Genomic DNA, 56,746 nt, shown 5'->3' on the forward strand with positions numbered 1-56,746 from the left:
CCGGATGCCATACGCGATCCGTCATGTGTCTGATAGGTCCTGCTCTCTGCCCTGCCCGCTCGCCGTCACCACCGGCGTCCATGGCTTCAACGTCGCCGGCCGGTGGCGGGCGGAAACTTCCACAGCAACTGCTGTCTTTCCTTGATTCGGACCAACTTTGGAGCGATGCGCGCGAATGCTCCTCAAGAGGACGTCCTGGTGCCGGGTATGCATCGACGCGATGGACATGATCCCGCTCGGCGCGGCGCAACGCGGCGCCGGTGCACGGGCGCCGTTCGCCAGCGGCAGCGCCCTAGCGAAGGGCGCTCTGAGCAGTGTAGACCGAGCATGATCGCTGACGACTGCACTTCACCGTCGAGCCGCAAGTCGACGAGCAGACCAACGCGTCGTCCGAGCGCGGCACAACAGGAGGAAGGGGATGGAGGCAAGGCACGGCCGGAGTGAGGCGCCGCCGTACATGCCGCTTAGGCGCCGCGGACGGCGTGAAGCAGAGGAGCGTCTCTTATCCCTGCCCAAACACCGACCGTCGGATCCGAACACCGTAGATCCACGCGGGCAGGAGCAGATGCAAGCCAGGCGGCACGACGAAGGGGGGTACTCAGGGGATGGCCGGCGTCAGGCAGCGGTCCGGCGACCGGCGGCAGAGTATCGGATCGCGATTCCGTTTTTTTAAATACCCCCTGGTATATTTTCAAATAACCCCCTAATTTGTGGATCGCGATCCGAATAGTTTCAAATGCCCCTTCCATTTACAAATAACCCCCTAAATTGGATTGGAACTATTAATCGCGATCTAATTATTTGCAAAAAAACCCCTAAAATTTCATATAAGCCTCTGGTTCGGGTGGCCTCCTTCTCTATCCCAGCGCGGCCCGCCGCTGCCGCCTTCCGCTATCGTTTCGGAGCCGCAAAGCTCCATCCTCCCTACGCAACATCCTTCCATCGTCGTCCCGCACCAAGCCTGCTTGCGGCCACAGCGAAGCTATCTTTTTCCATGCCAGCATCATGTCTGTCTTTCATTCAGTTGGTTTAGAGTCCAAGCTTGACAGCCACCATGCTTGAATTGTTGGCGCAGGCGACAGCAAGGGGCATTGTTAGGATCTAATACCCCTCGTTATGCGCAGCAGCTCCCGGATCATGAAAGGATAATGCGAGTATGACACGAGCTTGCACCTTATCAAGAACAACGTATACAACGTATATGAATCTCGTAGAAAATCCTAGATGACAGCGTTGAGGCCACGACAAGAGAATACGATTTTGGCGAAACCAACCGCAAATTTTTTAGGAACAACTTCCAAAAGAGTACAAGTGATTGTCGCTCCCTCACAACCCTACTTAACCCTCTAAGACCCTTTGATTCTTGCCCTATACAAGAATCTAGTGCTATAGAACTGTCTAGCCTATCCTTCTTGAGCGCTACTAATTGCCTCTCACAAGTCTTGGATGAGACCTTGGGGTTTGCTTTTGGCTTGATTGATTACTAGAGGCTCCACCCCCCTTATTTATATAGTCCCCTCCAAGACTCTCATACATGCAAGTAGGAGTCCTACACCTAGTAGGATTTTAACACTCAAGTCCCAGTAGAAATAGAAGTCCTAATAGCACACCCCTATAGAGTCCTAATCCAAGTAGGATTTGAGTCACCATACAACAATCTCCACCTTAACTTTAATCCTTTGAAGTCCTCCAAGAATTTGCTCCAAATTAGCTTCTTTTTTTATTTTTTTTATACCCCCACCACAGGGACTCATGCACATCATCACAATGTGCATGTTAGTGTCCTGGCTGGAGCGCCTGAACCCTTCACCTGAGAGCTCCTTCGTTGTGTAGTTTGGTTAACCACACTGCCCTTTCACACAGCCCTCCATGCCATAGGTTTGTACCGCCTTCAAGCTCCACCTACTCATTGGTACTGCGTGGTCGGTCCCACCACGTCTTCCTCCTTCCAACAGCTCGTAGTTTCGCCTCTACGACTATTAGATTTTGCAACTACCTTTGCAGCCTTCCACTTGACTACAAGTGAGATTTGAGTACTGGTCGTTGATGAGACAACTTCCTTATCATGATTAGGACTTTTACCAAATCTTCCAATGGTTGCACCATCTTTAAGATTTCCTATCACTCGGTATCCTCCATGAATCCAGATATTTTTCATGATTACTTGCCCTTGCATAACTCCACCTTGAAGTGATAAGCCACGACCTTGGAGTTCTAGCGACCTCACAAATATTAGATTCTTTTTTAAATTCGGGATATACCAAACTTCCGTCAGTGTGCAATGTGTTCCATTATGCATCTTCAATGTAACTGTTCTTACCTCAGTGACTGCATACTCCTTCCATCAAGTGAACAGTTCCATTCGCCGAGCGTAGAGATCCTTCGTCAAACATCTTCCTCACCGAACATATATGGAAGCAACTCCCTAAATATAATATCCATTCATGAGTAGTATCTGGTTGACTGACGATAAGTACATCACTTTCATCCTTACTTGCCACTGAGCATACTCCTCTCATAGTGTTCAAATTTGGACAGTCTTTTATCATGTGACCCCCTTTATCACAGAGATAGCATGTTCGACCGCCCTTGCTCTTGCCTTTCTTCTTCCCATGATTCTTGACTTTGCCTATTCCTCCTGAAACAGTCAATGCTTAATCACCCGAGGATGAAGATTCATGTGGCTTCTTCAAGAACTCCGCCTCCAGTAGGTATGCAACTATCGCGTTGAAGTTGAGAGCAGTTTTCCCGATGAAAATATTCATCACCAATTACTTCCACGATGATGGTACGGATGAAACCAGTATGACAACCTTATTGTTCTCTTCAATGTTCTCATCCACACTAATCAGTTGCGTGACAAGCTTGTTGAAGACATTTAGATGGTCGACAGATTGTGCGCCTTCCTTCATGCGCAACCTGAATAGTTGACGCTTCAGTACCCACCGATTTGTCAGCGACTTTGCCATATACAAGTCTTCTAATCTCTTCCATAATTTTTTCGGTGAATTTTCCTTAACACCGAGTATTTTACCTCGTCAGAGAGACATAATCAAATTGTACTGACAGCCTTCCACTCCATCACCTTTCATTCTTCAGCAGTTTTCCTCTCCAGTTTGTTCCCCTCAAGAACATCAATCAACCCTTGCTGGACAAGCACATCTATCACCACGCACTGCCACACATTGAAATTCCTTTTACCATCAAATTTCTCTACTTGATTCTACATTCCTAACATTTTCTTGATTTTGTGCTTCCTAGCACCGCTGACCTTCTCACAAAATCAAATCAATCCGACCTCAGCTCTAATACCACTTGTTAGAATCTGATACCCCTCGTTATGCATAGCAGCCCTCGGATCTTGAAAGGATATTGCGAGTACGATACGAGCTTGCATCGTATCAAGAACAAGGTATATGAATCTCGTAGAAAATCCTAAATGATGGTGTTGAGGCAACCACGACAAGAGAATAGGGTTTTGGCGAAACCAACCGCAAATTCTTTAAGAACAACTTCCAAAAGAGTACAAGTGATTATCACTCCCTCACAACCCTATCGACCCTCTAGGACCCTTTGATTCTTTCCCTATACAAGAATCTAGTGCTATAGAACTGTCTAGCCTATCAGTCACGCTACAAACATAAACTTGGAGATGGCAGCCGCCGTACACTTGTGAATACTTGCAGTTAATAAGGGTAGAAGGCAATATGGAATAGTAGTTTCATCTCAACTAAAGTGACATTCATTCTTTATTCATGATTCCAAGCATACAAGAGTTAAATTTGTGTACTGATCACCAGTTTTATTGCGACTATTGTTCATAATCGTCACTCCCCATCCCAACCACACCTTCCTCTTCTTTCATTTCTAAAACACAAGCAAGCAATGAGCATGAAGTTAAGTTCTGAACACATGCTCCTGCTTACCACAGGAGAGTTGGCATTAAAAGATAAACAGGAACAATAATAGTTCATAGTTTTTAGTATTTAAGTATTTATTAAGTTATCATAATTTCCATCTTATAGTATTACCCTATCTTTGAGAAACCTACACCATATCCTCTACTTGAGTGAGGATGCCCATCTCACCCTAATACCGACCTTGCAGTATATCGCAGTTTCAAGGATTGGCTATCCTAGGCTAAGTAATACACAATTCTTTTCCTAAATTATGACGACTAGACTTCATTTTTAATTATCATCTCATAGTTAGTTATATATATCATGATTTAATAGGTTTTGATATGCGCAACTTGCCTTGATTGGTTCACTGTGTTCTTCCTTGTCCTCCTTGCAATCAGGATTGGATGAGTTTCAGTTAAATTATTACAGTCTTTAGCATCCAATTTAATTAGTGAGAGTAATTATTAAATTTTGATAGTTCATCAAGTGGGCATATATTCATCAATGCTACAGACTGGGTAATATTTAGATCAATACCATGTGCATGTATTCATCAGTTCAGTTCAAGCAACATCAGGTGTGACACCTCCAGAGTCAATCTATATAGATGTTCTTTTGTGTGTAAAATAGTCATCAGATTTTAGTAAGATCAAACATGTATTCTTCGGTTATTTTATTCTAATACATGTGTTCTTCGGTTATTTTATTCTAATTACAGAGCTCTGGTAAACATGCTCAAAAGCATCATCCAGAGTACTACATTCTTGCCGGCAGCAATGACGCTGGCATCAGGACCATGGTTCATCAACTAACATCATTATCAGTGCACATGTAATCATTTATCAGTGCACATGTAAGTACAATGTTTGGTTAATTTAGGTTGCCAAGTACCGTGTGCCTTTGTGTGTGATTGACTATATATATTAAAATACTACAAACATGACTGGGGACATTTAGTTTAACTAACTCAGCTTGTTACAGGAAGCAAGGCAGAGGATATACACAAACAAGCACTAGTACTGGACATGTATGGGACTTAAGAGAACTAGTAGGAATAGGGAGAAAAGAACAGAAATCAAGAGCAGTAAGTAAATCTGCTAGAGGTACATAGCTTAGCAGCAAGATTACTTCCAAACCTCAGATTTCCTTGATCTCTCCCAACCCTACTGTGCTATGGTTTTTGGGAATTTTTGGTGCAGACTGTGAGCGGAGGAGAGGGCTGTATCTATACTGCAAGACTTGATCATGGTTAGGTTAGTTTCTACTATGGTTGAGTTTTCTAATCTCTATCTGCTGGGATACGTAGGAGCTAAGGAAGTTTATAGTGCCTAGGGTCTACTTTTATTATTTTTTTACTACTTTTATTATTATTTTTTACTGTTGCAAGCTACATCTCCTTTTTATCTTCTTTCTTTCCCTTAATTTATTTTGTTGCTGCAGCACAAACATCGTATATTCTGACAGTTCTGAACCTGGTTTGGCAATTTTGCAGTTGCAGGCTTGAGCAAAACTGCTGTCTAATTTCTAAAAATTACACAATGGTGCATATGTATTTATATTTTTTTAATTATTACACTATTCCTCTTGAGCACTCCTAATTACCTCTCACAACCCTTGGATGAGATCTTGGTATTTGCCTTTGGCTTGATTGATTCCTAGAGGCTCCACCCCTTTGTTTATATAATCCCCTCCAAAACTCTCGTACAAGTAGGAGTCCTACACCTAGTAGGATTTAATGCTAAATCCTTAGTAGAAATAGAAGTCCTAATAGCACACTTTTATAGAGACCTAACCCAATTTGAGTCACCGTACAACAGGCATGACGCTCTTCATCGTATGCTTCAATCCCAACTGTGGCCACCGATTTAGAGGCTGAAATCATGAGGCAATGCTAAGGTTCTGGGATCGATGACAGTGAGTCAGTTGCAGAGCTTTTGCAATGCATAGGCATACCTGCCCAGTTGCAGGGGCGTGGCTACGGCGAGACACACGCGGGCGCGGCATTACAGGAGGAAGGGGATGGAAGCAAGGGACCGGCCGGAGTGAGGCCCCTCCAGCTAGCCGCGGACGAGGAGCGTCTCTTCAGAGAGTAAAGCATGTGTGGATACGGGCATTTAAACCTGAAAAATTGCAAGATTCTGACTATGGGAGCGAGGAATACATTGGGAAACAGCGCCAGATTTGATGCGTTTGGCCTATCTTTTCCATGGTTTCATGGTTCAGTTCATGTGTGGATGCACAGATTTGAATTCAGTAGAATGGATCTTGACAGCAGTACTGCAGTAGGAAGTTCTGACGGACAGTAAAGCTGATCTTTTATTCATCCTTCACCTCTATGGCTCTATGCCCATCTGGATGATGGTGTTTCTTGAGAAATGAGGACACAGAGCGCGAAAATTGGGGATGAGAATATGAGATATATTGCTGACTGACAATATTACATACCACTGTCAGGCGAATCCTTTATGTGATCTAATACGAAAGGCTATAAGTTTCAGTAATGTAACGATGTCCAATGGTGATTGTGTACCACTAGGTGAACAGCAGCGCATTGCTGCAGGTTATAGGCGTGAATTATATGCGACAGATAGGATATATATTCATTTTTTTCCAACAAAATGTGACCCCAGATAGCAATAACGAGAAGCATGTGCATTTTTCGGTGACTCTTGGATTTTGGATTCATCTTTCTTTACTACCTACTGTCCATTGTGCTCAATTGGCCATGGATTGGGCTTGATATTTCTCAGAACACTATTATTGTTTCCCTGAAGGGCAATTGACTACGATTGCGTCCTAATCTCGGTGTCTTTTGACCAATTGCAACCGATCATATGCATCATTGATTTCTATTCTCATCGAAGAAATACCACGAGCGACATGCCATCAGTATGTGATTCCCGAATCCTGCAATTCTCAAACTCGCAGCAATGAGCGGGCCTAGTTCTAAACAAGGCGCAGGCACTTGGAATTCGAATGATCAGATATAGAGAAGATATGCACGGTGACCTACTGTTTCATCTGCTTCAGAAAGAAAACAGCTAGTGAGATTCAATTCTCCACCATATGTACTCATTCATATATACCCATGTCTCCTAGGTTCTGAAGAGATCAAAATATCGTGCGGATAGAATCCACCATCTACTCCAGGCCGAGGTTTGCCGGTTCCGAGTTCTTACTTCCCCCAATTGATACCACAGTCTTAGGCCTACCAAGTTTAAGAAACCAAATATTTACAGTTCTTTGCGAGATGCTTTCCTATCACTATCCCGTACCAACTATGACCATAGATCTACCGCTTTTGCCTTTCCTACGACGAGTACTTTTGTCAGTTACTGCCAAAATTTCAAGGCATGACTGAGATGAAGCTGTACATCAATTCATCTCCCAGCAATGCTCTTCAAGCTGAATGAGATGGAAAAGAAAAAATGCCTGTTGAATTGGTTATCTACAGTCTTGTTGAGCTGTTTCAGAATGCCTTTGGCGTGGATGACATTACAGTACTGTAGTCTTCTGGGGAAGAAGAGAGCACTTCCTTGATGCTGCTAACAAGATTCTTAGTTTCCTGGCCATGTGAAATCGGGTTCCTTGAGTAGGTCTGTGGAAATGTTCACAAGTCCAGTATATCAATGAAAAGTATGTGAGAAGATGTCCTTACATTACGAGCATAAATGCTACATATTTTCCAATTACTTATGCATAAAAGGAGTCAATCTTCTCATTACCTCTGAAGACCACAGGTTATCATCTTTGCTACGGGGAATGATGTGGACATGAGTCTGCAATAAAATCTCTATTAACAAAACTTGGTTGACAGATTCTCAATGTTGTATAGCTAGTAGCTAATAGTACAATATATTTCTTCAAGTCAGATAGTTAAAAATTATGTCACAGGTATGTCATATTACTCACGTGAAAAACAACTTGCCCTGCCTTCTCTCCATTGTTGATTAGCACATTGAATGCATCTAAATAACAAAGGTACTATTAGGGAAAACCAAAGTAGTATGCTCACCTTAAGTAGGTGATAAGAGATGACATAGATAAGTTCTACTAACTGAAGCCCTTATATGATGAGTAAAGAATGAAATATAATTACAGCACACTAGACACATCTATCCATAACTACATAAGCACAAGGTAGGGGGAAACCTATGTTCATCGAAACTTATGACTTGTGAGGCACACATTAATGCAGCATGTAAAAAAGTACTACCTCCATGCTTAAATAAACTAATTTGCTTGTCCTAAGCATCATATATTTAAGATCAGAGAGGAGTATTCAAGAACATATTTAGCGCAAATGTTCACATATTCTGATGTATATAACTTACAAGAGAAAAAGGAACATAAAGAAAAATGCAGTTCTGATAGGATTTTGTTACTATCAACTTGATGGAGTTTAAACAAGCAAAACCTTATTATGTAATAGTCTCTTATCAGGGGTCAGTGTGAATACTAGCTAATTGTCCCAATAATATACAGGCTAAGAGGCCAGTAAAGTTTTGAATTACCTACCACATTGAGTAGCTTTCATTATTGCAGTACCCAGGAGTGGCAGTTTAGAGCAGATAGCTGCTAGTACCTGAATTTAGACAATAAACGATTAATCTACAGAACTACCCAACAATGCTGTGCACCGAACAACATAAGCAGCATATAATTTCATGAATTATAAAATGCAAGATGTGCTATGGAAAATATAGTTTAGCATAAGATAAATTTTAATATGTAGCTGTGACAACTGATAAACAAGAATCGTGGAGCCACAACAAGCACAATATACTGTAGAATTTATTTTATACATAATTTCTAGATATAGAAATGCAAAACAGTATACAACTTATGTTCTTGTTCAGAACGGTCATATGCCAAAAGTAAAAGAAAAGAATTTAGGTGATGTGGTGAAAATATCCAAAGAATGGAGGAATGTGGTGATAATTGACCATGAAGTGTAGAATGCCTATCGAAGCCATTCAGGTGATGACTGAAGAGAGTGGATTGCCCAACAAAGAATTTAGAGTAAAATTTTGAAGAAAAAACTCCACATTAAGTTTACAGTGGAATATAAACAGCAAGTTGTGCCCAAGAAATAGCTTATCCAGTAAACTGCATAAATATGAAGCTTTTCTATGTTTTTGTGATAACCAAAACTTACAGTGGCTGGTGTTGTTTGCAGTGATGGATAATGGCTTTTTGGAATGATCAGAGAATGCCTACAGTGGAAACAGAAAACAAATTATTTTTAATTAAGAGAATACATTGACTTGAGATGATATTTAGGTACAGATGGCAATATGGCAAGGGAGTAGGAGCAGGAGATAAGACCAAAAATAATAATTGAAGGATCAATTAAGAAATTGTTAAGCAGTCAACTCAAATGTGCTACCGCATTGCCACATCAGCACCAGACAACTATGTGGCATGCCCTAGAACAGGAAATAAACGACGTTAGCTAATAGAGTTTGACCAACCAAAAAAATTTTAAGCTGTAAACCACTACTAAATATATTCATGTTTGTAGTCAAGACTGATGTAATACCAATTCCAACTCTAGAGATATACTTCTCCATGCTAGTTAGTTCAAAATGACATGGTTTCTTAAATGCACTATAATAATGTTACAGGTAACATTTCGCAGTACAGCAAAGCCACCAAAGTGAAGACATGTCACCAAAAGTAGAATCGATGTCTATATGCATTGAAATTTCATTACCCAGATAATGAGAAAATATAAAAGTTCAGCTATAAAAAAACTGCAACCAACTACCAAATTTTAAAAGAGTGCCACTGGTAGTTATTGGGAACATATGACATATCTGAGCTGATCGATACCACAGTGCCGTACGATGTCATAGGCAATCATAGGACCACAGCACTCCAACTTCTAGCCTCACCAAAGAAGCAGTTCTACAAGACTAACAATTGCACAGCTTTAAAAAGTACACATACCATCTAGTGCACAAATCAAAGGTCAAACTCAGGGATGAAAAATGCTATTTACATTTCCTTTTAAAAACACCAAATGATGACAACAAACAACAGCAGAGATGTCTAGATCCAATTAGGTGGCATATCCCATTTTCATTGTTTTACATTTTTACAGTTGCAAGTACAGAATAGAATTACTTATGAATGGTAGCTATGATCCATCCAAAGACTCGAATATCAAACATTTAGTCCAGACATGTACCAATTACATTTCCCTTTGCGCTGAGCATTAATTATCTCATTCACTCACCCTAGTGCAGAAACTTGAATATCTGATGGCCTATTGAATGCATAAGAATCTCCAGCAACCAAATAATACTTGGACGTAATAATGTGAACCAAGTGCAACATCTTCAATATCTTGTACTTAAACTTCGACGAGTATCCACATCCAAATACAGCCTATCAGATGAACATGTCTGGATGGTATTGACTCAAACTGAAGTACTAAACTGTGGACAGCCAAAATCTCTTAACGGGGATCATGTACTGCCATACTAGAGTAAATTGCACCCACTGTACAACAACTTGTCAGGTGCGTGCAAATTGGTCCAACAACTTATAAAATACTCAATTTAGTATAATAACTTGATAGGTAGGTGCATATTAGTCGAACAACTTGTAAAATACTCAATTTAGTACAGTAACTTGGCAAATTGGTGCACCTACAATCCAAATGTTATAATGACAACGTATTAAGCAAAGTAGATGGACATGTGAATTTTCTTTCAGTCAAATTCTTAATTTTTATCAATAAAAGTTATTGATCATGACTAAGTTGTTGCTTCTCAACTATGTATATTACTTATTATTATTAGTTAAAATTAAAGAAACTACACCATTGGCATTACGGGAAACTAAAGTCTATAATAGAGACCGTGTGACCTTAGGTTTTTTTTTGCACTTCTACTCATGCATTCAACAAATATATGCAAACATGTTTGTGTGTGTTCTTTTAGCTCATCTTCCCATTCTAAGCAAGTATTCGAGGTTTTAAAAATTATTTATACCAAACTCCTTAAAGGTATTTTATGCATTACATATTATTTTTAGCTGAACAATGCATATAATAAGCATGTAAAAAATAGTGACGATGAACTTATCAATTATTAAATATGGAATTAAATATTTCTCATAAAAATCAAATCAGTATAAAAAATAATTAATATGAAGACATAACATTAATTTTCTAAAAATACTGAAGGTTCTAATCTTGTCCAGGTACATTGCCATTGCGACACGAATATCAATGGTCAAACAATATATGCTCAATAATTTGTTCCGACATGAATATATATACCTGGCATTAGCAAATATGTTGCTCGTTATAACATTTGGACTGCGGATGCACCAATTTGTCATGTTACTAAATTGAACATTTTACAAGTTATTGGTCCAATCTGCACCCACCTATCAAGTTATTGTACTGGACTGATTATTTTACAAGTTGTTGGACCAATCTGCACCCACTTGACAAGTTGTATCGTGGGTGCAATTTACTCGCCATACTATCTAGAGCCAATTGCATAAATAGAAAGATCAAACTACCCTTGGTACCGGGCGAATTATCTCCTCTCGACCTTGAATACATGCAACATACCATAGTTTTCAAAATATTTGCCAATCCACATCGATCCAACATGCAAACAAAGAAACAAAAGCTTGTTGCACACAAATAACAAAAGCTGCACGTGCTGCACTCAAGTAAAATCGAAAGACCATAGGGGGAATTCACATTTCATACATGCCTATATTGTGTCAACTTGAGGGCGAGCAGCGTGCACGACTAACCAAATAACACAACCAAATTAATTAAGCACACTAATGCGAGAATCGAAGTAACGATAGAGCTGAGAAGCGAGAAGCGCGTTAAACCCTTACCCAGTTGTTAGCGGTTTAGCATCCAGGATGCACAAGCACTCATCATCTTCGTACAGCTGCAAAATGCAGCACACAACAAACCGAATCCGTCAATAAACAAGCAATCGGTTCATCAACACGTGACGCACGCAGCCATCGCGAGAGCAAATTTAAAACCCCAACTCCACAAACGGTCTGGGAAAACCAGGACAAGCAGATAACGCCTGGCGTAGCGACGATTGTAACCAGAGCGACTGACCTTGAAGGCTGGTGCGGCGCCCGTGACGATGCTGCAGAACACGCAGTTTCCTCCCCCGGAGGACTGGGCCTCCCCGCTTCCTGCGGCAGCGCAGGGGGACGCAGAGAGCTCCGCCTCCGCCTCCGCCTCGGCCTCGGCCACCGCCGCGGCCGCGGTACCGTGGCGCTCGGCGCTGGCTAGGCGGGTGGTGGCGCGCGGGGCCTCGAGACACGGGCGGAAGTGGGAGAGCAGCACCGCGAGGCGCCGCTCCGGCGCAGGAGTCGACAAGCTCGGCGGCGGCGGCATCTGGGTGAGGTGGCGGCGGTGGCTGGCTGGCGCGCGGGCGCGGCGCGGGGCGGGCTTTGGAGTTCGGGCGCGGTGGCGTGGGAAGGAGAGGAAGAGGACAAATCAAAGGAGTGGGGGGAGCCGGGGAGATGAGATGGTGGTGTGGTCGCTTGCTTGTGTGGTCGCTGCTTTTTATCCGGAGGTGTGGGCTCCGCTGGGGCCTGCTTCACTGTCATGTGGGGGCGAGGTCACCTGGGGACCCACGTAGCAGTAGATGGCGTGAGATGGTTCTGGGCGGCGTGCGGGCCCCCCGTGACAATGTGTCAATGTGCGTGCTGGCGCCTGGCGGGAGGAACAAAACTGTGTGGTGGGCGGCTCACTGACGTGCAGGCCCAGTGTGTGTAGCGGCCCTACCTGTCGGTGCTCGTCAGCTCGATGACGTGGTTTTAGGGCGGATTTTATTAGGTCCACAGACAAGTGGGACTAAGCGTTGTGGAGCCCAGTGTAAGTGGGTTCAAGAGTGGAGAGAGGCGGCTGGGTAGCAGCACCCTGACAGGTGGGGTCCATGTTTGTTGACTACCGTCACTTGGCTTTAGTAAACGCACAGGGGATCTTGAGTCAACCGGGGGTCCACTAACTGCTGACTTGGGTTGCTTTTAGTGTGCCTTCGCTTACACCTTCAGCAAGGAAAAAAAATAATCCAAGATCCAACATTCCTCATTCTCGTTCCATCAAGAGCTTTTTGCATATTTTCTTTTGATAAATCTCTTCAACTTTGACCCAGCTCGATTAGCCAACACCACGTTTTGTGGCTGTCCATATGCATTATGGAGTAGTGGGTGGGTGATTGTAATCTTTGATTGGTAGTACAATTTAGTGAGTGGCAACGTAAATGGAAATATAACCAGATATCAGAGCTTGGGTGATAGTGATCTTTGATTGGAAGTACAAATTAACAATGAATTCTTTCCGATATTTGTATCAAACGAACTCTTCCCGAAGACTTAGATAATTTTTAAGCTTTCAACTCCAATCTAAACTCTCCAAAACTTCGAAACCTTTTATTAAACTTCAAACGGTTACGGGGTTAGAGAAACTCCACGGACTATCCATTTTTTCATGCAACTCCAATCTAAACTCTTCAAAACTTCGAAACATTTTATTGAACTTCAAACGGTTATGGGATTAGAGAAACTCCACGGACTATCCATTTTTTTCTCTCTAACCAAGTTGCTCAAAAAATTTCTTTTATATCAAGTTGTTTATTCTAACATACTATCCATTTCTCACTCTTCAAATCTCAATAGCTAGGTTTCTCTCTAAAAATCTACATTTTCTATCCAATCTAAAGACATCTCTATTTCGCATTACAACATACTCTCCATTTTATAAACGGGACGCACATTTGGCAAGTTAAACTCGCTCGTCAAGTTTAGAGAGTGTGGGAGAGTATTTGGTATGGGATGGCAATGCGGATTTGAAGTTTAGAGAGTGTGGGAGAGTATTTGACATGGGATGGCAACGTGGATATCACCTACTTTCTACTTTGGAGGGTAATTCTGTTGGAGACGCTCTAGTAATCGCACGCTCAGTCAAATCTTCGCGCCCGCGCAGGCGTTCCAACGAGGATGCCGCCGCCGCGGCCCTTCCCCGCCCCCGCGGCGACGGCGCCGCACCCCCGGCCGGCGTGGAACACGAACCGCAACCTGGTGGTGACCCACCCGCTGCTCTCTCTCCTCGAGCGCTGCGCATCCTTCCGCCGCCTCCTCCAGCTCCAGGCTCTGCTCACCGTCACCGGCCTCGCCGCTCACCGCTTCCCGGCCTCCCGCCTCCTCGCCTTCTGCGCGCTCTCCGACCCGCCCCGCATCGCCCACGCCGCCGCCGTCCTCGCCCAATGCGCCGAGGGCCCCAACGCGTACATGCTCGCCACCATGATGCGCGGCTTCCTCCGCGCCGGCCTCCCTGCCCGCGCGCTCGCCCTCTTCCGCCGAGTGATCCGCGACCGCCTCCCCGCCGACGCGCGCACCATCGTCTTCGCCCTCAAAGCAGCAGCTGCCGCCGCCTCCGCCTCGTCCCCCGGCGAAGCCGTCCACTGCGTCGCCCTCAAGCGAGGGTTCGGCCAGAGCATGCTCGTGGGGAACGCGCTGGTGCATTTCTACGCCAGCAGCATGTCATTTCCCGACGCGCAGAAGGTGTTCAACGAAATGCCCGACCGGGACGTTGTCTCGTGGACGACGCTGGTGGACGGATACGCGCGCGGTGGGCTGCCTGACGAGGCGTGGCGGGTGTTCTGCAGGATGGTGGTATCGGAGGGCATGTGGCCGAACGGGGTCACACTGGTCGCCGCAGCCTCGGCTGTTGGGCAGATGGGGCTGCTGGGTCTGGGGAGGACGGTGCATTGTTGCGTTGCTGAGAGTGGTATTGGCACGAGCGTTAACTTGGAGAATGCACTGGTTGATATGTTTGGGAAGTGTGGGTGTTTGGCCTCTGCTAAGGAAGTTTTCGATGGAATGGCAGCCAAGGATGTGTACTCCTGGACGAGCATGGTCAGTGCATATGCTAAGTGTGGTGATTTGGAGAGTGCGGTGCAGCTGTTTGAGGAAATGCCTAGGAGGAACACGGTTTCTTGGACTTGCATGATTGCAGCTTACGCACAGGCAAATCAACCGGGGGAAGCTGTGAGGATGTTCAATGACATGGTTGCAGCAGGAGTGGAGCCGATTGATGCCACTCTCGTGAGTGTTCTGTCGGCATGTGCTCAGTTGGGTTGCTTGGATCTTGGTATTTGGCTGTATGAGACTTACATTGTCACTCATAAGGTTGGGCTTACAGTGAATCTAGGCAATGCATTCATCGATATGTTTGCGAAATGTGGAGATGTGGGTTCTGCATCAAGATTATTTGGCGACATGGAGGAAAGGAATTTAGTAAGTTGGAACTCGGTGATCATGGCCCATGCCTTGCATGGTCAGTCTGAAGAAGTTCTTCATCTCTTTCAGCAGTTCAAAGGAACTGGTATTTTGCCTGATGAGATCACATATATTGGGGTACTTTCTGCGTGTAGTCATGGTGGTTTAGTTTCAGAAGGGAAGCACCATTTCAAAGAAATGAAGGTGGTTTATGGGATTGAACCCAGGGCTGAACATTATGCTTGTATGATTGATCTTCTGGGTAAAGTTGGACTTGTAGAAGAGGCATTTGAAGTTGCAAGAAGTATGCCAATTGGAGCTGATGTGGCTGGTTGGGGCGCTCTTTTAAACGCATGCAGAATGCATAGTAATGTTGAGATTGGTGAATGTGCTGCAGATAAGCTTGCTGAGCTAGATCCTTCAGACAGTGGAATCTATGTACTTATGAGCCAAATATATGCAAGTAAAAGCAAATGGGACCAGGTGAAAATGCTTAGGACAGTGATGAGAGATAGAGGCATAAAGAAGAATCCCGGCTGTAGTTCTATCAAAGTGGATGGGAAGTTTCATGAGTTTTTGGCGGCAGATGTTTCACATGTCCACTCAGAAGATATATATACTGCATTGGAGAATGTTTACATTCATTTAAAAACAGAAGGTTATATTCCTCCTGCTTGATATGTCTGCTGAGTCTTGGCTCCCACGTTCATGCACCTCATAATTGGCTTTGACTGTAGAAAGAAAAAGGAGAAGGTAGCAGCAGACAGGATTTTATATATTTAAAGATCAGCTTACTGATGAACATATTTTCTTTGACATTGTACTGTTTTGTACTTGGTTCATGCATTGTGGCCTGAAAGTTAGATGAGTTCATACTGTTAAAACTTTAAAGATGCCGAGTATACGGGTAGAGAAAGCAGAGTAGTCCATATCTGATGCACAGTCACTGTGACTGTTACACAATAATCCCGATTTCAGTCAGATGTGTGCCATGGAACAGTTTGTGTGCAATGAACTCGATTGAAATCTATCTGTTCTTTCTCATCAACTAACTGTGTAAGTCCTCTTCAGGCTTAGTTATATGTTTTTATCTTTAGATTATTTAATTAATATGTTTTTATCATGTAAATGCTTTAGTTATGTTATATTTTGCCTATAGGTGTGAATGGCATGCTGTGGAGGTTTTAGGTGGAGTGTCTCTCTTGCAGATGTCCTAGTTGCCGCTTCAGCAGAAGGCCTTCCTATATGTCATTCAGGTACGTTGCATCAGAGTTTCTTTTGCTAAATTAATCAGTTAAGTCATAGAAATGGTGGTACCAGATGTCCATTTCTCGAAATTTATCACAATGCTGTGAAATGCCTTAACTGGAAATCTGAAACGCATATTCTAGTTACCACCAGAGCAGGAAAACATGTAGGCGCTTTCATAAAACTACTAGCTCTAGTGGAGTCGTTTAATATCTTCTATACACCCTGGGACATATGAGAAAGTTATATGACATCACCAGTCAACTACTCAATTAGCTCTGATCCTAATCCAAGATATATTCATCTGAACGTTTATGTTTTGTTTCCATCCAATACATGCAACATGGCAAATCTAGAGTCATAGAATTGCAAAACAAACCGAAAATAATCCTTTAGTATCCTAGCCGGGGTATATCTAGAAAACAGAATTTTGTGTTTTGCTTGTGTCACATGTGTTTTGTGTAGACCGTAGAATTGTAGACTCACGGTACTGTGGTGACTGATTGATGCTGACCATGTCTCTAAGCATGTATCAGCGTCAGGCCTTCATCTTCTTTGACCATTAGATGCATGAACAGTGTGTAATCCTATTGCGTTAGTAGTTACTTATGTTAGAGTAAGTTCATTCCAGCCATAAATGCATAACTAATAAGCTGTTCCCTCTCTGGGCAATAGTACCTAAAGTACTATAGATTGTACTACCACTTGAAGGCCTATCCAAATTCATCATAGATGGGCAACTGAGAAACCACCTAACTTTTGGGCCAACCGGCAGCCTAATATGGCAATAAACGCCAACCTAATTGAATGCCACCTTTGCGGTGATTTATACACATCGATCCGGCACACCGTGGCGCAACAGGCCACTGTTGCCATAGTTTTTCGACAGTCCATGGGTGCAATTACATGTCACTGTGGTCAGTTCAACCCGGACATGCTCACTGTTGTCGCTATTTGTCTTCTGTTGTGTAAGGGACCACAAGTCAGGTGAAAATGATGCAGGTTAGGACAAAAAACAAGGGTGTAAGTTTTCAGAAATTCTCGAAAACTTTGTAAGGTGTAGTAGCCAAGTAAAGGCATGGTCTACACCCATGCAAAATTCTAGGTACAAATTTACAGGAACAAACTCAATTCAGAAAAGGTTAAAAAAGACTGCTTGTATTGCAGTTGCACACATTGCCATGCATTTGCAGTGTCATCAGGCAGTAGGAAGATCAGCATGGGGATTGGGGAGGTGCTTGTGCTTCTTCCTGTGCACCTGCTGGCTGTTGTGGTGAGTGGCGCTCTGCAGTAGCTAGCTTTGCACTTGCACCCATGGCCATGATCCTAGGATCCCCCTGATCACCTTTTGTGACCACTCAGGCGCCTGTAGCACTCAGGCGCTTATTCACTCCAGCCAGCGCCTAACCGGCTAACCCCATGTGTTTTGGGAATAGGAGACAAGGGGAAGGGAATAGAATGTACGTACGCGCGTGTTCATTTGCTCGCGACCACGGATCTATCCAGTATGTGCGGCATTCATGCCACGCGCGCGCCCAAATCTACCACCCGGCCGGACCCCAACAATTTTACCCTCTAGCGTGAGAGGGGCTGGCAGTCAAGGCCTTTATGGCCGTGTCGCGGTGGTGGCCGAGGGGATCGGCGAGGAGAGGCCATGGCGATGCCGATGCAACCACCGGCCTTCTTCAATGGGGGTGGAAGCGCAAGGCGTGGAAATTAAAGGACGACACATTCACTGTCTCTGTCTGATTGCCGCCTCAGTTTCATTGAAGCTTGCTGTTGCTGTGTTGCAGACTTCTTGCAGTGCAGCAGCTATAGTGAGTGTACTGACTGACGCATGTAATATGTGTATATCCAATCTCTGGCTAGCTAGCTACTACCACCACATCGATCTGTCGCCATTACTATTAATTAATTGACCGACTGCTCAGCAACATTAATATATATAGTTTTACTTGCAACTGGCCATCTCACCGTTTTATGCTTATAACATGATTAACATGCTGCTTAGCCAGTCATGCCCAGGTTGCCAGGTACTAACCCATGCACCACTACTCAACTAGGGTTTTCCTTTCTACAATCATCTGCTGGCGGTGGCGTGCGCGCGCCTAGTGTAGGAGGCTCAGGGTCTCCAGCGGCTTGACGGCGGCATGGAGCCTCCGATGCGCTGGCGGCTGCGGCATGGCCCCCCGCGGCGTGGTTGGCGCCAGCGGCTGCACGAACTTGCAGTTGGGGCAGGACGGGGAGGACTTGCAGAGCATGACGAGGAGGTGGCAGTTGGCGCACGGCACGGCCACCATGTTGTTGTTGCCGCCGGAGCTCACGGCGCCGGTTGGCCTCTTCGTCGGCTCGGCGTCCTCGTCGGGAGCAGCGACGACGCCAGCGCTGGTGGTGTCATCGATGGTGGCGGCCGTGGAGATGTTGAGGTCGAGGTTCACGCTCTGCTCCCGCGGCCTGACCCAGCTCTTCTTCAGCGTCTTCCTGTTGAGGTAATACATCCGCCCGGACTGCATGCCCAAAAAATTCACAACGTACGAAACTAGCATCAGAAAGCATACAAATATACAAATACAATGATGAGGCAATCATGACAGCATGGTTCTTTCTCATCCATATCCATCCATCCATTGAATTCATTCATCCTTTTGGGCCCTGATCTAGCTCGTGAAGACTTGCGAGTTTCAGAAATAGTAGTGGCAACTGCCACAAGGGCGCGCACGTTACATGCGTTGCCGCTATTGGCCATGTGGGTGCAGTTGCCTAGCTAGCTAGTATTGTGCCCTGCGCTATTTCTGCCAGCTCGACGTCGCGTCGGTTTTTCACGTACACGCCACGTCAGCGGCAGGACACTTCTAGGAATAGGAGTAGTTGTGCACTAGCACTACCAATTATATTGCCTCTGTTGCTGATTAGCTTTGGCCGTCGACACGTGCAGCCGGCATGTTAGATGCACATTACATCTATGCACGTGAGGACACGACGATCAACATGAGTGAGACTATTATTACAGTAGTTCTTATTTATTTCATGGTCATGGTAGTCATGAACTGGATGGAATAACAGAGCTAGCATGGTAGGAGATGCAACTGGAGAAGAAATATGGCTGTCTTAGTAGAGAGGGAGAGTCCTAGCTACTCACTTGGAGGTCGAGGCACTGCTCCCAGTCGAGTGGCAGCGGGTCATTGAGCTGCAGCTCCAGGCTCGCGGGCGGCTGCTGAGGCTCCTCCCAGCCGGCGCCGTCGGCGTAGTGCTTCCTCTTCTTCCTGGAGGTGCCATCGGACTCGGACGATGAGCTCTTGGCGGCTGGAGCGGGGGAGGCGGCGAAGCCCTGCCACGCCGCCGGGGCGAGCGACAGCTCCGGCTGCAGCTCCATCCTCTTCCTCAGGCTCAGGTCGTCGGCCTCCTGCTGATGGTGGAACTTCTTGACCCGGAGGAACTCGGTGGTCATGATCGTGGCTGGCCGATCGATCAACGGCAAGGCTCTATTTATACACGTCTCCAGGAAGAGGAAGGGGAGGGAGTGTGAGCGTGAGAGAGAAGCTGCTGCTGCTGCTGCGTGGTGGTTTTGATTGATGGGGTCATGCTCAGCTGAGGTGAGCTCATGCAGGGGAGGGCGTGGGCACTAAAGAAGGGCGCGCGGGAGGGGGAGGAGGGTTCTTGAATGGCCTTCATCCAACCCAGCCCGCATTAACGTGAGGGCAGGCCGGGCATTGAAGGTGACAAGTAGAGCTAGAGTGACCTTAAATGACGCAAATCTCTCCACCACCTCCCTCCTTCCTCCCCCATTTAATAAGGAGGGCCTTGCCTTGCTCTACATGCCCCGGACTGTACACGTCATAATGCCGCGGCAGCAGCAGCTAGCCCACAGCCCAGGAGAAGCCACCACAAAATCTAGCAGCGTCATGCATATGCATATGGCCTTGCCATTGCTTGCCTTGTAAGAGAAGCCGCTGCATGGCTGGTAGGATTTGAAGGATATCAGCAGCAGCAGCAGGTGCAGCTGCCTGCTGGGCGCAACAGCAGCTGCTGTAACTTGAGGTGATGTTGGTGGTTCGCCTGTTCAGAAGTTTGGCAGGGTGGTGTAAGTGACTGAGCCGGTTCAGCGGTCAGTGTGCAGGGAGTTGAACCGGAGTTAAGGAGGGAGGGTAGCATCAGTAGGGCGGCCGCCTTTGTAGATCGACTGATGATACATAAAAAACAGATCTTCACCTTGATCTCGAACGAATTCAGAGAAAGATACACTTGCATTGGAAAGCACATGTTAATATGTTATGTATCCATCTGGATATGCTTACATCTTACCAACACATAGTGGTAATCGGTCGCCATGCCATTCAGTCCACACAGCACAGAGTGCAACAAACGCAGTGTCTCTGCTGTGAGGCAGCTAGGAAACAACAGTGCACGGAATTTAGTGCAGCTATGCGGCGGCCAGCTCCCGTCCAATGGGGAAACCGAAACCGGTGGTGCACGTCCGGCGGTTGGAGCTAGCGGCCACCTGCAATGCAATGCAATGCTTTCCATCCCTCCTCCCTGCAACAGTGCCTCCTCTACTACAGCAGCGCTGCACAGGCCGGCCGGCCGGGGCGTACTAAGTGATGCCGATGCGTGTGAGCTTGTACAAGATAGGATCGAGTGGATGCAACTAGCTTCTCGGTGGCCGGCCATGGCCATGGCCTGGAGGTGAAGGAAACCCACAAGGCAGGCAGGCAGCGGATGCAGCGGAGGCAGAGAGCTAGCGCGCGCCCTCCGCCGTGTCATATTAAATCTCTCTTGTACCCTCTGACCACCCTCAAACTCGCATACCTACGTCCATTAACTCCGCCGTAATCATGAACTGCTTCTTGTGCTTGTGGGTGCGCATTCATGCCTTCCATTTATTCATCCATCCGCACATATTTCATTTTCGTTCGTCTCATCAAGCAACAAGAAAGCCCCATGCAGTAAATAGGGCGAGGAGGGGAATAAATAGGGGCTTGTTGCTTGTTGGGCCTTCTACTCCTCTTCCTCCTGCACACCAGTGCCAACCGCAGCAATAAATAACGGCGCCTCTCCATGGTTGTTGGGGGCGTGCATGAACACATTCAAGCTCCATCTTTCCCTATTAATTTCCCTTTCTCTTCCTGACGCCGCCCCTCCTCTTCATTTGATTTGACCTTGTCTGTTCTTCCCGCCTGTTCCATGGTAAATACTTTACGTACTTCAGGTTTAGGGTAAGTTAAGTGCCTGTGATTAAACTGTTTTGATCAGAGGGATGCGAGGACCAACTGTTTTGGGTGCCTTGATGGCGTACCCCTGCGGTGGTGCACTTATCGTCTCGCAATCAATTGACATGATTGTTGCATTGTGATTAAGTATCAATGCGCAGCAAATGAGTATTGTTCGTGAGTTGTTGTCCTCTCTGCTGGTCGCTTGCTCAGCTTCTTCTTGGCTTCAATTGCTCTTGTGTTTTTGTTAATGTTAACTGTTGTTGCTTCGTAGAGGCCTTGTGAAACAAATTGATTAGCTTTCCATGGAGCAATGGAGGTACTCGATCACTTCCCCTTGGAGAAGTGTTGGTCCCATTACTTCTATCTAGGCATGCCTTACTTCTAATATCCAGACCTCTGTACCTACCTGCATGTACATTTCCTGCTTTGGAGACCATGCTGAGATTGGCATTCAGTGAGGTGCTGATGTTTATGATTGTTTTGTTATCTCGTCTACGGATAAGAATTAGATACTACACACTATATAACATTATCGTTCCTTGTAGGCAACAAAATAATTGCAGAGTCATCAAAATGGTGGCTTTCTAAATATTACCATGGGTACTAAATTCATGAGGCATATAATAGGATGATGCTAGGCGTAATAAATAACTTTTTTCTGGCATTTCAAAAAATAGAAATCATTCACATGTCTGTCACATCTGCTAGTATGGGTCGGTTGATAAACTCCACTGGAGCATTTTAATGGGAGCAGAGTTTCTGAACCTCTACGCGTAGCATTCACTGGTATATATATTGTCCTTCCCTGCTGAAGATACACCTCCATATTTTATCCATTTATTTCAGGGTATAAATTGTGGATGAACACATAACTTGTCTGCTCTCCTGGTCAAGGGCGTACCCATAAATTCTGTCTGGGCAGCTGGCTTGCTCTGCATCAGTTATTAGCATCTTAACCATGCCTCTGAAGTGGCCATGAGACATGAGCTCTGCAACACATAAACCTCTGAAGGTATGTACAGAGATCATTTAAACGGTTGGCCAATTCAACTTCCTTGACAGTTTTGACATTTAAGGGACTCAACTTTGATTTTTGAAGCAGTTGATCATCAATGGTTAGGATAGAAAAAATAAATAAAAAAAGTTCGTCAAAGTCTTTCCATATTGATCCATTCCCATCAAGTTTCTGAATTGCATTAAAGAAAAGCAGGAATATAAGTTACTGCTATAGTACTTATTAACAAGCAATGAATTTTACAAACTGAATAGTATTATTTCCCTGCTGTCACGTTCTCGTGAGTACCCTTCAGAATTTTAAGTCGTGCTGGAACGTATTATTGTCTCTGTATCCTTCCATGGATGCAAGATCAGGTCCAATTGTTTTCCCATTAGTACATAGTACTACTACATACTGCCTCCAGTGACAAATAAATGTGTTTTGGTTGTCTAAAGTCTACTTTTAAACTTTGATTATAAATTACATTTATATGTAGATTGGCGAAATCCATCGAGCATTTTTGTTTCCTCTGGCCACTCATTCTTGCCCATTTTCATCGAAACTTGCAGGGGTTACATCCTAACCTCAGACCATCTTGCTACAGCCTGCCCCCAGCTGCCAGTGACACTACTACACAACCCATCATACGCCGGAACACAGGAAAGCTTCTCACATCCTTGTCAAGATAGACGGCAACTCCACGACCAGAAACCAAGCTGCTGGCGTCCTTATCACCAGCACAACACAATCTATTCTCCCGGCCGGCGCTTGATTCTTTTTCCCTCATGCAGAGGCCAGGTGATCTGATCCCGATCACATCGCCTAAAGAAGCTCGCGTGTGCGATGAGCCGATGAGTGATGAGGAGTACGAGCGTGTTTGCTGCGCAATTCAAAGAGCCTGCCGATGTTGTTGGAGCACCGGGCCGGGCCGGGCCCCATTCCGGCGGAGGCAATGAATAGGGGTGAATGGACGGACGGGTACTTGGCCTTAAAAGTGACGCCAGCGACCTCGTCGTCGTGTTGACAGGACGCGCGCGCATGTGGCTCCTCTGACAACGAAGCTTCTCTGCCTGCCGTGGATTCAGGGGTGTGTGTCCACTGCCTCCTGTTGCTGTTGTGTTGTGGTGCCACGACGAGTTCTTGATCTGGGACTGCGATCTCATTGCCACAAGATTTGATCGAGAGCTCCTGCTGCTTTTTTCCACTTCCAAGGTATGTGGCATTGATGATTTCAGAACTCACTGTTATGACAAGATAACGAATCTTTTTTTTTTTGGAATAATCATTGTGGAAATTATGATAGCTTATGATGATATAATGTTAAGTTCTTGCTACATTGGTGGAAAACTGAGCATTAGTCCGGTTGGTAAGCCTTATAGCTCTCGAAAAACCAACCGGGACTAACTATTCTGGACTAAAGGTCCCCCATTTACCCGGGACTAAAGACCTCCTTTAGTCCCGGTTCAACCGGCCTGAATTCTTTTCCATATTAATGGAAATTGTTGCTTCACGTGTGCGCGCGCACACACACATATATATGTATGTATACACACACATATACATCCTTAGCGTACACTACTAACACGTATACGCTCGTATTGTATGCATGTTGTATACATATTCATAATATTAATTATAACTATAATATATACAATTCTTAATATATTATACGCATCAAACTAGTATTTATACAATTACTATGTATACAATAATTTGTCCTCTTCATTCTTAGGATCCTCCCATTGTGGTGGTGCTCCGTTCGGCTACTGAATGTCCATCATAATAAAATTCTCCTTTGAGATTTATCACCTCCACCAGAAATCCTATGAGAGCTTCTTGGATTGTCAAAAGCCTCTCCTTATCCATGAGTTCTTCTCTAATCCGCAACATCTGTAATTTGGAAATATGTGAATGTTACATGAACAATTAAATATAAAGAGCTAGAAAATAATTAATTATTAATAGGTTTATTTTACGTACAGTTATATTATCCGATATCACCTTGTCCCTCACAAAATGGTACATGTGCTCATAGACGTAGTATCCATATAAATTATTCCCTAGTATTCATATAAATTATTCCCTTGTTCCTATCTCAAGCACTTTCGTGGGAGAAAAATAAGTTATGAAATATTCGTGTTATAGAATATACAAAATGTGCAAATTTCATATGTACGGGAACGCTGTACTTATATAAGTTTTTCTTTGAATTCACCATGGTGAGTTTTACGGAATCATTTCCATGCGATGCGAATTAAAATAATGAATGATAGAGTGTTAGTTGAAAATTTAGGAAACAAACTTTTGCATAGAGATAAAGGTCCAGAATTATTACAAGTTTAGCATGTCTTGAATGTCTTGGTACTTGACCTTTGGTTTCCTCGACGACTCAAACATAATAATGTTGCTTTTATCAATCATAATTATAAGGAGAATCCAGTGGAAACTGCGTACGTAAATATTCATATTAGAACTAACTAACATTAATTAGGTAAGGTAAAGGAAAATGAAAATAGACGGTACCCACACTTACTTAAAGTTGTATGGCAGTAGTATGTATTGCTTGTAATTTTGTTGCTCCAAGAATTTGTATATTGCATCTAATGTAGACTTTGGTTGATCCCGTATCTGATCTTGGTTAACAATGGATCCATGAAGCCAATGTTGAAGTAGGATTCTTGGCGGCACCTCTGAATTAGTATCCTACATAAAATGAAAGACAGTTAGTAGGACGAGACACACACACAAAATAATGATCTGAGCCAAAATTTACATCTAATAAACACACATTTACAAAACCCAGGCGCTGATGAGAGAGATATCAAGGGCATCCTGATGGTACACTTCATAAATATCCTTGAATTCCAACCACAGGAGTTTCTCACCTTCACTGAAAAAATCAATCGGTTTAACACGAAAAGCGAACATGACCCTTCCCTTGGCCGACTGCTCCATGTACCACTGATGGAATTCATACATCTTAGTTGAGAGCTTCCGTACCAATTCAGGCCTGACTAGAAGCTTGCCAAACTCAAAGGGCTATTTAGGTATAGTCTTTTCTGGAGGTGGCGGTTCAGCTTGCCCTAGAACTTCAGCAAGCAATAGACCTGTCTTCTATAAACTTAATGATCTGGATTTGTTGTTCTAAAGGCAAAGCTACTATAGCTAGAGCGTCTTTATCTGCTTGCTGATCTTGCTGCCCGAGCTGGGGGACAGTATGACTGGACGACGACTCTCCTTATTTTTTCTTCTGATAAGACTTAACTAACGAACGATCGTAGTTCGATAGTAACGTCTTCTTGACTTCTTTTCTCATCCTAATAAAAAACTTTAATTTTGCTGAATCTACTGGCTTAGGCTCCATCTCCTTCGCTTTTCTTCCTGCAGCTTTTTTTTCAATCCACTCCCTTACATATGCTTGCGATGCCTCCCCCAATTCCTTAGGAGTCATATCACCTGCTAGCTTCTTAATAGGTTCAGACTTCTTTGTTTTCTTCCTCGATGGTCGTGACTTCTTGAGAGGTGATGCAGGTTCCTTGCTCGCACCATACTTCAGTCCCAGCGCTGCAAACGGTGATCAGGGAGAGGTGTTTTGGTCGTCGTCGCTCACACCACCAGGATTCAATGGTCTGGAGACGGTGATCGAGCAGGATGTGACGGTCCCGGTGCTGACGATGGTCCTGGAGGTGGATGTGCTGGAGATGACGGTCTTGAGTTCTAAGGAGATGGTGGCTGCGGGGGATCTATGGGAAGCAATGATGCCTCCTTGCCGGGGATGATGATGTAGCATTTGCGCCATAGAATGATACCGTGAAGTGCATCTCCTAGTGTCCTTTCCCCGTCACCTCCCGGGAGGTCGAGCTCTAGGTCTTTGTATTGACTATCACAAATCTACTCCACCCCAACGTTGGAGTAACTAGGTGGAATCTCCATGCCAGGGCTTGTCTGCTCTGACAGGATTGGTAAAGCACTTCCGTACGCCACCTGTACATATAGGAGAAATAAAGAAGTTATTAAACTCTTGAGGCGTGGATCAATTGAGATAATTGTATAAATTATAAATATGTATACCTTAATAGTAAGGTTGCTAAATGGTTTGTATAACTCACATGAGGTGCGCTGAGTGATATCATCCATAGGGTACCGTTGGTTGTCCTGCACAACCATGGGTAAGCTTGGCATGTTCTCATCGGGGATCCCTGTGGAAGCACAACTGCTTCGGCATTGAGAAGGGTTGACGACGACGTTGGGATCTGGGAGTGCTCAAGATTGGGCCATCTCAGTAACTGCCAGGGCCACTCATCGATTAATTTCTTCCTGCATTCTTACGTCTTGTTCATGTACTCTTGTTGTTCCTTTCTTCTAACATGCGCCTCCACCTCTCCTCTTGTTGTTCCTTTCTTCTCTTCTGGCTTCTGTACATGTCGATGTCTCTACGGAAAGCAAACTTCCACGAAACGACTCCGAAGCCTCGGCAACATTCAGGTGTTTGGGATTCCCGAGCGCTGAAGTCAGCTCATCGTTCTCTCTATCAGGCTTGAACTTTCCCGCTTTAGCATCTTTAATGTTTTTGATAAGCCTGAGGGCCTTTTGATGTATTGTTTCGTTGAAAATAAGTGTCCCATCCTCAGGACTAAGGTTGCCTCCGTGAGCGTAGTACCAATTCTTCGATCGATCGGGCCAGTCAATAGTCGTTGGTACGATACCTCGATCGATTAGGTCTTGTTCCATCTTTCTCCATTTGGGAATTGCACTCATGTAACCACCTCGTCCTAGACAATGATGGTACTCCTTCTTCTGGGCATTGCCTGAGTTGACACGAACCTTGTTCGCACTAACTTCACTCCTCCTGTCTTCCAGAAATGAGTTCCAGTGATCTCTTAACTTTGGCCAGTCATTAAAATATGGAGTTCGGCCGTTCTTGATATAGTTGGCATCTAGATTTTTCTTGAAGGTCTGGAATTGGGTTGGCATCTTCTTCAGCATCAAGTCTTTCACAACTTTTTTATCGACGCCGTCAGGAAGTGTGAAGTGTTTCTTGACATTTTTCCACAACATATCTTTCTGTGTCTGTGGGAGCACGTATGGATCATCTTTTTTTACCCTTCCATTCTCGAATGCTGATGGGCATGTTGTCCCTTACAATATCCCCGCATTGACTCACGAACTTTCTAGCGACTTTTTCGGGAGCAATTGGCTAGTCCTCTTCTGTCACTTCAGTGATGTGAAGCCTTCCCTCAATTATCTTTGTACGACCTCGCTGCTTCTTTCGATTCATCGATCCAGAGGGCTAAAAGTTCAAGATTCATTAATTAGTACATAGTAATAATGAATATGAAGTTATAGATGGGGTAAAAACAATAAAAATGATACATCCCTCGCTGGAACCTTCCATCACGGCAATATCTTGTTCCGCATTGTCATTAACGCTGTGCTCGGGCTCATCATTGCCATCATCAGACATGTTGAGGAACATGTCCGGATGGCTACCCTAATCCTCGGCACAGGTTCTTGGAACGTTTGAGCCACTACTGCCAGCAATAATCTGCTCCATTATATACCTTTCATGCTCTTTGTCTCCCATCTCAACTAATAATGACATTAGTTATACACACATGTAATCGCGGATGGTGGCGTAGGGGGTCGGGCATCGATGGATGGTGGTGTAGGGGACCCGGCGTCGGGGAGGCGGCCAGGCGACGGTGGACGGCGGCGGCCGGTGGTGCTACTGTAGTGGCGCGGCGACCGAGTGCTCGGCGTGCGGCGCCGTGTGGCGGCGGAGAAGCCGGCGGGCCGGGGGAGGAGGAGGGTGCCGCGGCGCGGAGCCGGGCGTGGAGGCGAAGGGGCGGCTGACGGAGGAGGAGAACGGGGCGTCGGGGCATCGATGGGAACGCCGCGGAGGAGCTGCCGGCCAGTGGCATGACGGCTAGGAGGACGACGACGACGACGCTCGGTGAGGTAGCGGTGGGGCCGGCTAGGGGAAAGGAGGGCGCGGCACGGCTGGGGAGGAGGATGGAGAGGCGCGGGGAATGCCAATGCTGAACGTTGACGGAGAGGTGCGGGGAGGAGGACGGAGAGGCGCGGGAGATGAAAAAGGCCCCTTTAGTCCCGGTTGGGACTAGTCCGGGTTGGTAAATATCAACCGGGACTAAAGGACCCTCCTTTTCATTTCGAGCTGGTTTTGTAGTTTTAATTTATATACATTTTGAAGATGCAAAAATATATTAAATTAGCAAGTATATTTAAAATAAATTTGAATCAGTCATTAATTTTATACTAGTTTATTAAATTTTTAAAATAATTATTTTAATGCATCTTGATCAACAAACTCTTCAATTAAATAATTTCAACGCGCAAAAAAAATGCAATTGATGTTTGTGGTTAAGTTAACATTATTTATATTGATAAAAATAGTTCACCATAGAGCATTACAATATAATTGAAAGGTTTTGATGACCATTGAGCATTACATAAAGGTGGACCATATTTAATGCATTACAATGTAACGTTAAAAAATTTCTTCTTGATGAAAGTTCCTTGGTCATGATTGCAGCGTAAGTACGGAGCCTCTTCTTTGGCTAGCATGATGCTTGGGTCAATTTTGACAGCGAATGGAGGCATGCCATCAAACTAATCATAATCATCTGACTGGTCTATTTTGTCCTTGACTCCCACGATTTTCCTTTTACCTGGAAGAACTATGTGGCGCTTTAGCTCCCATGGTTTTTCTTTATCTTCTCAATATTTCTTGGGTTTGCTGGACATGTTCTTCACATAAAAAACCTGATGCACATCATTGGCAAAGACGAATGGTTCATCATTGTATCTAGTCTTGGTCAGGTCCACTATTGTCATTCCATACTGATCTTTCGTTACACCACCTCCAGTTAGCTTCACCCATTGGCAACGAAACAGAGGGATGTTCAGCGGTCCGTATTTGAGTTCCCAGATCTCCTCTATGAAACCATAATATGAGTCCTTGCTCCTGTTGTTGTCTATGGCATCTATACGGACACCACTATTTTGGTTGATGCTTTTTTGGTCTTGGGCTCTCATGTAAAATGTATAAACATTTATCTCGTAACCTTGGAATTTCACGATTGTACTAGAAGGTCCCCTGGCTAACCAAGCGAGTTGTTCGTGAATCGCGGAGTTACCCATAAGGTGTTGATGCAACCAACAGGGAAAAGTATCCATGTGATGATGTATAGTCCAAGCATCGGATTTCATCGGGTATTGGGAAAATAGAATTTGCTTGTGTTCCTCGATATACGGAGCCATAAAGGATGATTGTTGCAGAACCGTTAAATGTCCTTTATGCAACTAATCACTGTCACTGCTCAAACTTGATTTCCTTCCAAGGGTGCCCGTTCCCGTAGCCTCCCCTCATGTCTCTTGGCGATGCTTCCTTCTGGACGGGCACGATTAAGAACATAGTTTTTTAGACTGACATAAACCTTTCGAAAGGTCACATATTGTGTACGAATACTAAACCGAGAATAGTAATCTGTTTGACTAGGTGAACCAGGAGGTGCGTCATAATATTGAAGAAGGATGGTGGAAATACCAACTCAAAACTGACAAGAGATTGTACCACATCATTTTGTAGCTTTAGTAGCTTGGTTGGATCGATTGCTTTCTGCGAAATCGCATTGAGAAATGCACATAGCTTTACGAGCACTAATCGTGCAACCGGAAGCAACGGGTCATCAACATGTGGCAGTCATGGGCCTTTAGATTTGTGAACTTTTTTCTTTCATATTTATTATTCCCTTTATATTCGAGAAGTACCCAGATAGAACCTTGATACTATTCATGCAGTCAAACATGCTATCCTTCTCTTCATTGCTGAGAGTGTAACTGGCAGGACGTAAGTAGTGCTATCCTTTATCTCTCTTTTCCGGATGAAGGTCATGTCGTTGCTTCAAACGTTTTAGGTCATGTTGTGCTTCCAATGTATCTTTTAAATTCCCATAACAACCTATGAAACCTAGCACGTTCATGCAAAGATTCTTCGTCAGGTGCATCACGTCTATTGCATTGTGGACCTCTATGATTTCCCAATAAGGTAGCTCCCAAAATATATACTTCTTCCACATGGGTGCACGTCCGTTTTCGTCGTTCGGAATATGTTCGCTACCAAGATACTTTCCAAAGACTACCCTTACATCCTTTATCATCTCAAATACACGCGTTCCATTATGGTGTCAGGTTTTCTACGATGGTCTAGCACCCCTTTGAAATGCATCCCTTTCTTTCTTAATGGGTGGGTAGCAGGAAGAAATCAACGATGGCCCATATACATGACCTTCCTACAATGTTTCAAATACATGCTATCTGTGTCGTCTAAACAGTGGGTGCATGCCCGATATCCCTTATTTGTCTGTCCTGAAAGGTTACTCAGCATAGGCCAATCATTGATGGTTATGAACAACAATGCTCGTAGGTCAAAGCTCTTGTCGGTGTTTTATACTGGTAGCCTACTGAGGGGGTACCCGAGGTAGTAGATTGGTTGGTGGGGAATCGCCGGACCTGAAACTCGAAGGTAAAAGCGAGGATAAGACATGGATTTATACAGGTTTGGGCCACCAGAGTAGCATAATACCTTACATGCTATTTGAGGTGTTGTATATTATATTGCGTCCAGCGCTTGGGTGTTGTGTGGTGTTGAACCTCTTGGTGGTTCTAAGGGTTCTGCTGATCTAGGTACCCCTGCCCTCCTTTGTATACTTCAGCGGGCAGGATAACTAGCAGGTTACAAGGAGGAGTCCTAGTAGGATTACGTGGTATGAGTCCTAGTAGGATTGCTGAGGAATCCTAGTAGGAATCCGTCTTCTTCCTTCCTTGCGGGTATTGGGGATCTATCCCCGACAAACCTCCGAGCACTTCATAGTCGAATGCAGAAGTCTTCGAGTGCTTTTCAGATCCTCGCTGAGTAGTTATGGTGCTCTTCGAGTATTTTGTCTGGCTGAATCTTCAAAGTTCCTCAAAACTGCCATGAGGCTATGGTGTGCTCAAGCCCTTGATTGTAGTCTTCATATATGGAGGGCGGCGAAAGTCGCACTCCATATGGAGTAGCCCCCGAGCCTTAGGTTGAATCAAGAAATCAGGCTGATGGTCAATAAAATCTTGAATCTTCTTTCATCTTGAAAAAATCAACTGATGGGTGTAGCTTATCAGCCCCCGAGCCTTGGATTGATTGAATAATCAATACAAGGGTAGCTTAGTCTTCACGCAAGTCATCATCCGAGTAGTTTTGCGGCGTCCATCCCCTGAGCTTACGCGCCAGGTGAGCCGTGTAAGCCACGTCGAGTAGTTATTAGCGCTTAGCCCCCGAGCTTGGAAGCTAGCTGAGCTATTGGAGATATTTAGAGTAGTAATTGGTGCTTAGCCCCCCGAGTTTGGGAACTAGCGGAGCCACTGGAAGTATTTCCGAGTAGTAATTGGCACTTAGCCCCCGAGTTTGGGAACTAGCTGTGCCTTTGGAGGTACGCTGAGTGTCCTGGAGTGCCGTCGCCGAAGCTTAACCTGTAAAAAGAGATGCATGCATTATATAGCATATTTGTAGAATATTGAAAACTACTGAAATTTATTCAATGCTAAATATAAATGTTTTGTGTCATGCTCTTGTTTGGGCTATAATTTTCCCAAGTAGTTAGCCTGTTGTGTTTAGACTCAGTCTCTGTTTAGCCGTAGCCACTGCATGGCGAGATCTTTGTCTCTTGTACGCGTACGGGCACTGCCGTTTGCACAGCTGAGATCTTTGTCTCGTGTATGTGTGCTAGCATTTAGGCATGATAGATTATCCGAGTCTTTCACGAATTAAGGCATGTTTTGCTCGAGAAGATTAGTGATCTTAAGAGAAGACAAAAATGAGTAGTCATCGTTGCGACAAAAAGAGAGCGCGATTGCGCGCAAGAGTTTGCTGCCTTCTGGCGAGTAGAGCGCGTGTTGTGCGCAAGAGTTTGCTGCCCTCCGGCAAATAGAGCGCATATTGTGCACATAAGATTTGTGCCTCCTTAGGGTGTAGCCGTTGTGAGCCTCCGGTATTTAGTGCATCAAATCTGTGGCAATTGCCTCCAAAATTCAATGTACAAAACCCGTGGCGGTGCCTCCACAATTCGTGTACCAAACCAGTGGCTGTAGCCTCCATAATTTGGTATACCAAGCCTGTTGCTATCGGTCAACATGTCTCAGGGATAGTTGGCAAAGTGTAGCTTTGGAGGGTAATTCCCGTCGAGAGACGTACACAAATAAGTAGTTGGCAAGTTGCCCTGCATGCGAAAAACAAGCTCGAAAATAAGTAGAAAAAGTGACTTAGCTTGATTTATGGATGATTGTCGATTAAAACCGATGTCGGTTGTTGATGAAGCCAACTAGTCGGAGTCGATTCCGACTAGTTGTTGATCACGTGGAACCCGCCCTCGACTAGAAAAGAGACGAGTAGTCGAAGTAGTCCGTCCTCGACTAGTTTTCTTGTCGAGACGAGTAGTCGAAGTAGACCGTCCTCGACTTGTTTTCTAGTCGAGACGAGTAGTCGAAGTAGTCCGTCCTCGACTAGTTTTCTTGTCGAGATGAGTAGTCGAAATAGACCGTCCTCGACTAGTTTTCTAGTTGAGACGATTGGTCGAAGTAGTTGATGGTGTGAAGTCTGCCCCGATTAGTTTTCTAGTCGAGATGACTAGTCGAAGTAGTCGTCGACGGGTCGCTGAGCGTTCTCGTGAAGTTGAAGTAGTCGTTGATGAGGTAGTATGCGTACTCCTCTTGATGCGAAGCCTTCTGGTAGTTTTCTTGTGTGCGTGTAGCTAAAAATCAGCAAATCAGGCTATGGCAAAGCGGCAGCAGATATTTACGCAACTTCTCTCTTGGTTCTGAATTTTTGTTGACGTTGATCCCTTATCTGATTTGATGGACTCTAGTAGGGGGTGCGTTACTATGCCACTGCAAAAGCCTTGTTTTCCATGAATGCTTGCGGAGTTGCAGTCTCTAATTGCTTTGTCTTGTAATACGCATCGGACATAGCTACATCCTGGTCCTTGAATCGGATCAGACCCCATGCAGATCCGATTCTTCTGTTCCTTGATTATCCCTTTTGGATTTTTGTTTTTTGACTGCGCGAGGATGAAATCATGATCAGGACTCAGTGAATCAAACCAATGCCCCATCACGCATCCCTGTAAGTTGTCAAAAGTTCCGTGCGGAGGACTTCTTCCTAGTGGCACCGACTTCTGGGAACTACACTTCAAATTCACCTATGCACGAGTTGATGATCTTGATTTCCGTGATGAGCTTTACTAGGCGAAGAGTAATTTGACCCATCCCTGCAACACTGATCTTGGTCCTTCGCCGGCTCCGTCTTGAATTCGATGCATGGAAACGGCGAGTCGCCGGCTCGACTTATCAACGTAAGTATAGTCACCACGTCGTAGGAGTAGATTGATTTTGTTCTGAGGATGATGTCCTTCAAACTCACCCGATGATCTCGGCGATCACCACTACCTAGCGCGCCAGATATTGGTGTTTTATAATGGTAGCCTACCGAGGGGGTACCTGAGGTAGTAGATTGGTTGGTGGGGAATCATCGGACTTGGAACTCGAAGGTAAAAGCGAGGACACAAGATACAGATTTATACAGGTTCGGGCCGCTAGAGTAAGATAATACCCTACGTCTTGTTTGGGGTGTTGTATATTGCGCCCTGCGCTTGGGTGTTGTATGGTGTTGAACCTCTTGGTGGTTCTGACGGTTCTGCTAATGTATGTACCCCTACCCTCCTTTATATACTCCAGGGGGTAGGATAACTAGCCGGTTATAAGGAGGAGTCCTAGTAGGATTACATGGTATGAGCTCTAGTAGGATTACAGAGGAATCCTAGTTGGAGTCCGTCTTCTTCCTTCCTTGCGGGTACTGGAGATCTATCCCCGACAGCTCTCTTGTTTATCCTCATCCCACACACGTACGCCTTCTTCCTTCCAGAGTAGTGAAAGTTCATCAACTAACGGTTTTAGGTACACGTCAATGTCGTTGCCTGGTTGTTTTGGGCCTTGGATAAACACTGACATCATAATTAACTTCCGCTTCATGCACAGCCAAGGAGGAAGGTTGAACATACATAGGGTTACAGGTCAAGTACTATGACCACTACTCAACTCACCGAATGGATTGAATCCATCAGTACTTAAACCAAACCTTATGTTCTTTGCATCACTTTCAAAGTCCGGGAATGTTCTATCAATTGATCTCCACTAGGCCCCATCCGTGGGGTGTCTAAGCATCTCATCTTGCTTACGTTTTTTTTGTGCTATCGCATCAACTTAGCATTCGCCTTATTTTTGAACAAACGCTTCAAACGTGGTATTATAGGGAAATACCACATCACCTTCGCGGGAACTCTCTTCTTGGGAGCCTTCCTGTCAACATCATCAGGATCATCTCGCGTGATCTTATACCGTAGCGCTCCGCACACAGGACAAGCATCCCATTTCTCGTATTCATCACCACGATAGAGGATACAGTCATTAGAGCATGCATGTATCTTCTGAACCTCTAACCCCAGAGGGCAAACAATCTGTTTAGCTTCATATGTTGTGGACGGCAATTCATTATTCTCGAGAAACATGTTCTTTACAATTTTCAATATCCCCTGAAATGCATTATCGGACACACCATTTTTTGCCTTTCATTGCAGCATTTCCAGTGTGATACCCATTTTTTATGCCCCTGCTTGCAATCTGGGTACAATAATTTTTTATGATCATCTATCATGCGCTGCAATTTTTCTGATTCCTTCTCAATTTTGCAGTCTTTCTGTGCATCCCGTAGCACCTGACCAAGATCATCAATAGGGCTGTCTTCTGCAAACTCTTCTTCAGCAACCTCGCCCATTGTAGTATCTGCGAAAGCTTGGCCTGCAGCCTAGTCCGTAATATTGTTATCGTCCTCCTCTTCTTTGTCGTCTTCCATTATAACCCCTATTTCGTCGTGCTTGGTCCAAACCAAATAGTTAGGTATGAAACCGTATCTAAATAAGTAGCTGTGAAGAGTTCCCCAGGAAGAGTAGTCCTTCTTGTTACTGCATTGGAAGCATGGACAACATATGAATCCCTTCTCTGACTTGTTGGCTTTAGCCACTTTGAGAAAATAATGCAATCTATCAACAAACCCCTTGGTCCGTCTATCCTCGTTATACACCCCTTGCCAGTCCATCTGGATTGTATTAGATGAAAAATTGACATAGGTCTTTGTATTAGATAAAAAACTTGATCAATATTGATAATTTACACCAATCAACCTTCATAAAGATAAAAACAATTCACATGAAAATTACACCAATCAACATTCATATCATTCACTAGGTCGACAAAAAGAAAAATACTAGAATTCTGGAACAAGATAATAAAGATATATATACACTAAAGATTACCCCAGACGCGCCATAGTGGACTTCACGTCGTCAATAATCCTAAAATAATAGTACAACATAATAGAATGTTCACCCTCCAAGCCATCTCTGCATGACTCAATCTTCTACGAAGTCTATGAAGAGTCACCTCCACTCCTCTAGTACCAGAAAATAATGGTACAACAGAAGATCTTCGAGTCCACATACTCGGGTTGAATATAAAAAAGAATCTTAAAATAATTGTCCAAACGTCTTTTGGAGCAAGTACTACATTTTCATAATCGAAGTATGGTGGCACACAATAGCATGTCCGAGTAAAAGATTTATTCACTGAGCATGACCCATTTTGACAAGCCACAACCAACCAAAAGCCGATGGGTCAAGGTCAGTGAACTGATCTCTGCCTGAACAGGTAATTGGGCCCCATACTTCTATTATGAGAATGTGGCTACAAAAGGTGTTTGAAAAATTATTTTATGATATTCAACCCGAGTTCGTTCTACCATTATTTATGGATTCTTAACTCCGTAACGTCCACTATGGAGCGTCTGTAATCTTTAGTATATCTTTGTTGTCCTATTCCACAATTGTAGCTTTAAGTTGACCGGTGTAATTTTCATGTCACTCTAATTTAACATGCAAACTATCCAAAAAATTGTAGCAATGACCAAATTCTATTTCTTACACCTACAATTTATTTATCTTAATTTTATTGCAATGACTAAATATTAAATATTAAAAACACATTTACTCTATTTTTTCCCAAACCTAATATTGGTCAAGATATTTATCTAATACGAATCATATATAACAAGCAAGTTATCCATCAAATTTCAGCTCAAAAACATGTATAAATAAAAAATCTTCCCATTCTTCCTCATTCTAAAAAAACTCATTTTCTCTATCTCTAAAGCATAAAACAAGGCATAAATAACAATAAATGAAGGTAGGATGAATTAGCTAACATTTACAACACTTTGGATGAGTGAAATCCCCACAAAAATGAGGAATAAAAATCGGGCAGCATCTCCCTAACCTTGCTTGCTCGCCATGGAGAAGGAGCCTGAAGCTCTCGGTCTGAGTGGCTCGGGCCCGGGGAGGAAGAACCTGACTTTTATAGGCGAGGCGTTTAGTCCCGGTTGGTGTTACCAACCGGGACTAAAGTCCATCCATTTAGTCTTGGTTGGAAGTACCAATCGGGACTAAAGATTTAGTCCCGGTTGGTGTTTTCAACGGAGACTAAAAGCCCTACCAGATTCCGTCGTCCCACTAGCCGTTACAGCAAGAACTAAATGGGGTCTTTAGTCCCGGTTGATATTACCAACCGGGACTAAAGCTCCCGTCGTCGGTGGCCGTCGGTGGTGACCATTTGACCCGGGACTAGAGGTCCTTTAGTCCCGGGTTCAAAAAGTACCGGGACTAAAAACGCTGAAGGAAGGTTTATTCTCTGCTTAGTGTTAATAGTGTTTTTTTTGCATGTTCTACATGCATAATGAGCTTCCAGACTTATTCTGAGGCGGATGATGCATACGCTACGACAGATTAATTTTTGATTCGCAGTGTCGATATGGTCGCCTCCCTACGGCAACTTTAGGAGGCACTAGGGTGTGTGTTGATCTACTACTACAGATTTGGTTGCATGACCCGTCATTCCGAGCGGTTGGTGCAAGTACAGGTGGGACTTAATTATACCCTGCATTCTAGTGGTCGCCGAGCACCATTTGAGACTGTTGAAACATGAATGGATCGTAAGTTGTTTGTTTTTTCTTTCTTCAGTTTGTACTATTTTCCTTGTATAATCTTGAGTCTCTAGTCTAAATCTTCTGAAGGTGGTGGTTGTGAAAGGCAATAAAAAAACACCTTTTTCCGGAAGACATTGGCCAGGACAGCTCATGCTTAAATTTCTTATGTCCTTGGATTTCTTTCCAGTATACGCTGCTGTTGGAAAGATCACTCAAACGTCAAATCACCAGAAGCATGGTAGATAGTCTCTGCATGTTGGCATTCAATAGTCATCAGGACAGTCACTACCGACCCTGTCTCCCTCTTCTTCTCCTTTTGTTGTGCATGGGCCTCGATCAGGATTAGTAACGTCGATCGTTGGACTGCAATCATGCATGATTAATATTCTTGCTAACAATGCTATAAGGCCTGCACAGCACTTGCATACGGTGTGTGTCAAAGAGACATGTCAGGATTCTAACAGTTGCTGATGACATTGATCACCTCCTATATATCTAGTATAGCATACGTACCATCGCCCTGCATTATGGTCAGGATCAACGCATGCAGTTAATTATCAAGATCCCATGACGCTGACATCTCCTCAATCAGATGCAGATATACTCGCTGCACACTCGGTCGTCATCAAGCCATATCCAGTGAAGTACTGCAAATTTTACTACCTCTCTGTCCTGCGCAATCCAAACTCGCCACGTGGCATCTCATCGCATCTTCGCCTTCGTGTGCGTGGATGTTAAAATAAATCACCCTAAGTACGTGAGGAAGCTAGATACGAGTGACGTGGCCTCCATGCGAAGAGCTAGCGTGGCAGACCCCTAGCGGAGATGAAGCAATTTGGTGTTGCATGTGTAATTGTGTAGATAGGATGGGCTACAAACAGAATAATACAAAGGGTTAAGCCAAAAGACGTGAACGTTTTGAGCTGTAAAATGGGTCTTTTCCTACACTGACATCAATTGATAGATTGGTTCATAAAACTGGATCTGCTTATTACATGATTGTTTGCTAATTTCGGCTAAAAAGGAACACTTGTTTTCAACTAATGTTTTGAAAGGCCAATATGATGTCATAAAAGTTTCTACAACAAACAAGTTTGACCTCATGATTATTTTAATTTACTCCAAACAACTAATTTCATCCTTACAAATTCAGATGGTACCATGTACTCCTACGTTCCTACCCAGATATTGAAAGACAAAAAAAAAAAGACATGTACCGCAGAAATTGATCGTGTTCTGAACTTGTGCTGATGCTCTTGGCTGGAGTACATTTATAAGACGATGGACATTTAAATTTTCCCACTCTGTCCAAAAGATCCTCCTGGGAGCTTATTTATAGTGCCATGAACGCCCCCATCCCCCGTGAGCGTCTGAGCTGTGACTGTGAGGTCATGCATGCCCTCGGTGCATTGATACGTATCTAGCTCCAGTCCTGAAAGATCGATCGGTCAGGAGTAGCTTCTGTAGCTGTGAAGACGTACAAGTTGATTTTTGTTAAAGATGGAAGATCGTTTTTCTACTAGTGTGATGAACCAGTGAACACAAAGTCAACGACCTGCCTCTGGCATTCATGGCGTTTAATTCTGAGCTAGTTGATGCATTGGTTTCAATTCCAAGATTCTACCTCGCGCCCGGCTTGAGCCGATGCTGGACTGCCGGCCTCTAATAATTTGCACTGATGGTGTTCATTTCTGTGCAAATCTCCGGCGCAAAAGGTGTTTGTACAAGAAAAAAAACTGTAATTAACTATAAAACACTAAACACAACCTAGCGCATCAAAACGGAGCACACCATGATGACAATTGTCATTAGACGTGGCTGATAGATGTGAAATGAATGGGGGTGCGGATCCACTGCGCGCAGCAAGAAAGAAATTACGCCGAGGGAATCGAGAGCAGCAGGGTACGTGCGTGTGTGCATTCAACCGATGGAAGAAGTCGATCGTAGCAACTGCAAGGTGCAATTCAATTCATCCGCCTCCTTGCCTCTGCCTCCTGGCTGCCTGCATTGAACTCGGTTGCCGTGCCATTGCCAGTGTTCATAGATGCGTCGTCCTACCACTGCGCGCACGCACTGCTGATCCTGCTGCCACACGGACCCAGCACGCACTTCGTCACACGTACGGCTAGCTAGGCCTATATGGCTATATAGCTAGAGATGAAGGACTGCTGCTCATCGTTGCCATGGATGCAAGAAATTTAGTGCACTGATCCAAGTCATTTCAATTGAGCTTTATTGCAAAGTTTACCAGGTGATGGGAGCTGATGAGAAATGTGGGAGAGAGCTGGGGCCTGCTGGGCTGTGGAGAGCATACGTACGTACAGTAGAGTGTTGAGTGAGGGTTCGTGGGTCTGAATTTCAATCCTTTGAACACGTTTTTGTCTCGAATGGACCGTGATGTTGTTTACTATCGATAAGGTAAAATGGGATGTGACGTACTGACATGGATATATTTTTCCTATTAATTTTGAATTTTTTATTAAAAAATATTTAAATTTACTAGTTCAACTATAGATTGTATGAATCATTGAGTTAAATTTGAAACACCCGAAACCGTATGCAATAACTAATCACAATGATTATGGTCTTATGGTCACAAATACACGTGAAAATTCCATGTCCAAAATTGAAGATCGAAAAACAAACAAGCAATAAATAGTTAAGTTTGATGCCTGGGTTGGATGTCTCCCGACTAATGGGCCTCATGGGCTTGATCTGCGCTCGTGTCAGAAGGATGTTCGGTTGTGTGCGATGTTTATCTTTGTCTGACCTATAGTTAGGCCTGTTTGATACACCCTAAATAGGAGTCCACTTTTATGACACTTTTTAGGACTTGTGCATCCAAATATGGATCCTAAAAGTGCACTCCTAAACTTTAGGATGGTCATTTTCATTAGGAGAGTCAAGGGGTACTAATGGATCCTATTTCTCCTAAAAGTGGTCCCCAAGTCCCCCTTTACCCCTATTACCCTCGCATGCATTAATGACGTGAACAGTGCAGGGGTAGTTTAGAGGAGTAATTGGAGGGTAAAAATGACATTTTCCCTCTAAGGTTCTAAAGATTAGTAGTCCATCCAAACAACCCTGTACTAAACTTTAGGACTAGCAATGTGAGAGTCCTAAACTTTAGTACACTACTAAACTTTAGGAGTTTGTATCCAAACTGGGCTTTGGATGGGCTGAAACTATAGTCCATGGATGGTAGGTACTCCTCCGTTTCAAATTGTAGGTCATTTTACTTTTTCTAGGTGCATCCCGTTCCAAAGTGTAGGTCGTTTTAGCTTATAGGTGCATCCCGTTCTAAATTGTAGGTCGTTTTAGCTTTTTTAGGTGCATCGGTTATTTTGACTTTTCTAAATACGATGCACCTACAAAAGTTAAAATGATGTACAATTTAGAATGGAGGGAGTATCGCTGAAACTGCAGTTGGGCTGCACGACGCCGATCATGTCCCCGAAAGGTTTTATCCATACATATTGACTTTATAGCTAGTCTAGAAAAAAGAGGTTCTAAGTAATAAAACTTTTAACACTCCAAAAGATATTACTAGTTTTAGCAACACCATGGTCTTTAAAGCTACAGAATCTGCTAACCCAAACACCTCTTTGCTTTCCAAAACTTTGCAAAATCATAGTATTTTTCAAACTCTGAAGAAGCATTTTGAAATTACTAAGGTGGTGTTTGGTTGCCTAAAAAGTAACTTCAAAACTTTGCAAAATCATAGTATTTTTCAAACTCAAAGAAGCATTTTGAAATACTAAGGTGGTGTTTGGTTGGCTCAAGAGTAACACAATCGAAGGTAACGAATCTCATTACATATGTTTGGTTGTAGTGGTTTGTAATCAATTGATACTGTAATCGAATCTCTTATCTATACAAGCTTGTTACCCCTCCTCCCCCACCGTAATCAGATACAGCACCCACACCGTAATCTGATTACGTTACCAGAGTGCAACCAAACAAAGAGGGTAATCATTCATTCCACCGCTACATTGCAATCTGATTCCTTTTACGTTTACATTACCTTAGCACGAACCAAACACCATCTAATATGATAGTTCATAGATGACCCCTACAGTAACTGTCACCAAATGGACATCCCACAGGCCAAGGGCGCATTTCTGAAAGATGTGATAGTTCATAGATGGCCCCTACAGTAACTGTCACCAAATGGACATCCCACAGGCCAAGGGCGCATTTCTTTCAGCAACGCAGGGAGAGCTATACTCCCTATATATATGTACGACGTATGTGTGACATGCGCATGACGTATATAGCGCGTCTCGCCGTCTCGTCTCAACTCTCAAGCGGGCAGGCAGGGGGCACCGCATTTACGACGAGTAGCTAAAGGTTGGATCCATGTCTCGATCTTTCCTTTCTCGACACAAGAAAATCGAGCTCTATTTTGATTGGAGTTTTCATCGTCTTCCTCCAACAATAAAAAAAATGACTATTAACTAAGGCTCGTTTGGTATGGTTGTAACTCCTCTAGTGGAGTAACTTCTCTAATGGAGCTGAAACTATTCTGAAAAGTGTTTGATAAAACGGCTTCTTCCATATCTTTAGGAATGGATGTGAAAGATCAAATGCCTAATATACCCTTGTTTGTCTCTAGTTCTATATTTTTCTCTAATTTATAATGTCTTGACATATAAAGTGAAAAAGGATTAATGAATTTAATTATATAATTAATTAATAATTTCTCTTATTTTTTACTCTCATTTTTCTTTTTCCTCCCTTTATTTTTATTTTTTCTTTTCCTCTTTTTTTCCTCCATTTTCTTTTTGCTCCCGTATTACTTTTCTTCCTTATCCGATTCTCTTCCTTCCCGCACTTTACTCCCATCCCTCCGCCTCATGGTCAGCCATGGCATCCTCCTCTCCCTCCGACACCGTCGGCAGCTGGGTGCTGTCCAAATGAGGAGGCGGTGCTCCGTTGCCCATGATGCGAGCGTGCCCAGATAAGGAGGCGGTGCTCCGTCGCCCCAGTTGTTTTCGCGAATGGCTTCACCTGCTGCTTCGCTACCGAAGCTGTTTATTAGTCAGCTAGTTGTTAGGGCTTCCATAGAAGCTGGTGGAGAAGCACTTGAAAAAACCCTCCTATCAAAGAGGTTTTAAAGTGCACGCCTGCCTATGTCAAAGCTGTACCAAACACATGCATTTTCCAGGGTTGGCTTCTTGGGCACATGACGGATTGATTCTTGTTAGGGGGCGTTTGGTTCACCTTGCTTATTTTTAGCACGTGTCACATCAAATGTTTAGATACTCATTAGGAGTATTAAACGTAGACTATTTATAAAACTTATTACATAAGTGGAGGCTAAACGGCGAGACGAATCTATTAAGCCTAATTAATCCATCATTTCACAATATGTTGCTACAGTAAACATTTGCTAATGATGGATTAATTAGGCTTAATAGATACGTCTCGCCGTTTAGCCTCCACTTATGTAATGGGTTTTGTAAATAATCTACATTTAATACTCCTAATTAGTATCTAAACATTCGATGTGACAGGTGCTAAAAATAAGTAAGAGGAACCAAACCAGGTCTTAAAAGCGACATGCGTATCAGCATCACATACGACCTTTTTCTATTGGTCCTCAAGAACACAATTTCAGGCCATCAGCGGGCTTAGATATTGCAATTCCATCAAACTGCTACGCGCAAAATATTTTCCGATCTCTTTTATCAACATCTCAACATGAATATACAGAGTCAGGTGAGATATGTGGTCACTATGGCATCACATCACAGCAGCTAGCAAATTGAATCCATGACACTGCAAGCTACGCGCAAAAATAAAAGTGTGTGAGAAAGCTACGCACTATCCTTTGGTTCAAGCGCGTATCTACCAGTCGAGAGCTGCTTGCAATTCACCCCGCCGGCCGCTATATATAAATCCCCAATCCACCACAGCAATTCCACTCATCCATACACAGCACACAGTCCTCTAGCAAGGAGAGGGAGAAACTGCTGGAGCTACGGCGACACGTCGCCACTCCCATTGGTGCCTTCTCCTCACCGTGCTCCTGGCGACACTGATCGCCGGCGCCACCGCCTTCGACGACGACGGAGCGGCGGTCACGGCGCGCGTTTCGCGCGCAAGCAGCCAGAACGTGCCGCCGTCGAGAAGCCGCAGCTGCACCCAGAGCCCCAGCACACGACAGGACCCATCAAACCAGAGCCCCTGCCACATCCTCCAGGACCTAAACCACCACCCAAGCCAAAGCCTGAACCAAAACCAGTGCCGCCGGGCCTAGATCCCAAACCTAAGCCCTCACCTCACCCTGAACCAAGGCCCAAATCCTTGCCCAAGCCTAATCAATATTTTAAATACTCCCTCTGTCCAGATATGATAGGTGTATTTTGATCAATCAAAAGTCAAACTTTACAAACTTTGACTAACAATTAGTCAAATTATAAGCATATTTAGTATATAAATTTTGCATCAACATATTTGTACTTAAATTTATTTTGAGATGACATTGAGTTTTTAGTGATTGACATTATATTATAAGAGAAATTAAGAGTCAAAATCTACTTTGAAAGAATTTTCCCCAGTTCAAATGCGCCAATCATTTCTGGACGGAGGGAGTAGCAAGCTATGACCTTTAGCGTTTGGGTTTTTCTAAAAAAGCTATAGCCGGCTATAGCCTCAGAGAGCCCCATTTAGCGGTTTAACAAAAAATGCATGTTTTAATTCAAAATTTAGTGGATTATGCACATATAAGTATAACTAAGGAACATTTCAGCATACAAAAAACATGTTAAGGGCTTCATGCTTCATTGCATCATCATAAAAGCACAAAGTTTAGTAGACTACAAACATGTCAAAGGTCTCATGCCTCCATTACATCATCAATCAACAACATTACATCATCAATCAACAGTTAAATTGTTCAACACACATAGTTTAGTAGACTTAGTGCAGTGATCCAAATAATGTCAAAGGCCCAAGTCATGTTGCAGGCGCTAAATGAGGGGTCATTTAGCTTTTTTAGCCGACTAATAGCGGCTATTAGCGGATAATATAGTTTAGTACTAAATGGTGACTATCCTAGCCCTGGAGCTTCTCAGAGATTAAATCTGGCTATAGCGGCAGCTATAACCGGCTATTTAAAACATTGAGATAGCGGTAATCTTCACTTGCCACAGCGAGAATCTCGTCTTGTAGTCAAGTAGCGGTAGTCAAACTTCATCGACGCTATCGCGTTGCCCTGATCTGAAAAACTCAGCTCTGGTACCACTTGTTATACGCGATGGCGGAGGAACGACGAAGTAAACAAGATCAATCGCAGAGAGACACGAGATTTAACGTGGAAAACCATCCCAATGCGAGAGGGAAAAACCACGGGCGCCAGCCAGCAACAATCTTCACTATATCTGGGTGTGGTTACAATGAAGATTTACAACTTGGGGATACCCTAACTTGGGGCCTCCATATATATAGGGAGGAAAAACCCCCACAGCCTCGTCTATTAGCAATATGGTACTAATAGATGGTGTAGTCCCTCCAAACGCTAATGGGCCACTTAGCTTCGGCCCGCTTCACTTCGGCCCAAGAATTTGGATCATAACCCGACAGTTTGGAGCTGGTGGTACGTCAAGGGCTCCAGAGGGGCAACCTCGCGAGCCGAACATCCTAGTGCGTCTGCAATGGTGTTGCAAACTCCTAGGTCGAGCCCTGTGTCGGAGGCACTGGCGCTCCACCCAACTGCGAAGGACCTATCTCCTCAGGGTTATAGCTAAAAATGGAGTCCGCCTGTGACGACTGGCCCCAAATCTCCCAGGTTGATCTTTATCCTAGCCCCTGATCATCTGTCTAGTTTGCCGCGCCTGAAAGTTCAACCTTTCGACCGGTCCCGACCCTTGAGACCCGACCCCTCCCCGCCTTGCTTCGGTTCCGACACCCGCCGCTCAGCCTCGTCTCTGACCCGCGGCCGAATGGATTCTCGCGCCCCCTTCCCCAATGGCAGCGGAAGCCCCTCTGCAACCTTTCTGCAGCACCTCGCCTCCCGCGCCCATCATCAAACCGCCAGATCCCGGCCGCAGAGCCCGATGTCGCCCGTCTTTTCCGTCACTTCGAACACAGTCGCGCCGCCTGGTCTTCGCTACCCGACGATTCCTCCTTTGCCAACCCCGACCACGGCAGCGACAGCTCCTTTCCCCGCCCTGTCAGAAGCCGCCCGACAATCTGTTGCTCCGCGCTCGCCCGCGCGCCCGCAGCTGCATGTCTTTTGACCTGTGCGCCCTCGATTCTAGCGCCGTTAACCCGGTCGCGTCCATCAAATCTTCCGCACAGCGACGCCCGCCTCCGCCAAATCTCAACCACCGGCATACCCGCTCCTGCGCCACCCTGACGCCAGAACCCAATGACCGCTGGCGTCATCTCCGAAGTCCTGCACCACCGCCCCCGTCGCTCAATCGCCGCCCAGGCAGAGCACTCCATTGCTTCTTCCCCGGCCTTCGCGCCGCTCCCCTTCTCTCTCTCCCGTGCCGCTTCCCTTCCCCATCCCAGCCGCTATAAAAGGGAATGCGCAAGCCCGCCAGAGTTCCCTCCGCCATTGTTGCCTTCCACCACCTCTCTTGCTCCCTGCTCAAGCTCCTAACACCACACCCTAAAGTTCTTGAGGAACTCTCCTCTCAGCTCCCCTCCGTTTTCTCCAAGCCACCCAGCCGCTTGCTCCTCCGTGCTGCGTAAAAACTCACTTGTGATCCACAAGAAGCACCGCCGCCGCCGGAGCACTGCCGGTCTTAGCCGTTATTCAAAGCCTTAGTCCCTCCGCCCAAGTCTGCTTCTTCCCGACCCCAAGCTTTCCTTGTAGGAAGAAGGTAAGCTGCTGACCCCAGTCCGCTTCGCCCGACCCCTCTTATCCGCCCAACCCCGGTTCCGTCTCGCCCGACCCTATCTGTTCCGCCGACCCTTATCCGCCTCGCCCGAGGGCTCGGCTGTGATCTTTTTCTTCAACCCGAGGGTGTATGTGTAAAACTTAGGAACCCTTCAGCGCTTGCGTCTGAGGATCCCTAGTATACCACATCCTCTAGTTCAAAGATCAGACCACAAGTTCCTTTCCAACCCTCACCTCTTGATCTCCACCAACTCCTCTGAACCTCCCCACCCTCCTGCTCTTTGTCGCGAGTTTCTAGGCTCAGGCGAGCAAGTGTTGCTGTTGAAATAACCGTCTATGCTAACTCTTGCATTGCATTTGTGTAGAGCTGCGCCTCACCGACGGCTTCTACGAGTTACACCTGGCGCCAGAAGACGAAGCTGTAGCTGAGCTCCTGCCCCCAGAAGCCGAAGCCGCCCCCGAAGACGAGCAATTCTCTTCCTCTTTGCTCGAAGGCAAGCCCCGGTTGCATGAAAACCCTGTGTTGTTTTACCAGACTTGCGCATGCCTTCTGTAACATGCTTGTGCATTTACGTATAGGAATTGTTTGAAACCCTAGATGCATGACTTAGTTATCCCCATGATCTGAACACTAGCTGTTGGACCGAGTAGCTGCTTGCTTAACTAGGAAACGGTAAAAGCCGAGTGATTCCCTGTCACTCGCGAGTTGTAAGAGTTGGTTGTCTACCTTCTGTTACAACTATAAGGACGATGGACGGGGCAAGGGTTTGGGTAACTCTTTGGTGGTCGGATGGTTGCCCCGTCTGTCTACGAAATCTTGCTAAGGCCCGACAGTGGCGGTGTTCGTGATCAAGTGTTTGAAAGTACTAACCTCATACTTAGTATGGGATGAGGAAGCCTAGTACCAGATTGAACCTAGACGTGAGCGGTCGCCCTATTGTTCTTGGAACGGAGTTTCCCCTGCTGGTTGTCGCACGTGGTGGCAAGCGTGGTCACAGAACGGCAGAGGCTGGGTCTGTGGAACCTTGCACCAAAGGAAATGGGCCCGACACGGGTTAGGGGATTGATGGGGAAGGCCGACACAGGAAGCGACCTCCGGGTGCGCGGATGTCGTGAGGTTAGGTTCACCATGCATGGTTAAAGAACTCGAATTGATTCGTTTTCCTCTCATAGTTTGAGATTGCCTGATCGCTATGTCACCCTGAGTAAATGAGGAATCTGATGATGATATGGTTTTGTTGATATATATATACCTTGTTTTGGTTCTATGATTGCTTAGAATAGGTTGCAAAACCTAGACCGATTAATGAACTTAGAACCGAAGCTAAAACTTGAAAATAGGGTTTTTACTTAGCGCTCTTGGCAAACAAACCCTTAGCCAAAAGGCCCTGCATGTCTAGAAGTGTGGAGTAGCTTCTCCTATCGGTTAAGTCTTGTTGAGCTTAGTAGCTCAGCCTTGTTGTGGCTCCTATTTTTCAGGTGAAGTTGCTGCTTCCGACCCTTCTCCTGCTGGCACTTGGCCGCCCCAGCTCCCTCCGGGTTGGACGGTCGAGTGGGATCCCTCCTCGGACGGCGAGGAAAGGGATCAGTGATGTCCCGGCTGGCCTCACCAGGACGTCCGACCCCGACGATTGCTTCCGCTAGTGTTCTACCTTCTGTTGTTTTCTGAAATCTTGTAAAACTCTGATGTTCTTTCGTAACTAAACTAAGTGGTTAATGGTTAACTTGTGGACTTGTTGTACTCTCTGGAACCGCTCACCTTCGTGTGAGTCTGCTAAAATGGTCCTGTTCAAGTGGTTAAATCGGAGGAAAATCCGACGGCACTTCGTGTTTACTCGGTTTAGGTATGAGTGTCGCATATTAGGCGGCTAAATCATGTCTAACCAAGTAGATCCGAAGTGGATCTGCCACAGCTGGTACCAGAGCGGTTTTAGCAGTACAGAGAACACAACAAGCCCTAAACACTTCTTTAAAAAGATAAAAGTTGCAAGAAACTTTTTTGAAAAATCTCGTACGATCGTTAAGGATGCCTTTAGTGCGAGAGGCCCTAGGGGATTTTGGGGTTGTTTTAGGTGACTAATATTTTACTTGGTTATCTTGCTAACCCTTCCAGCACTTCGCCATGTCTATGATACGTGTGCCGAGTTCCGCATCACGAGCATGCGAAGGTTGATAGAGAATTCTATTCAAAGGACCCTATCATCATGGTTGTTCTCGCCCACATCTATCACACGTGCGCAGGTTCCGTATGTAATCCATACGAAGGCTGGTACGGTTCGATTCCAACGAACCTATCAGCACGGTTGATTCGCCACGTCTATCATACGTGTGTTGATTCCGCATCGCGAGTATGCGAAGGGTTGTATGGTTCCATTCAAAGGGAACCTATTTCCACGGTTGAGTGATGTCCATGCAGCCTTAAACGCATGGGTGCCATTCCTATAGTGAGCGGTAATGTTTGGGAACGCTTTCGTGAGTGCTGGCACGAAAGGTTCGTGTGTTGGTGTTTTCTGCAGGTACGCTAACCGCGTTCGTTTAAAAGACGTTACTAGAATCGACTAGCTATTATAGGGAGAGACGTACTTGTTGCCTTGTCACCGGCACTGACCGCGTAAGACCCAGGTTTGGGCAGTTGTTTTGGTTAAGAGTAAGGTAGGCCGTGCATGCGTCATAACCAGAAAGCTGTAAGGTTTCCTTCTCAAAAGCATCCTTGTTCGGAAGAGTTCTTTTCGGTTCTAAGGATTTTTAGTTTCTTCCAGTTGCTCTCGGTTAAAGCCGAATGCTTCTCTATCCGACCCCCGACCCTTGGAGTCTATCTCATGTGGTTTTGGTTTCTTGGTTCCAGATGGCCGTTCCCGGGCATGTGTTATTTGGAGCAGATGGTACTTTCCAGTCGACATGTCTGCATTTCGAGGGCTTTCCCGCGATTTTGTGGGACACGTTGAAATGGTTTGGGTACCAGTCCCCACCATTATACGCCGGACGACTGTATCTGGAGCAGGGTATCCAGACGTGCCATGTACAGGCGGTGGTACCTCCTCCCCCTGTGCGGCCCGACTGGCCCTCCTTCGGCATATCAGCCTACGGCCTTGCTCCGGAGGACACTTGGGAGTCTGCCGCTCTCCAGCTGCTCACCCAGTTTTGCCAGCTGCATCCCCTGGAGATCATGCTAGACCCTATCGGCCTGTTCCCCGCCAGGAACCGGCTGGACCCGGCGTGGCTCGACCGCGTCGGGAATATTGAGGTGTTAGCCACCACGTACGCCATGGTCACCATCTCCACCAATGTCAGATGCATGGCAGCCCTCTATCGGCTGATCGAGCTTCAAGGGAGAGCTATGACCCTTTTTGCCCGGACCGCAGCGGATGCTCACGGGTACCTCCAGTCAGCTAGGAGAGATATGGTAGGCCAAACCTACCAGCTTATCCAAAGAGGCATTCAGATACACGACATGCAAGACCGGATCCCCGAGCTCGAGGGAGAAGTGGCCGACCTCATGGACGGCATGATCGAGCTGTCGGAGGAGAAGATGGAGATAGAGATGGAGCTGGCAGTTGCCAATGCTCACTTGGAGGAGCATCAAGCTGAGCTCGACGATATGCATGCCCTCAATATGCAGCTCGAGGCTCAAGAGGACCCTGAGGAGGATGAGGGAGCGTCCAGTATGGACATCGGAGAAGATGGCGCCCCTTCTCCTACTCATAGTGTCCATTTATAGACTTAGAGTTACCAGGGATTCATTCTTTGTTGTACTCCTCGGCAGCCTAAATTTTGGAAAGGATTGTAATAGGTTAGCCTTGAGTCGAGTACTCCCTGTGTTGGAACACCGCTGTGTATAAAGTCAATTCTGGTTCCTGGCCTTTAACCCTTGCAAAGTGTTGGAATGCTAGGCTAAGTGAGTTACGCCGCGACCACACGTTGTTTTCTGGGAGTCTGCTCAGTTGGCCGACCCCGGTTCGCGAGATCGGGTGCGCCGACCCTTCAAGGCAGCTTCCGCCTCGCCCGACCCCTTTTTAGTGTGGATCGTTGCCGACCCTTTTTCTCGGGAGGATCGCCTAGCCCGACCCCGTGGGTTAAGTTGGAGTATGAGAGTCTGGGTAGGATAGGATTCGCCCGAAGTTGAGTACAAGGCTAAGATAAACGCTAACAAACATGAGTATGAGAAAAGTGTATCTCCTTTATGAGGACGTGTGTTGCATTATCGGCAAGAGTTGCATTGGAGGATTTAACTTATACGTTCCATTTGTTGGAGTACTTCTAAGATTATGAAATTAATGGAACGCTAACTCTTGCAGATGGCGCATCGCACCAGATCTGGTTCTGTGCCCGGCAGTAGCGAGCAGCGACAGGATCTTCCCCCACCCCCGCCCTCATCTCTGCTGGAGGCAATCCTAGCAACTCAAACTGAGTTGCTAAGGCATCTTGTACAAGGGCAGCAGCAGCGCCCCGTTTTTCCGGTTTCCAACCACAGGTGCCCCGGCCGACCCCACCAGCACCACCCCGCCCTGCAGCTAGTAGCCGCTATTTCACCTGTGGCAATGAAGGGCATTTTGCCAAGGACTGCCCCAGGAACAAGAATCAACAGCAAGGCCAAAACTCCATGGCAAACAGACGAAGAAGGCCCAAGGTGCAAGGCCGACTCAACTACACCAGCTTGACCGAGCTCCCCGAAGGTGCGTCAGTAATGACGGGTACTTTCCTTATTTTAAATCAAGCTGTTGTTGTGTTGTTTGATTCGGGAGCCTCTCATAGCTTTATCGGGAGTAAGGCTAGAGAAAGATGTGAGCTGGATGTCGGTCACACTAAGGAATCTTATGTGATCGCCACTCCTGGAGGGAAGATAGCATCGGATCAGATCGTTACTCTTGTACCTCTCCAGCTGGGCCCGACCCTCTTCAAGGAAAACCTTATCATCCTTGACCTAGAAGGCATAGATGTCATCCTTGGGATGGATTGGATGGCCCGACATCATGTGGTTCTAGATACAGCAGCCCGATCTCTCTACATCAGCTCACCCTTCCATGGCAGTTCTATCCTATCCTTGATACATCCTAAGTCTGCACTTCCTTGTTCATACCCTCTGTCGGGAGCCCGTCTAGAAAGCCTCCCTGTTATCTGTGAGTACCCTGACGTGTTTCCGGAAGACTTGCCTGGTATGCTACCGGATAGAGAGGTGGAGTTTTCCATAGAGTTGGTCCCTGGCACCGCACTGATATCTAAGAGACCCTATCGGATTCCACCTGCTGAGTTGGCCGAGTTGAAGACCCAATTGCATGATCTGTTGGAAAAAGGCTTCATCCGACCCAGCACATCATCTTGGGGTTGCCCTGCCCTGTTTGTGAAGAAGAAGGATGGCAGTCTACGCATGTGTGTGGACTACCGACCCCTCAATGCTGTGACCGTCAAGAACAAGTACCCCCTGCCACGCATTGATGTCTTGTTTGATCAGTTAGCCGGAGCAAAAGTGTTCTCCAAGATCGATCTTCGTTCTGGTTATCACCAAATCAAGATCCGACCCTGCGACATACCCAAGACAGCCTTCTCCACGAGATATGAACTATACGAGTACCTGGTCATGTCCTTTGGACTCACCAATGCACCCGCCTATTTCATGTACCTCATGAACTCGGTGTTCATGCCCGAGCTAGACAAGTTTCTGGTGGTGTTCATTGATGATATCCTAGTGTACTCAAAGAGCGAAGAAGAACATGCCGATCATCTTCATGTAGTTCTCCAACGGCTGAGAGATCACCAACTCTATGCCAAGTTCTCCAAGTGTGAGTTTTGGTTAGGTAGTGTCAAGTTTTTAGGACACACTATCTCCAAGGATGGTATAGCCGTCGACCCCAGTAAGGTACAGGAAGTTATGGAATGGAAGCCTCCTGCCTCAGTGCACCGGATCAGAAGTTTCCTTGGACTGGCAGGCTACTATCGGCGCTTCATACCGGATTTCTCTAAGATAACTAAGCCCATGACAGAGTTGTTGAAGAAGGAGGCCAAATTCGTGTGGAACGACAAGTGTAAAGAAGCCTTCAAAACCCTGAAGCACCTGCTGACCACAGCCCCAATTTTGGCTCAGCCCGACCCTTCTAGGCCGTTTGATGTGTACTGTGACACCTCTGGCACTGGACTTGGGTGTGTTCTTATGCAAGACAACCGAGTCATTGCCTATGCTTCACGAGCATTACGACCTCATGAGCTGAGCTACCCAACCCATGACCTTGAGCTAGCAGCAGTGATACATGACTTAAAGATATGGAGACACTATCTGATGGGCACCCAATGTAACATCTATACCGACCACAAGAGCCTCAAGTACATCTTTACTCAAGCCGACCTCAATATGCGCCAGAGAAGATGGTTGGAGTTGATAAAAGACTATGACTTGGAAGTTCACTATCATCCCGGCAAAGCCAATGTGGTGGCCGATGCTCTTAGTCGCAAGCACCATTGCAACTGCTTGTTGGTAACAGCTTTCACTGAGACTCTGTGTCATGAGATGGGAAAACTCAGTTTGGAGATTATTTCCCATGGAACCCTCGATCACATCGCCCTTAACTCAGTTCTGGAAGACCAAATTCGGTCAGCACAAGTAAAGGATGAAGAAATAAAGCGGATCATCAGGAAGATCTCAGTAAAGGATGAAGGATATAAGCAATTCCGGCAGGACGAAACTGGAGGTGTATATTATGGAAACCGACTGGTTGTACCAGCCGACCCCGACATTAAGAAGCGGATCTTAGATGAAGCTCATCTCTCCAAGTTCTCAATCCATCCTGGCAGCAATAAGATGTACCATGATCTCCGTCAAACCTTTTGGTGGAGTGGCATGAAATTGGAAATAGCCCGGTATGTTTCAGAATGTGACACCTGTCAACGTGTCAAAGCCAGCCATCTAAAGGTAGCAGGTACCCTGCAGCCACTACCTATTCCCTCTTGGAAATGGGAAGACATCAGCGTGGACTTCATAGTTGGACTGCCCCTTACATCACAGAGATATGATTCCATCTGGGTTATAGTGGACCGCCTGACCAAGACCGCTCACTTCCTTCCTGTCCGCACCACCCACACAGTCAAGCAGTATGCAGAGTTGTACCTCGACCGCATAGTTTCCCTACACGGTGTACCCAAGACCATCGTCTCTGATCGAGGAGTTCAGTTTGTGGCACGCTTTTAGGAACAGCTACAAGCATCCATGGGCACCAAGCTCATCCGTAGCTCAACATATCATCCTCAAACCGATGGCCAAACCGAGAGAGTCAATCAGATCCTCGAAGACATGTTGAGAGCTTGTGTCATCCACTATGACAAGAATTGGGATAAGTACCTGCCCTTGGCAGAGTTCTCCTACAACAACAGCTACCAGGCCAGTTTGAAGATGGCATCGTTCGAAGCCCTGTATGGCCGGAGATGTCGGACACCCTTGAACTGGTCCCAAGCAGGAGAAAGACAGGTCTATGGCCCTGACTTAGCGGCAGAAGCCGAAGAGCAAGTAAGGGTAATTCAAGCCAATCTCAAGGCTGCCCAATCTCGACAAAGAGTTATTCCGACAGGCGAAGAAGGCCCCTACAGTTTGACCTTGGTGATCATGTGTATCTTCGAGTCTCCCCGACAAAAGGAATACAACGGTTTGGAGTAAAAGGCAAGTTGGCTCCCCGTTACATTGGCCCTTATGAGATTGTGGAGATCTGTGGACCCGTTGCTTACCGGATCCAACTCCTAGAACAGCTATCGGCCATACACGATGTTTTCCATGTGTCTCAACTGAAGAAATGTGTCCAAGTTCCAGCAGAGATCTTAGAGCAAGAGCAGCTTCAGATAGAGCCCGACCTAACCTACGCCGAGTACCCAGACCGAGTTCTTGACCAGAAAGAAAGGCATACCCGACGCCAAATGGTAAAAATGTACAAGATCCTCTGGAGAAACCACACCGAAGATGAAGCAACATGGGAAACGGACGAGTATCTGAACAAGCGCTTCCCAGGTTTTCTATCTCATCAAGGAGGTAAGAACGGCACACCCCTTTTTTGGTACCTGAATCTCGGGGCGAGATTCTTTTTAAGAGGGGTAGGCTGTGACGACTGGCCCCAAATCTCCCAGGTTGATCTTTATCCTAGCTCCTGATCATCTGTCTAGTTTGCCGCGCCTGAAAGTTCAACCTATCGACCGGTCCCGACCCCTGAGACCCGACCCCTCCCCACCTTGCTTCGGTTCCGCCGCCCGCCGCTCAGCCTCGTCTCTGACCCGTGGCCGAATGGATTCTCGCGCCCCCTTCCCCAATGGCAGCGGAAGCCCCTCTGCAACCTTTCTGCAGCACCTCGCCTCCCGCGCCCATCATCACACCGCCAGATCCCGGCCGCAGAGCCCGATGTCGCCCGTCTTTTCCGTCACTTCAAACACGGTCACGCCGCCTGGTCTTCGCTACCCGACGATTCCTCCTTCGCCAACCCCGACCACGGCAGCGACAGCTCCTTTCCCCGCCCTGTCAGAAGCCGCCCGACAATCTGTTGCTCCGCGCTCGCCCGCGCGCCCGCAGCTGCATGTCTTTTCACCTGTGCGCCCTCGATTCTAGCGCCGTTAACCCGGTCGCGTCCATCAAATCTTTCGCACGGCGACGCCCGCCTCTGCCAAATCTCAACCACCGGCATACCCGCTCCTGCGCCGCCCTGACGCCAGAACCCAATGACCGCTGGTGTCATCTCCGAAGTCCTGCACCACCGCCCCCGTCGCTCAATCGCCGCCCAGGCAGAGCACTCCATTGCTTCTTCCCCGGCCTTCGCGCCGCTCCCCTTCTCTCTCTCCCGCGCCGCTTCCCTTCCCCGTCCCAGCCGCTATAAAAGGGAATGCGCAAGCCCGCCAGAGTTCCCTCCGCCATTGTTGCCTTCCGCCACCTCTCTTGCTCCCTGCTCAAGATCCTAACACCACAATCTAAAGTTCTTGAGGAACTCTCCTCTCAGCTCCCCTCCGTTTTCTCCAAGCCACCCAGCCGCTTGCTCCTCCGTGCTGCGTAAAAACTCACTTGTGATCCACAAGAAGCACCGCCGCCGCCGGAGCACTGCCGGTCTTAGCCGTTATTCAAAGCCTTAGTCCCTCCGCCCAACTCTGCTTCTTCCCGACCCCAAGCTTTCCTTGTAGGAAGAAGGTAAGCTGCCGACCCCAGTCCGCTTCGCCCGACCCCTCTTATCCGCCCAACCCCGGTTCCGTCTCGCCCGACCCTATCTGTTCCGCCGACCCTTATCCGCCTCGCCCGAGGGCTCGGCTGTGATCTTTTTCTTCAACCCGAGGGTGTATGTGTAAAACTTAGGAACCCTTCAGCGCTTGCGTCTGAGGATCCCTAGTATACCACATCCTCTAGTTCAAAGATCAGACCACAAGTTTTCTTTCCAACCCTCACCTCTTGATCTCCACCAACTCCTCTGAACCTCCCCACCCTCCTGCTCTTTGTCGCGAGTTTCTAGGCTCAGGCGAGCAAGTGTTGCTGTTGAAATAACCGTCTATGCTAACTCTTGCATTGCATTCGTGTAGAGCTGCGCCTCGCCGACGGCTTCTACTAGTTACACCCGGCGCCAGAAGACGAAGCTGTAGCTGAGCTCCTTCCCCCAGAAGCCGAAGCCGCCCCCGAAGACGAGCAATTCTCTTCCTCTTTGCTCGAAGGCAAGCCCCGGTTGCATGAAAACCCTGTGTTGTTTTACCAGACTTGCGCATGCCTTCTGTAACATGCTTGTGCATTTACGTATAGGAATTGTTTGAAACCCTAGATGCATGACTTAGTTATCCCCATGATCTGAACACTAGCTGTTGGACCGAGTAGTTGCTTGCTTAACTAGGAAACGGTAAAAGCCGAGTGATTCCCTGTCACTCGCGAGTTGTAGGAGTTGGTTGTCTACCTTCTGTTACAACTATAAGGACGATGGACGGGGCAAGGGTTTGGGTAACTCTTTGGTGGTCGGATGGTTGCCCCGTCTGTCTACGAAATCTTGCTAAGGCCCGACAGTGGTGGTGTTCGTGATCAAGTGTTTGAAAGTACTAACCTCATACTTAGTATGGGATGAGGAAGCCTAGTACCAGATTGAACCTAGACGTGAGCGGTCGCCCCATTGTTCTTGGAACGGA

At 45.8% G+C, this 56,746-nt stretch overlaps 3 protein-coding genes and 1 long non-coding RNA gene across 4 annotated transcripts; 2 read left to right on the plus strand and 2 right to left on the minus strand.

Annotated features, from left to right (window-relative positions):
* Positions 1-6,927: 6,927 nt before the first annotated feature.
* LOC101756723 (adenylylsulfatase HINT3) lies at positions 6,928-12,434 on the minus strand. The gene is made up of 7 exons (XM_004960680.4): positions 12,013-12,434; positions 11,775-11,830; positions 9,061-9,118; positions 8,421-8,487; positions 7,815-7,870; positions 7,628-7,681; positions 6,928-7,500 (listed from the first exon to the last, which is right to left on the minus strand). Exons 1-7 carry the CDS (start codon positions 12,295-12,297, stop codon positions 7,372-7,374), a joined length of 705 nt encoding a protein of 234 aa, XP_004960737.1. The 5' UTR covers positions 12,298-12,434; the 3' UTR covers positions 6,928-7,371.
* Positions 12,435-12,560: 126 nt separating this feature from the next.
* Positions 12,561-15,863, plus strand: LOC101777420 (pentatricopeptide repeat-containing protein At2g22410, mitochondrial). Its single transcript, XM_004963438.3, has 2 exons — positions 12,561-12,638; positions 14,019-15,863. The coding sequence occupies exons 1-2, from the start codon at positions 12,561-12,563 to the stop codon at positions 15,861-15,863; spliced, it is 1,923 nt and encodes a 640-aa protein (XP_004963495.3).
* Positions 15,864-18,169: 2,306 nt separating this feature from the next.
* On the minus strand, positions 18,170-20,144 carry LOC101757141 (transcriptional coactivator YAP1). The gene is made up of 2 exons (XM_004960681.3): positions 19,573-20,144; positions 18,170-18,940 (listed from the first exon to the last, which is right to left on the minus strand). Exons 1-2 carry the CDS (start codon positions 19,879-19,881, stop codon positions 18,542-18,544), a joined length of 708 nt encoding a protein of 235 aa, XP_004960738.1. The 5' UTR covers positions 19,882-20,144; the 3' UTR covers positions 18,170-18,541.
* A 2,346-nt stretch (positions 20,145-22,490) lies between these two features.
* On the plus strand, positions 22,491-24,598 carry LOC111256826. The gene is made up of 3 exons (XR_002677113.1): positions 22,491-22,655; positions 23,210-23,852; positions 24,373-24,598. It is a non-coding gene; the product is annotated as an uncharacterized LOC111256826 (long non-coding RNA).
* Positions 24,599-56,746: the final 32,148 nt, after the last annotated feature.

The sequence above is a fragment of the Setaria italica genome, chromosome III, assembly GCF_000263155.2.
Source record: "Setaria italica strain Yugu1 chromosome III, Setaria_italica_v2.0, whole genome shotgun sequence".
Classification (NCBI taxonomy): domain Eukaryota; kingdom Viridiplantae; phylum Streptophyta; class Magnoliopsida; order Poales; family Poaceae; genus Setaria; species Setaria italica.

Excerpts from the sequence above, each read along its gene's own strand:
- LOC101756723 (XM_004960680.4), bottom strand. The coding sequence starts at position 12,297 with ATGCCGCCGCCGCCGAGCTTGTCGACTCCTGCGCCGGAGCGGCGCCTC. Across the intron at positions 7,682-7,814 it reads CAGGGCAAGTTGTTTTTCAC|ACTCATGTCCACATCATTCC; the intron begins GTGAGTAATATG and ends ATTTTATTGCAG. Across the intron at positions 7,501-7,627 it reads ATAACCTGTGGTCTTCAGAG|ACCTACTCAAGGAACCCGAT; the intron begins GTAATGAGAAGA and ends ACATTTCCACAG.
- LOC101777420 (XM_004963438.3), top strand. The coding sequence starts at position 12,561 with ATGGTTCTGGGCGGCGTGCGGGCCCCCCGTGACAATGTGTCAATGTGC. Across the intron at positions 12,639-14,018 it reads CTGGCGGGAGGAACAAAACT|CGCTGCGCATCCTTCCGCCG; the intron begins GTGTGGTGGGCG and ends TCTCTCCTCGAG.
- LOC101757141 (XM_004960681.3), bottom strand. The coding sequence starts at position 19,881 with ATGACCACCGAGTTCCTCCGGGTCAAGAAGTTCCACCATCAGCAGGAG. Across the intron at positions 18,941-19,572 it reads AGCAGTGCCTCGACCTCCAA|TCCGGGCGGATGTATTACCT; the intron begins GTGAGTAGCTAG and ends TTGGGCATGCAG.